The 72,089-nt window shown below is 45.6% G+C and overlaps 2 protein-coding genes across 2 annotated transcripts; one reads left to right on the top strand and one right to left on the bottom strand.

Moving 5' to 3' along the window:
* The first annotated feature begins 36,542 nt into the window (after positions 1-36,542).
* On the top strand, positions 36,543-48,068 carry LOC137894355 (zinc finger protein 469). The gene has a single exon (XM_068739838.1). It carries the CDS (start codon positions 36,543-36,545, stop codon positions 48,066-48,068), a length of 11,526 nt encoding a protein of 3,841 aa, XP_068595939.1.
* Positions 48,069-62,432: 14,364 nt separating this feature from the next.
* Positions 62,433-67,655, bottom strand: kras (v-Ki-ras2 Kirsten rat sarcoma viral oncogene homolog). Its single transcript, XM_068739551.1, has 4 exons — positions 67,538-67,655; positions 66,724-66,902; positions 66,400-66,559; positions 62,433-62,926 (listed from the first exon to the last, which is right to left on the bottom strand). The coding sequence occupies exons 1-4, from the start codon at positions 67,646-67,648 to the stop codon at positions 62,810-62,812; spliced, it is 567 nt and encodes a 188-aa protein (XP_068595652.1). The 5' UTR covers positions 67,649-67,655; the 3' UTR covers positions 62,433-62,809.
* Between the last annotated feature and the right edge of the window lie 4,434 nt (positions 67,656-72,089).

A 72,089-nucleotide genomic window follows, 5' to 3' on the forward strand; every position in this document is an offset into this window, starting at 1 on the left:
GGAAAAAAGCTCATCAAATTTTCGGCTTGCGTGAACTTGCTTATTAGTTTCCCACCATTAAGTATAGTGACATCTGAAACATGCCTTTATGCAGGAAGGCTGCCTCAGTTGCAAAGAAAGGAATTGAATGGACAGAAATAAACAGCGGTGAAATATAATCAGCAGGAAACTATTACTTAAATTGCTGTTTCAGGAATAGATCAGACATAACACCTGTACATGATGTGTAGGAACATCGGCCAACATGAACAGCCGCAGTGTGTGGTGGAGCCTTGGCTCTAAGAGTAAACGGCTGCAGGCAGTTTGGCTCATTTGGTGTAAAGGGCAGGGCACGGGGTGACGGATTGTGTGTTCCCTGCTGTGCTACATGCCCCGGAGAGATGCTGGACGCCACTCGGGTGACGTAAAATGGCGTGCTCCGGTCGGACAAAAAAAGGACGCTAATGTGGCGAATAGCAGGAAATCTAAAAAAAAAGGAAACAAATGGCATTAGACTCCCCGGAAATAATCGGACTGCTGCAGCGTTATCATTGAGACGCTGTCTATTCCCCGCTGATGAGCGTTTCCTCTGCTCAGCGACAGTCAAGTATCTGAATGCGTTTACCTTTCTCTACTTGTGTATATATATATATATATATAATACATTTACATCAACACTTATCTCCATTAAGACGAGTTCAGTTTTTACTGACTATGGTTTACAAACGCAGGAATGGTGATTTTTATTTTCTTTTTTCTCCCTGGCTGGATTTTCTCTTGCCTCTCATGAGCTCTTACTGAACTCGTCATAAATCTCCTCCAGTGATCTTTATTTGGACTCGTTTAATTTTTTCATAGCTTTGGTTTACAGTATAGATAACTGTTAATCCAGTGGAAGGGATTCATCTTGTCCTGCTGTCCTCTTCTCCTCTGGCTGCTTCTCATAGCGAGGAATGATTTAAAACTTTCGAGTAACCGTTGAATTATGGGAAGAGAAAAGGGTTTGTCCTTTGAAAAGGAAAATGCCTCGCTAATGTCGGAGCTGGTTTTATGTGTTCTGTCCATGCCCATGTGGGATCAAAGCATAAGCAATACTACATATTTTTACTTGCCCATATTTTGAATAATAATGCAATTTTAGAACCATTGATACTTTAATTACAAGTAATACATGTAATTTATGAATATATGCTGTATGTTATAAAGCCTGGGGCATCAAACCATCATCTGTGGCCTGTTACCTGTCACTTATTTCAGCACTTTTGCTGATATCTTAGACCTGAAGGCAGCGCCACAGAGATAATCGTCCCCTGATGACTGCCCTGATTTTGAGCTCTATTTGAAGCCACATTACTTCCTCAATGAACCTAAATTCCTGCCCAAAGCCTTACGCAACCAAAGTCTTGTATCAGTTTTGTTGAGAACTTTTGAGGAACAATCCTCGCCTCGATCAGCATGTTGAATATTTGTTCTCCAGATTGCATCCACAGCCTAAACTGATTCAGATGCTGCACTACTCACAACATGGGGCCTCCCAGCAGTAAAGCCAAGCAAGGGTGCCAAGTCGAAGGTAATGCATAAACATATGCAGGACACATGCACATACAGGAACAGATATACAATATGTGCTCTGCATCTGGTTTCCAGCATGAACTTAAAAGGTACCGACTGTGATCCAGAGTTGTGTTCAGAACACACGCGTCATCTCCACTCTCCACAACCACCTGCGCCACCGTCGCCCCCACGTATGCATGTAATGTTGCACTGATCACTAAAAATCCAGCTACGTTTGCCACCTGCACTTGTGCATGAATGATGGGAATATGCTTCTGAAACAGAGGCAGGATAAAGAACTACAGCTTTGGCATTCACCTTTTCATTTTCATTTATTTATATTTCAGGCTGGTAGAATAACGCAGTATCACTTTGTTCCCCTCTAGTGTTTGTTTAGAGAGAGAGAGAGAGAGAGACCTATGCTTTAATGTGTAAATGTGTGGGCGTGTGCCTGTGTGGAGCTGTGGTTGCATGGCTGCGTCTGTGTGTCTGTCTTCGTATACGCGTGTTTGTCACAATAGTAAAACTTTAACTCCTTGTGGTTGCAGCTTTGGGGTCTCCTGGAATAGATGATTTCAACTTCACCCACACACACGCACACGTGTGCACACCTCGAGGTGACTCCCCGTGGCACAGGGCCCAGTGTGTCACAAAACCACACAGCTGTACATTCCCAGACTCAGAGTGGGGTTAGATGAGCAAAGTGGAACACTTGCATCTGTGCACGGTGGCTACAGTTTCCTCTACTTGCATCTGTGTATTTCTCTGTGTCTGCACATAAACATGGTCCGTAAGACTCATGTTCAAGGTGTGTGGGAAGAAACAATCACGTCTGCATTTTCAGATCGCGTTAATGTTTTCCAGTGGGCCCTGATAGGTCGGTTTTGGGTTGGTTAAATGTGTTTGGGTGCCACATGCCTGTAGATAATGCACGGTCTTTAGAATGCATTGCTTTTTTTGATTGGGAGTGAATTCTGTCGGACTCAGTGCTACAAAGTCCTCAGAATACTAATATTTTTACAGAACTTAAGCACCTTTTTTGAAGTGTCCTAGTTGTCATCTCTGAATTCCTTCACATACCGGGACTGTCATTTCTGCATGGGTGACATCGTTTCAGCAGTGATATGATGTGACGGCTAAATCAGAGTCAGCCGGTTCGCTGCAGGGCCATCCTAGCTGATATTAAGGTTTTGATAAGAGTGTCACAGACAAAGAGGACGGGCCCAGATTTATTTTCTCTGTCACTGTTTGGCATCGATTTGTTACACAAAATGCAAATCAGATACATTCGGTCATCGCTGCACAGAGTTTGAGGGTTTAGAGACCCTGTGATTTCTGCCATTGTGATAGAAGCTGACAGGCGTTGTAACAAGAGCCAATGTCTCCCACAACGTCTGAGTGAGTGATAGGGTCCAAAACAAAAGCATTAAATCCATCCAAGTTTGGCAAATCAATGTCTGCTGAGAACATATTGAGAAGATAGCAAAAGAAAAAAAACTGTTATACTGCCAGAATGTTTTTGGCATTTTGCTTTATAAGCCTTTAACTCTGCTTTAACCATAAGCACCTTTCAAGCGCACACATAGAGCCCAACAAGGTTTCAACTTCATCATGGATGAAGGATAACCGGTGGCAATGTTTAGTGTGTGGAGATGGCGAACCCCAGGATAACTGTCAGGAGTGTGTTATTATTTTATCTCGGATATTAGCATGGAGCTGCTGGCATTTTGAGAAGGGCGAAGCATTGAAATGACAGAAAGCATGGTATGGTAGATGGAAAAGAGCAATAGATGAGGGCAGGATGGGTGGATTGAGTAAACGGCAATATGCCAACGGAGTAAAGAATAGCTGGGTGCCCCCATCTGCAAGCCACATGTACACCCCACATCAGCCACATAACTGTCAGCCAAGCTCGGCAATGCTAGGCTGCATTCCACCAGGATAAAGCCTGCGCTGGCTAGCTACCTGAACAGAAATGTGCAGCGCATGCAATATGCTAATTCCAGTTGTGTATATGTTGTATCGTGTGGTGTTAAGAGTTTACATTGTGAATAAATTGGAACGCTGCATGCGATCTGGAGAAAGTGCAAGAAATTAAATTCAAACCATTTCTCCAGTGGGGATAGCAGTTTAAAAAAAAATAAGTTGGCAGCCTGAAGAGAATTAATGTGATGGCCCATTATAAAATAAACTTTTTAAATGGTGCTACTGTCACAGTAGATCCATGAAATATAGCTCATAGCTATTGGCTAGCAATATGATGGAAAAATACTGCAGCGAGGCCATGGTTGATTTAAACGCTGTTTACAAAGGCAAAGTTTTTCTGTCCTTCGGGTGTGGTCCTTTGGCCCTCCACTGGACTCAGAGCAGTGGATGAGCAAATACACAATGAATGGGACGTTACGTCCCGATCAGGACCCGGATATATATTGATAGTTATTTTCATGACTTTTTATCAGATCTGGAGTTACGCTGTGGTCCAGCGTGAGCCCTCTCTACGCCAACAAGAGCGGCACGACATCACTTCCTGTGACACTATTGGTTGAATACCGTCATTAGATGGACGGAAACATTAACAGCCTGATATCTTAGAAAAGACAATTACTTTTGACTGACGTGCTTGCAAGTGCTTATTGATTTATTTGATTAAAATAAGGATAAAATCAATCGTTTTGACAGCGTAAGAAATGACAATCAAAAACAGCCCCGCAGGATTTTCTTTTTCCATTTTGCTGCAGTCATGCTACAACCATAGTAGTGCCCACTATACCACTACCGATGTGGCTTGTAGTTGTGAAGGTGGCCCCTGAACTTCAGCTGCTCTCTGAATGTTCAGCCTTTGAATAAATTATTTTCTTTTCTCCATAAAACAAGCCAAATGCTGCTGTAAAACCAGGAGTTTTCCACATTATTTTGCACTTCGTCACTAACTCTGATGCGCTCTCGTCACGTCTGTGATAACAAATCATGTTACAATTTGCAGTGACTTAGAAATAATGCCCTTCAGGGAACATTACTTCCTAGTTGTGGCAGTTTATTCTTGGAAATATTTCAATGTGATTCTTGTCAAGTCTTTTTGTTCCCACTTAAAACTGTCTATAAGGACAAAATGTGAAATCAATCATTTCAAAAATAAATCATATTCTCCATCTTTGAAACACAGACATATAATTGGCTACTTTTGGTCTGAATTCATGGAACTTTAAATCGATTGAAATCATTACTGGTGAGAAAATTATATAACACAGCAGCCAGAGATGAGTCATCGCTAAATGTACGTTCCTTTTACAACGCATTGTTCAATTGTACCATTCAGGCAGCGTGAGTGAATGGAGCCCAGCCAATGAGAAGGCGTATTCATGACATCACAGCCATGCAGTGTGGCAGATGGATGGGAAGAACATTCCAGTATAAACATCGGAAACACTGCAGCAGAAGTAGAAGTTAAACTCTTTTCGATTAGTCGCCCAGCTGCAATCAGCAACGCAGCAACACTGTACTGTTATATCAAGAATAAGAACGCCATGATCAGCACTGATGATTACAGTTCTGGAGAAGGCTTCTTTTGTACGCCCAACATCAGGCCATCAGCATGGCTCTGCTACGAGGGTTGAACCACAACCATTGTGGCTGCCTGCCTTGTCCTCTTTATATGAATACTTTAAAGGGGAAATATTCTGGAAAAATCACTTTTCCAATGTTTATACACTCATATTTTGGTGGTTTAGGGTCAATATCAACCCAAAGACCGCTGAATTAAACAATCCAGTCAGTCCTGTGTAGTTTGCGCAGTTCTGTAATCAAGTATTGAACCGCGTCTGGCAGCACTCGTCCCCATTGTGATGTCACAATGGGGGGCCGTTCACAAGATGTGTGTGCCCTCTGCACGCGTCTGCCCTTTGCACGTCCATGCTCTTCCTGTGGACGTGCAAAGTGGAAGAAGAACATAGTGGATAAAGTTTATTTTTGGTGGTGATGTTCCGGAGAAAATTGCCAAAGATGTTTTAGTGTGTGCTAAGAAAGTCAGCTCACCGGTTACCATGGCAGCGTGCGGCTGAGCGCGCCGCTACGATTTTAGTTTCCGTTTCATTTTCAGAGGTTTTTCCGAGAGAGCTGTTTGAGACAGAAAAGAGGGACGCTGTCCTGCAGCATCTGTTTGAGACAGAAAAGTGGGACGCTGTCCTGCAGCATCTGTTTGAGACAGAAAAGTGGGACGCTGTCCTGCAGCATCTGTTTGAGACAGAAAAGAGGGACGCTGTCCTGCAGCATCTGTTTGAGACAGAAAAGTGTGACGCTGTCCTGCAGCATCTGTTTGAGACAGAAAAGAGGGACGCTCTCCTGCAGCATCTGTTTGAGACAGAAATGAGGGACGCTCTCCTGCAGCATCTGTTTGAGACAGAAATGAGGGACGCTGTCCTGCAGCATCTGTTTGAGACAGAAAAGAGGGACGCTGTCCTGCAGCATCTGTTTGAGACAGAAAAGAGGGACGCTGTCCTGCAGCATCTGTTTGAGACAGAAAAGAGGGACGCTGTCCTGCAGCATCTGTTTGAGACAGAAAAGTGGGACGCTGTCCTGCAGCATCTGTTTGAGACAGAAAAGTGGGACGCTGTCCTGCAGCATCTGTTTAAGACAGAAAAGAGGGACGCTGTCCTGCAGCATCTGTTTGAGACAGAAAAGTGGGACGCTGTCCTGCAGCATCTGTTTGAGACAGAAAAGTGGGACGCTGTCCTGCAGCATCTGTTTGCTGTTTGGACCGAAGACTGTCACAGATATTTCATATAAGTGTTTGGGAACTGCGTTAACTTGTGGAATAAGAGTATAATATGTGACTCCTGATGGAATGGTTATGGGAATTCTGTACTGAAATGTCAGATCTGAGCTATTGGCCCTGATCCTATCAGAGATAACCACCTCCAGTTTTTCAGTGTAAGTCAGGGTATGCAAGGTTACTATTGGTCCAGCACACTGTGCTCCAACAACAATCAACCTGCTATCCATGCGCCATTTAATCAATTCAAGATTCTCTTTTCTGTAGTTTCAATCTGGTTGGCCATTGTCAGAGGAGAAACGCTGCTCCTGGATGCTTCTCTCCGACTGATACAGACTTGTAGCTCTGCGTCTCTTCGGGATAGGAGGATTTTGTTCATTCAGCAGCTGCAAGGACAGATGTGACTTCCTGAGTCCCACCTACCAAACCTGTTGCCAAACCAAACTAATCCCGGCTGGGTCAGTCTCATTCCAATATCATATGATGCGGCTTACTTCTAAATTCTTAAAAGACCCAGACATGTTGTCTGATCTGAGGCGTTACCTTGAAAACGCGGGGGCGGCACTGTGTGACGTTGCATGGTGTTCGAGGTATTTTGGGGATTTGGCATGCCGTCAGATTTTTTTGTTGGTTTTTTTTGCATTTCTGTGTTTATTCTTTTTTTATTCCTAATAGCTTGTTCAACTAAAAATGATAAATGGAGGCACAGGAAAGAATGGATCCTTTCTTATCGTCCTGAATCATGAAATAATGTGTTGAGTGAAATTAGATCATGTTTTAAATGGTGGCAGAAGCACCATTGTCATGCTGCTACTGTCACTTTGACATGCAGTATTTGGCGATATCATTTGCATCTGCAGTTTCTCTTCCCTTCATGTGCCTCTTTTTCACTCTTTTCATCCTCAGCCAGTCATTTTTGGACATGTGAAATGTAAAAAATGAATAAATGCAGGACAGAGGAGAAGGAGAGAGAAAGGACGGTTCCAACAGAATATGGCTGTTATTAATCTGGAAATACTGCCTTGCCTCATCTGAAATAAATTACGGGCCTGAACTCGCTGGTCTCTGAGAGAAGGCGGAGCGCCACCGGCAGCCCAGATGGGCAAGGAGTGGTCGCCAGCCCTGTGACCATGACCACGGTCAGCACATGGATCCCTGCTTTGTTGAGAGCTGTTGCTGTCCTTTTATACAGCAGATCAAAAGTCCTCCTTTGTTATTTTTGGACTGGGCAACGTCTCTGGACATGAATCCAGACGGCTTGGAGACTCTCTTTCTCTCTCCTTTATCACCCGTTTCCTGTTATCCTCATGGCTTCTTACATTAGGTTTTTTATTTATGAAAAGGAGCAACTAAGGAGAAAGCACTAGAAAATGAAATTTAGAAAGATAAAAACTATTGCAAAATGCAAAGGATATTCTCTAAATTTATGAAAGCACTGGAACAATTCTATAAATAGTTCGAAGACACCGTCGTGGTTTGTGGTTGTTGTGCGGGATCAAAGTGGTGTTTGCTGAAAACCATGAAGTCTTAAGTTAGACGAGTGGAGACGGTTCACGGTGTGGCTAAATCCTGCCGAGGCTTGCGGTCTCCGCCGGAAAGGCGTAGCGGCAGACGGCAACCTGTCGCCCGGCGTCTCTGAGAAATTCACAGGTGTGACTGCACACACTGAGAGTAAACACTGGCCCATCTGCTCCCCACCCTTCACCATACGATAGAACAGGACATTATATGAGGGCCTCAGAGAGACAAGATGGGGATGGATGACTGTTACATCACATACATGGTCAGTAGCACCGACTACTGCTTCAATAATGTCCATTCTTCTTCTTTTTTGGGCTTTTCTACATATCTTCAAGTAGCTACATCTGTGTGCGCAGCAGTGATGCGCTGATGTACTATATTCTATACAGAGGCGGACATAATATTAAACTCAAAATGTTTGACGAAGGCGGTGCTGATTGTATTCCGTGTGTCCTATGTGTGTGCACTCACCTGACTTGCATATAGCCGACCTCTGACCTCAAGACGCTCCGTGGGAGAGGGAATTATGCCTGCGAGAGCACCGCTCGTGGGCGGCAGAGTGGTTTTATACACAGACCGGCATTATCTGCATCTCCTGCTCCTCAAAGGACGGGGCCGCTAAGTATACCCTGCAAGGCCTTCCCAGGCTCCTCCGGGCTGTAGAGATGTAGCCGCTGTTTGGGCCGAAGGCCAATGACATGGCTGCCGACCTCCATGGAAAGTATTTTTAAGGTCAATTACAGGGTACAGTGCCTTTAGATGGCTGACGGGTGCTGAGGAGGCCTCATATTAAAGGTTTATGTGGAGAAGGACCAAGGAAGTCTGCCTGAGCTCACCCCAGCTTCCATTGTTACCACACAACCACTGAGACAGCGCGCAGTGAGGGATTCACTGACAGATGCATTCAGGGGGGGGGGGGGTCAGATTGCATTGTACCCTACCTCCCTCTGACAGGTAAGGTAAGAACTCAACAAATAATACAAATTCCTGCTACCTGCTTTGCATTCTCGTTTGATCTTACAAAAGAGTCGTTTTATCATGTGTTCGGATCCCTCCAATTGTCTGGGAGGACACAAAGAGGAAGTGTCACAATAAATAGATTTTAAAAATGGAATGTACCAACTTGATATGAATAACTCTTGCTGCTGAAGCCTTACATTAGTTTTTATTGACCTATAACATGCAATTTGGTGTATCTTGAGCTCGGTGGAATAACAACAGGAAAACATCTCTTCACGCCGGCATGAAGAGCATCTATGTAGCCAGTAAAGGGACAATTTAAAAGGAAAACTCTAAGTATCGATGATGAATGTTTACATCTGGCTAGAAAATAACTTTTCAGGTTTCTCAATACTGGACAGGAAGCCAGACCAGAGCATTTGTATCCATGCAAACAGACAGATGGTAAGCACAGAATAGAAAACACACTTGTTGCTCATTAGAGAACTTATCTGGACTTTCACTCACAGACTCACACAAGCTCCATTCTCACTAGAGGCCACCCACAGACACCAGACACCCCCACAGCTGAGCAGCACTCGGTATATATGAACATCCAGCAAGATGATTTTGCTTCTTTTCATGATTCATTCCAGCACGAGTCCTACCAGACATAAATACAGGCCTGTCAAAATGTGTTCTACCCCACAGAGAGGGGAGAGGCGGATGGTACAGTAGGCACCATTCACCTCTCGGTGTGTTTGGAGGGGGGGGTGATGGTTGCAGTTGGTGGCTTTGGTCGCCATGAAGAGTGAGGTATTGATGGAACAAAAGTGAGGAGAAGGGTTTAAAGGCGTATTTGTGCAGATGAGGGCTCTGTGTTTGCTTTCCTGCGGCTGCTCTATCTCAACCTGAGCCCAGAGAAGAAACAACAATATGTGCTTTAGGATTCAACGATATCACTTTATCACTGGTCTCCAGACATGAAATGCAAGTTTAGCCAGTTACCCTTCAATTAGCAACAGGTTAGCCTTAGACACCAGTCTAGGGAGTCACAACACACTAATTATCTTGTTTTCACTATGAGAACATGATAAGCAAATGTTGCTCTTTTTTAGAATAAATATGCTGCTTCTTGTAACTATCAATTTGCCAATCAATTCATCAGCTATTTATTATTCTTTATGAAAGGTAATATTTCATGAATCAGTGATTTATAATTTTACTTGGTATACAATTACTTCCTTGAAAGGAATTCTTATGAATTCTGTGATCGAACCGGCGTCTTTATGGATTGCATCTAAACGGGTCTCGGCTTTGAGACCAGTTTAGGTAACCCTAACCCAAAGTGAGCTTGACTTGTGAGAGAAGCTTGACGGCATTTCGCCTCCCGTTCACTTTCCTCGTTCAAGGTGCAGCTTAAGTGCGGAGCTTGAATGAATGAATTGATATATTTATTAGCTAGAATGTACAAGTACAGTCAAACAGTAGCATGTATTACGGTACAAGTACAGTCAAACATCCTGTCTAAGAGGAGCATTTCTAAAGCCCTTGCGGTATTGTTTCCGTTGAAAGTCCTTCGTACATAAATCATCGACATTTAACAATACCAATAAAATAAGAATAAATTACTCCACAGATGCAAAACATCAATACCGGTTAATTAAAAAGCCACAATATGTACAACGTAGGTGGACTTCTCCATCTTCAACATCTTTCACCTCTGACCTCCATGGTCCAGTCCACCCTCTGCAAGTCCGATACCCCGCGTGTTTTATTTCTGGGAACATCATCATTACTGGTCGACATTGCGGGGCGAGTACACATCGGCGAGTTGCTAAGTCTACAGTGGCTGGGGTGCCCCGTGTTTGCCCTGAGAGGGGGGGGTGCATGTGCTTGTGGACACTGGGCTCTCTGGGTCAGAAATGACACACCAGGGTGTGATGGGCTTCGCTGTGCCGGCCATTGCCATCGTAAGTGTGAAATTCCCATAGCTGAGTCCAACCATTCAGCACAGCAGCACCAGAATATGGGGGTGGGGGGCGTCTTGGACCTTTTCGTGAGCCACCATTAATTGTGTGCTGATTTTAACCCTATGGTTTCATGTTTGTGGGGATTTTTCTTGTGTCATTGCATAAAGACACAATATGCCCATTGAGCCTCTCCGTGTTTTTGTAAACCATTTTACATTCCGACCGTGAAATCGTAACATTATTGGACATTTCAGGTGTGTAGCAGTCAGTGAGTCGTGGAATATATTTACCGCATGCAGTTATTTTCATCACCCTTAATTGAGAGTTACAGGATGGCATCAGGAAGGCCTCTCCTGAAAACTCTGGATGAGTCGGGAACATGTCCTGGAATGATCCTCACTGCTTCTGTGGCAAATCACATTATTGATGGGATTTCACATCTTTGAAGAAAATCAGTGCTCCTGCGTAGAGAGGCTATAATACTGCAAAACTAAGGGAATACTTGAATTTCAAGCCTTAATTTGTGTTGTGTAAAACGCGCGTTTCCAGCATGTGGTGGTTTATGTGACTTTAAATTCAAGGGAGACGGAGACCTTTGAGACGCCGTGGACTTTTGAGTGAGGATGTAGGTAAACCTGTGTTTTGTTAATGCCCTGCATAAGATAAACTTTTTTTTTGCCTCCATATGTTATTCATCCTAATGAATTGTTTCACAGTATGTGCGATGCATTGGAGTCTATATTTAAATTTTGACGTTGACGTGGGAAGAAAAAGCTTTTGGAAAAAGAACCACCCTGAATACTTTGGAGATACAATAACCGCCATTATAAAATCAAGGCACAATAGTTCCTCTTCCCCAAAAAAAGAGGGCAGGGTGAGAGAAATGTGGAGAAATGTGAACAAGCGTTTGAGCCAAAGTCTGCCTCATTCTTGGCCGTTGATAGGCGGTGGTTGATTCAGCCCCTAGTGGCCGGACGGAATACTGCACCTCAGTACCGCATCACATTTTTAGATGATAAATCTCAATCAAATGTTTGTCTGAAAAGTGACATCCTAGCATTACTGGTCTAATTGGCCTTATTCTATGGCCATTTAAAAAAACAACTATTTACTATCCTTTAGTAATGACAATACTTAATTATATAGCAGTCAGTAAACAAACGGCAGCTTTCAGATGGCGGATTAGTGTTCTCTTTGTCACTATAGCCCCAGATTTAATACATACGGCTGCAGTGTCTCTGGTTTTATGTGGTTTAGTGTTTCTTGGCAATAAAATGCACCAAAACAAGTTTTTATCTCTTTTCTGTCATCCCAGTCATCCCCCCCGCTCTCAAACCCCAACCTCAGCCTGGGGAATTCACAATCTACAATGGAGGCTGCCAATAGCCTTAAGTACCGTTTTGTTAACGGCTAAAATGTAGCACTATCCTGCCACTGAGCGTCTGTGTTAGTGTTACACACCATCCTTGGCTGCAGAAAAACAACTGCTCCTATTTTAACAACACCGTGCAGACGTTTTGTTCCTTAAAGTTCTTCATATGCTCACGCTCTAAATCTCTTCAGACAGTCCTCTACTTTATCCACATGGTTTTGGAATACAGTATTCTAATTTCCAGCTGTTTCATATGGATGACTTGCACAGTTTAACCCCAGCTTGTACCCGTCTCTGTGCGTCTTTGCCCGGTGGCAGACTTCAGTGTGATGGCACTGGGGGGGGGGGGGCAGGGTGCAGAGCTCGCCTGGTTTGAGTGTACCCAGCCCCGCATAATTACAGACGATGACCAGCTAGGGCTTTGAGGCCTATTTTCTCATCTGATGCGGAGAGAGTTCACTTCAGCTTAAGAAAAGGCAGAGGATGAGAAAGATGGGAAAGACGGGCTGAAGTTTTGGGTTCATTATTTTAGGTTTTGGTAATGAACCGATATCAGCCGGTACCTCTGGAACCCAACGCGTACGGACACTCGGACTTCTTCCTGCTCCATTGGATTCTTATTTAATTCCTGTCTGTGCCCCCTCCCTCTCTCTCTCTCCCTCCCGCTCTCTTTCTCGCTCTCTCTCTTTGCTCGGTCCAAATTTAATTCTCCTCCTTCTTTGTTTTGCTTCAAACTTATTTAACCACACACACACACACTTTTGTTGCATTTGAACATGCATCACTTTTTTTGTCCTGAAACGACTGCCATGCAATGTGTTGCGTAAACTTGGAAAACAAACAAATAAGAGTTTGAACATTCAAACCATTTAAGCCATGTCTCTTCATCTTCCTCTTCGTCGTCCACCCTCCTCTGGCTGGGCACCGCACATCGCGGGCTGGCAGTGCGATGGGAGGTTTTCTTTGGCAGTCTGCGCCCCCTCTCTTGGCTGGGGCAGACCTGGAGCGTGCTACTGGCAGAGTGTGGAAGGGAAACGGGGAGGAAGAGAGGGCTGTGAGGAGGGAGGCTGGAGGCGTGGTCTGCAGCTGGTAATGAAGTCTTCTCTTTTCATCCTCAGAAGGCAGTGTGTGCGAGTGTGAGCAGACAGGCCTGGGGTCTGTGGGACTCTACTGCTTCCTCTGCCTCTGACGTGTGCCGGGCGTCGCTCTGCCTTGCTCTGGGCTGTCTGTGATTTTCTGCGCCTGTTTCCCACGTCGGGAGAGACGGCTACAGTCATGAGGCTTTCCCTGGTAGCGGCTCCACAGCGATGTTGTTGAGGTAAGCCTGTCTCCTGCTCGTGTGCTGCTCCTGCCCGTCTCTCTCGCTGCTCTCCTTTACTGTCTGTCTGTTGATTGTTCTGGTGGGGGTGGAATGGGGATGCCCAGTGTAAGCCCCTCCCACTATAAATGTGTGTGTGTGTGATGGGTAGGTGTGCATTTGTCCATGTGTGAGCACGCACTCATGATCGTATAAGTGTGTCTGTGCCTTTGCACATTTCCTCCACTAAGGAGCCGATCTATTCAGGATTCATTAATCGTGATAAATGGGAAGAGGGTCAGACTGGGGCTGAGACGTTCTGGGGGCGGGGGGGAATAATCAATCACGAGATTGGAACTTAAGTAAGACTTGACTGGAAGGTGATCAAGTTCAGTGATGATCTGTTTGGAAAAATTACGTGTCAAATTTAAATGCGTCTCTGATTTTAACTGTTGGTCTGAGGTATTGCTGGCCTCATAGACATTCAGTTCATCATGCTACCCTTTAATTTATCATGGGTGGGGGGTGGGGGGGTATGTGTGGGTGTTTATCTGCGAAATTAATCAGTGTCGAGGCAAACGCAACTGAAATGTTGGGGCTCAACTCTTACCTGCTCCCCAGAGACCCCGTGACTGGAAGTGACCTCAGCGGATCTGTCTCCTGGGGATTCAGATCCGATCTGAGATTCTTCTACTTTCAGCCACATTCCACTGGAAGTCCATCCTTCGGTATTCTTTCACCCCCCCCCTTCCTGCTCCCATTCACCCTGTGAGTGCCCTTATACCTCTTGATGAGGCTTTCAACTCCTGTTGACACTTTTCATATTCTCCTGAGCAGTATTCCTTTGCTTTTATTCTCCGTCTCAAGAATTCAGACATGCGTCTAGGGAGCCGATCTTTCCGATACCGCTCCTGGAAAAAACAAATCTGAGCGACTTTCCATTAGTTTCTGCTGGGCCATGAGAATTATGGTTTCCCAAATGAACAGTATACAGGAGCCCAGCTTAATTGAAAAAACACAAGCATGGTTTGCCATGGAGGAGATGGTCCTTATGTCACAGTTGAACTGTTTGAATGTACTTTCCAGAGCTGGTGAGGCAGAGCCAAAGAGGAAAGAGAATCAGAGCGGACAAATACAATCCTGAGGCAAATATGATTGTCAGATGAAAGACCTGAAAATCATGAGAACTGATTGAAAACATTGTGGATTCTATACAAAGCAGATTTGCAAAGGCATTCTATGAATACTAATCTGAACCAACTCAGAAGAAGAATGCAGCGGTGTGGCATGAAGTGAGCTTCCAGTGTGTGCGGAGTGCAGCGGCACCGATTTGCAGGAGGCCATTGTGACTGTTTGCTAGTCATTAAGTTCCACACGGCAACAATAGAACCCACAGCAAACCCTGTTGGATTACAGTCCACTTTAGAGTGGCAAGTCGTCCATCATTTTCCCAACAGGGAGTCATCATAAAATGTAACCGTGATGGGGCAGTGAGGTTAAATGTTATGGAAGCGGAGAAGTGTTTATGAGGGTGTCTGTATTGCAACCAGACTTGGATCAAAGTCTCTGTCTCCTGCCACCACCACCCCTCCCCCCCTCTCTGCTGTGTTTGTGTGGCAACCCCATATGGAGATGACTGAGATCCCGGCGTTGGTTCAGATGGCACATTTGCCTAACATATGCTTGGCAGCAGCTACTGTTGCCAGGGTCTGTTGGCCAATGGGGAAAAGCATCTTTTGTTGACTTCCTTACTGGGTGGCTCATTTGTTTGTCAGGGCATCACGACCTCTGACCCCACTACCAGCTCCTGCTTCTCAAAGTGCTTGTGAATGTAACCCTAAACTCCCCTGTGGCCCCACTTCCCCAATCCTCTGGCACCGGCACCACACTCATGCGTGAATACCAGGAGAGAAAGTATGGAAAGATCAACACTTCCAACAGTAGGTCATAGTTAAAGTAAGTCTTCTGCCGAAGGATCCTGTGATGAAAATGTATGCAGGCATGACATCACTAGAACCGGAGAGTGTTAACAGGAAAACAACCTCGGGAAGTGTGATTTAAAACTCACAGGACACACTTTTATTTTTGATATGAATACCTATTGGCATTTCTTCTTCTTCAGTAGTCTTAATTCTCGTTCACTGTCTACGGAGCATGGTAATGGCTGTAAGTGTGGTTTATTATCATTAGACACACTGGGGGGGGGGGGGGGTCAACCCTCAATTCCCATGTTGATTGATACGGTCGTGACTTCTGACACGTCTTTCTTCTGGCAGAAGTTAAAGCTGGAGTATTTGGTTGGTTGAATGAGAGGATATTTCGGGGGCTCCTCGGCAACCATTTCAACCAGCGTGCCTTTGACACACAATGCTGTCTGTGTGCAGCAGTTATTGCTATGCTCAAAGACTCATACGAATATCCCGAGCACACTGTTTTGGGGCAGGTCTGTGTTTTTAGTTATGCTCAAATTACGCAGAAAAATGTTTTTTTTTTTTTTTTTACCCCCATAAAGGCAACTCTTTAATTATGTATTTAAATTTAAGTATGGAGGAATGCAGACCCAGACAAAATGCCTCTAGTTATCTTACCTAATGCCGATATAAACTGGCATTGCCTCGCTTAAATATTGTGAGCTGCTCTAACTGTATTTTAAGACTTACCGTTATGGTATCAAAGAAACTAAATGTGGGATTTTATTGACAGCTGGCAGCAACATATTTTATATTTTTCCCTAGATAAAGATGATGCCCAGTGTGGCTCCTGGAAAGGCCGCTATTCTCTCCTCATGTTCTGAATTGGGAAAAAGAACCATTAGACAGTGTCTCGACTTCCATTTCAAACAAAAGCACAATATCAGCAAGGGGGAAATTAAAGAAATAAATTCCTGACATGGTCTTACCAAAAGAGTGTGTTTAGAATTTATTCACATCGGATTTAGATTTAATTCAAAGGGTTGGGAGTCCCTCCCAACAAACACACGAGAACCCAGCCCATATTCTTTTCACTTAAATGCATAATTGAAGAGTGGCTTTTATGAGGAAAACCTTTTATGCTGCATTTGTGCATAACTGAAAGCACAGACCTGTTACTGAGCAAAGCTGCACAAAACACACTCAGCATGCTGTCAGAATTAAACCGCTCGAGGACCATCGTTGTCTCTCATCCTCAAACTGCGTTAGCACCTGTCTGCTTACAGCGTGGAAGGTCTCAACTAACACTTTGAAGGTTATTTAAAAGCAATGGCGGTGCACAAGTCACGTCACCCTCCATCCTCTCTGCTCCTTATCTGAGCCAGTGATGCTTTGACTGACCTCAAAGTGAGCACACACCTAGAAGCGGCCTTGTAAAAATGATTTGGAGTCTAAAGTTTCTTAATCTGAGCAGACTCCGTGTAGTGCAGATGTAAAGACACATTACTTTTAGTAGAGGAAAGTCCCTCAGCTATTTCCCCACCTCCTTCCACAGAGATAGGGAGTAATAAGAGTCTTATTTCTCATTATCTGTGTCTTCCTCAGCCCGGACGCTCTAAGCATATTTTCCATTCCACCATTTATTTCTGTCGGGTCAACTCTGCAGCTGTGTGCATGTATGTGCTGTATATGTGCGCGTACATTGTTGCTAACATTTTATGCATTCCACACACTCAGGTCAAAGTATCTCTGTCAAATTGTAGGCAGTGTACTATACGTGTCTGCTGACAAATAGCAGCCATGATGTTTTTATTACACACTTTATCCAACAGGCAGAAAATTGGCCTGCGCCGCCTCATTTTCTGCTGCGGAGATGCGGAGATGCCGACCCAGCAGCTTTGATTGTTTCTGACAGTGACAACAAGAACAGGCTGCTAGAGAAGAATTTCCACATCTGCACACAAAAGTCAGGGGACTGTGCTAAGTCAAACAAGAAATAGCTTCTCGTGCTAATCTTTGCAAACTTTCTGCAACTTAACTGGTGAGACTCCACAACACAGAGACTTGTACACGTAAAGAGGCTGGAGAACTTTAAGTCTGCATTCTGCCTGATGCTCAGGACTGTAGTAGTGACATCAGATACATGGGGAGGGAAGCAAAGGGAATCACCAGCAAATTGTAGCTCAAGCACTTCTTCAGGCGCCTTGGCCAGCATCCTGAAGCGAAATAGCCTCAGGACAACTTTCTCTTTGTCACACCTTTGCTGTCGCATTCCTGCTCTTCCCCTCTCACCCCTGGGTTTGGCTCCAGATGTGGCATTGTTTCCACAGATTTGTTTTGGGCCGGGGCTGGTAGACCTGTTCAGAGACTGATGTCATGCTCTATTTAAAGGGAACGGTATGAGAACCGAGTGGAAAGGAGTGTGCTGCGGTCTCACTTCAAAGCTTCTGTCTAGGTCTGCTGAGGACTGTCATCCGTGGCACGGCAATCTGTGTCATGGGCAGATGACCGCATTCATTTGAAGTGTCGACAGACATGTCATTTTGAATAGGTTCATGGAAGAGGCACCTCGTCTTCCAAAAAGGAGGCTTTTTTTGCTGCTTTGTTTTGCATCAACCCTGGGGTTTCTCTGTTATGTGAAATTATCCGCCCTTCAGTTGAAGAAAGAACACTGGCTCTTATTTGAAGCTTGATTTATGGATATAGTGAAACTTCATAGCATTATAGATTATGTGAAAAGATGATGCCCTCATCTGATCGGTTCTTTATGGGTCAGAGGAATTCCATGTCTCTAATCATCTGTCAGCTGGCACCTCATGCCATTGGAGAATGGGATAATAAAGCTCCCCGTCTCTCGGCGTGGATTATCAGTACGTTCACTTCAGTATTTTCTGTGTCACTAAGGATACCAAAGAATCTATTGTTTTCCAGCTGTAGGGGATTTAAGAATAGCAAACTTCATCGGGTCTTTTTCTCGATGACTGAGCTATTTGTGTGTTCCTATTTGAACCGTCGGATTCCCCATAGGAGCTCTGCCCACTTCAAACACATATATTTGCCATGTCCTTTCTAGTGTCCCCGGTTCAAACAGCTTTGAGCTAGGAACCTGCTGAATATCTCCAGGTCAAACAGACACATTTACTAGAATTTCATCCCACAATATTCTCTCTCCTTGCGCCAACGTGTTTTTGTCATGTTCTCATCCTGTCAGGAGATGAAAGCAGGAAATGCATGGCGTTGCTGATTAAATGAAGGCCGGGATGATAATCTGTAGCTCCAGACTAACCTATCATAAGTCATATTGTGTTTCTATCTGTTCTTTTCATGCCTTGTGGTTATTTATTTGATGGCATTTATTGCCAGGACCAAATGAAGCGGAACGGACGCTGTGGTCCGAGCTCTGTGTGGCCGTACGCTAGTTACTGTACTCTCATGGTTGTGCTTCCTAAGTCATATGACTACACACATTCAGGCTACGCTGGGATGATCATCAACCAGTCTTGCTGTCTCTTTGCTGTGCAAAAGATCCACATCTTGACAATGGTTAGCATTTCAATGGCGTGTTTTTATAACGCATTGTTGCTTTGACACACGTTGAAGGTAAAACTGTCATCCCTATGGAAACTAGACTTTGGATGTTTTTTGCAGCATTGACTGCCTCCAAGCTCCAGCTGAGCCGATCATTTGTTCTCTCTGATGTTTAGCCGCAACGGGATACTTAAGTAGCTGATATTTAAACACGGTGGTAATGCAGAAACACCCGGCCCATTGACTTCTGTCCTTGAGTAGTTATATTAGTTAGTGTAGATGGTTTTGACCTAGATTTGAGTCACCAGCCAGTCTCTTTTGAAACATCAAAGACTTGGACAAAGAAGTGTTTACACATTTGCATGGACAGACACACAAACAGACTTTTGGATAATTTACATTTGCTTCCATACAAGACCTCAAAAGAAGATTTGAAATTAAATTCTCTATCCTGTTGTGTATATACTCGCCGATTCTCTTGCTGTCAGAGCAGCAGCTAGCATGTCCTCCATCTGCATGGGCCAAGTATTAGGCGTAGTGAAAGGATAACAGTTCAGCCCCGGGGTCAGACGGTCAAGCGCATCGAGGTGATCAGTGCTTCCGCTCCAGATTCTGTTTATGACTGTGTATACACGCCATGCAGTCTGTATACACCCTACACCCAGCCTCCAGCTCACACAGCTGGCACAGCCAAACATTCACAGTCTTCTTTTAAGGGGAGTGTGTGCATGCCTCTGTGTGAGTGCATGCATGCATTCTTGCATGTGAACTCCTTCAACTTCAAAACTCAGGACCACCAACAACACACCGAACGAAATCCAAACAAAAAACACTCACAAACCCTTTCAGTGATTAGCATAGGAATGCAAACTCATACAATGGATTCATATTTGGCTGCACTGGACTTGACAGTGTGATCATGTCTGTCAACGCAGCTGTTTTGTTTGCATGTGTGAGAGAGTTGATTTGTTTGGTTGTTATGTTTGAGAGGTGGTGCTTAGGTCGCTGCAGCGGAACGTTTGGTGCTCCCTTAAACTGCCAAGGAGAAGAAAGGGAATTATCTGAACCGTGTGTGACTGCTGGTGCAGAAGGGGGGGGGGTTACTAAAGGGGCGTGGTTTCATCTGCCGATCTGTTTCACTGTTGGTCTGATGTCAGACATTAGATCGACGGTTGGTGACAATCCGCTCCTAGATGGCCAGTGAGGCAGAAAATGGCTGATAGAAGAGATAAATTAGGTTCTAATCCGTATTGTTCATCTAGGTTCCCTTTGACAATGGACCTCTCAAGCATCTACAAACGAAGCTATGTAGTTCACGTCGTACGGCATTGACCCACTTTTATTTACTTTTGCTTTTCAAAAGCTTCCATCGTCAGCCAGATCTGCTGAGTGGGCTTGTGCAGCTTGTGCAGCTGCGCTACACTAACAAAGCTTCTCCCTGTGAGTCACAGTGGTATTTGAAGGAAACACAACAGATAGAGATAGTGCACATGAGATGTATTCGCAGATTATGGGAGCGATCCGCTCACAGTGGGCTGACAGCGGCCTCAGCAGCGTGAGGTACGGTGGGGCGGTGCTACTTTGGTTTGGATGCTATTTATGTAGCCATGGGACGGCTGTCCTGTTACATGTTAACACAGTATTAAATAATCTCATGCTGACTGCATTATCATAAGACTATTGTTTCTGGACAGCAGCCTATGGTTGAATGGAGACCAGCACATGTTGACCACATAAAGTGTGTGTTTCTTCTGCAGGGATAACCCTAAAGGTTTACATCACAGCATTATGATGCACGAATGTGGTTAAAATGTTGAGGTAAAGTAGACACAGTCCGGGTGGAGCTGTTTACAGATTAATAATGGCACTCATTGACAGCAACATATCGAGTGGATCAAGTCATGAACTTTTACATTTTGCCAGTCATTGTACGTGACAGCCAGGACCCCTGGAGGGGTAACGCTGCCTGAGACCCTGGGCTTAATTAGGCTCCTTTCTGCAGGAGGCACAGCTCCAGGTATGCTAACAACATAACTGCCCCGTAGCCCTGGAGCTGCTTCGTGTCTGGAAAAAGGAAGCCTTGTGCTTTCAGGTCTTGGTTAACAAAAGGAAAGCTAATAAGCAGATCATCGCCCAGACCCTCTCAGCTACTTCCATTTGAGAAGCTTAAACGCATCTAAGGGGCTCCGTTTTCTTGTAGACGCAGACGTACACCTGGGAGAAGGGCAAAGGAATCCCTGGACTGTCTCGCTGTCAGCAGAGGACGCTGATGGTATTGTCCTGCTTCTGAACAGCTCCCGTCTCCGGACAGGAACGCAGACGGTCAGTGTGTGATGCTTCAGGGAAAGCGATCTCAGTCCACCCATTTTTAACCCTGATGAATCTGTGATGCCGCCGCTGCGGTCCAGGCACCTCATTTGGCTAGAATTAGAGCATCAAGGGTAAAAGGGGGTGAGCAGAGCAGAGGCATTACTATCAGGTGTCTCCTCTAACTGCAGCAAAGCTGCCGCACGGCTCTTCATGTTCCCAGAGGCACTCGTGCGTTTTGCTTATGAAATAAGATGCTATTCTATTTCATGGAAGACGTTTGCTGACATTTTGTTTTCCATGATTTGCTTAGTAAGTGAGATTAACGGAAGGATAAGGGAGAGTCGGGGTGGCAATGTTTTGTTGCAGCAGTTCAGCTCCACCATGTTTTTACAGATATTTTTAACAATCAGTCAGAATGAGTTCCTTGTTTCTTGACTGCAGCCCACATGGCATGGGGGGGGGGGGGGGATTTGAAGTGGTTTGCTGTGTTGTAACTCTCGAGAGTGCTCTCTGATTAGAATTTATTTTCTCATTTGGTTTGACTTTATCGATCACTATCCTGTTTTTATCCCTTACTTTACAGCAGCCATCTCCATCTCCCCCCCCACCCCCACACGCCGAGTTTTAATAAAAGATTTCCTGTTTGGTCCCTGCTTGCCTCTCGACCATTGAATCATACCAGGTCCTTGAAAGCAAACTTCCTCAAATTAGGGGTATGAAGAAAGCTGCAAAGATACAACTCGATAGTTTCAAAAGAATTTGTCCCTTTTCACGGAACGTAACCGGAGCTGCATTGGCATAGGTCCGTGAGAATACGACTGTTGGATCCGGAGGGCCATGCCTCCCCCTCTCATTTTTCCAGCTCTGGCCAGAGATGGGATTATCCACATTGTGTAGGATGTCTGTTTATGTTGTGTGTGTGTTTGAAAATTAGGAAAAAGTAAAACTTTGGTTTTGGTTCAAGAAGGGAAAATGCTGAAGCAAGCTCCCCCGTCATTTCCGAGACTCCTGGATAAAGCACTGGTTTAATTGCACCGAATGCAGTTGTGTGTGTGTGTGTGTGTGTGTGTGTGTGTGTGTGTGGGTGTGGGTGTGGGTGTGTGCGGGTGCATGCAAAAAAGCCACCATCAGTTTAATGTGGTAGTTTTGCTAAGGAAAAGGTCATGTGAGGAAAACTGCACCGAGGCTGTAATGGTATATCATCCCCTTTTTGTAGAGCAGATTTTTTCTCCTGTGATTTGTGTCGGGAGCGGAGACTCACCCATTTCATAAAGTACAGACAGAACAGAGCAGCCCCCACAGGCAGTGCACGGAGTTCGGTCCGACAAATGATGTCACTGTTTGGAGAGGATGAGTATGTCAGTGGTGGGACTTGGATGAGTCTGGCAGAGTGTGTGTGTGTGTGTGTGTGTGTGTGGAGGAGGTAACGCAGGATCCCCCACAGAGATGCTAAGACTCCATTACAGAAAAAAAGAAATGAAAGAGAAGGAAGAAGACTCTTTACAAGGACGAAGAAAATGTTTTCCACTTTAATCTGTGTGCAATCTAAAAATAGACTTCCCCCCTGTCTGCTGCACACTGAGGCAGGCTTGTTAAAGAGTCTGTCTCCAAAGAGAGTCAAAGTGTTGCAGAGGACCTAACAAAACCAAGAAAGAAAGAGGACAAGAAAAGAGGGAGGGATTAAGATGGAAAATGGAGCAGATGTGGGAGGGTAGAAACAGTCAGAGCAAAAAAGGAAAAGACGGAAGAATGCTGGGAGACATGTGGGACAGATGAATCAAGACGGACTGAATATTAGGACGCTGCAGAGACTGAGTGGATCGGCTTCCTACGTTGTCAACTGTTCCCCCTCACAGGGGCAGTCAGCCCGTCGGCTCAATGCAATGTCGCTACACACCTTTTTGGCCCCGAGGCTTTTGGGAGTCTTGGTGCTGCCGTAAAGCTAGTACTTGGTAATGTGGAGGAACAAACCGCTGACTCTGAGGGTTGATCTCTACACAGCCGCTCTGTTTCTGACGGCTTGCTGCTGCACCAGTTCGGCCAGCCACCCAGCCCGAGGTGGCATCGTCGTCTCTGTTACTGTTACTCTGTTCTCTTTATTCCCTGGGTGCCAGGAAACCCAGTGGAACAGGTGAGTGCTGGTTTGTTTTTCTGTGGCGACTGGGACTCGACCATGTGTGCCAAAGACTTATGAGAAGCGACTAACAAAGAGAGGAATAGGTTCTAAATATACACTGTCTCTGTGACGCTCAGATCCACCCTGGAAACTTCAACAGTCTTTCGCCTCATTCATGAGCATCTCGCTGGCCAGTAGTAGCAGAGTCCAGACTGCACACGCCCATGGTGTCATCTTCATGGGTGTGTGGAGGAACCCTGGCTCGGCTTCAACCGGGTGGCTTCATTGGGCTCCTGACTTGTTGCGTCACTGAGGTTATTCACGTCTGTCGAGCGGCAGCAGAAGTCTGAGAATGAAACGCCATTGAACGAGCCCCCGACTAAACAGATGCCATTCATAAATTCCTGCTAGACGGTAGCCAAGTGCACAAGACCTGGTGATGTGTGGGCTGTTTAGCTCTGTTAGTCACGCACACACACACACACACACACGTGTTCTCTACTGACTTTCATTGCTTCTTTTAAGAAGTGGCGCACAGAAAGGAAGGTGTTTCCACTGTAAGACGAGAGACGGCCTTTGGTAGATTTTCCATTTCTGTTTTTACACTACGTTTTCACGGATCGTTCGGTGCACCACAACAGAGATTTGGGTATTTTCTCTCTGAAGTTGCTGATGCTTTTAACATTTCAAACCCTCTCAAAACGTTTACAACTTTGTGCTTCCATTTAATTGCCCCCATTCCTCCATCTGCTTGCATGATAGCAAGGTGGATACGGGATACAGGAAAACCCCGCTCTACTCGAATGGGAATATGTTAATTTATTATTCTCTTCCTGGAACTGAAATCATGTGCTCCTCCACATAGTTTTCAGAGCATGGAATGTAGTTGATGTAATTCTCAGTCTTTGAATTCATTTTGAAGCAGATGAAGTTTTGATTTGTCAACCCAACATATTATTGATCTACATACACGATGAAAGCAAGTGTGGCCTAATCTAATGCGCATTTGAACACATTCGACTTAATCTGATTTAATCTGAGTTTTAGACTGAAGTGAGGAGTGAGATGTAGGAATCTTGCCTTCATTTTGTTCATCCCATCCATCCTGTCCACCTCCCACATTTTGTTTTCGGCGCATAACTCAAAGCTATTAAATCTTTTTCATTTAGTGTTCGACATACTGCACCAAAGTACTGAAGTGGTGCCTTCTGCAGTTTGGAACCTTTTTATTTCTGTTCATCTCCATGTTATAATTTGAAATTTGTCTCATTGTGAGTGGGCTTTGTCTCTGAGAATTATGCAAACACCGTTACACACACACACACACACACACACACTTCAGGCACACATTTCTGATGAACTGTGGGAGGGAAATTTAGGTGTTTTCATCTACTTTGTATTTATATGTTTATCAACCATTCCAGGGAATGTTGAGTATTTCACGCTTAGTTAATTAGTAGCTCTATTGATTAAAATGATTGAACACATAAGTGAAACCGTGTCACCTAATTGCATTGTTGAGAGAGGTTGTAGTGTGTTTTGGTGACCATGATTTATCCATCATTGCTGCTCATGGGAGAAATACTTACACATTTTGTGAACACAGAGGTTGACGTATAAGTTACAGTGCAAGTTTCCTCCATTTCTCAAAGCGGAAGTATTTTGATTTGATGATGATGATGATGATAATAAGAATGTGTTGGTTTTATATATCACTTTTCTAGACACCGAAAGACGCTTTACATTGTGTATTATTAATTCACTCCATACTTTGTGGTGGAGAAGCTACTGTTGTAGCCACAGCTGCCCTGGGGTAGCTACTGCTGCCCTGGGGCAGACTGACAGGAGCGAGGCTGCCAATTTGCTCCATCAGCCTTCCCGACCACCACCGACATTCACTCACTCACTACATTCACACAGGCAATGTGGGTGAAGTGTCTTGCCCAAGGACACAACGACAGCGTACACATGTGCCGGAGCCGGGATTGAGCTCTGATAGCAAATAAAGCAGACAATCTATAAGGTAACAATCACTATCATCATTTCATTTATCTTACTGAAAAATGTGGAGCATCATTGTCACAGAAAACGGTCAAATCAAGAAGAAGTGTAAAACATCAATGGCAGTTTCCAGATCAAGCGTGAGTTTGGATAAACTGCAGGCTTATCCAAAATCGTGAATTCAACAACTATTGTTTTTGTTCATCCCTAAATGTTTGTTGGTCTTCGATGACTCATGTATTGTGTCCTGGCTCTGAAGCAGATGCTGAATACTGCCACAACGATAGTTGGTGTTTGTGTCATGCTTTCCTCTCACACAATTAGTTTAGCTTCCTGCCAACTAAGTAGCATATGGATACAGAAGAGAAATGGACCTTGTTCATCATTCCTCATTCCCAGACTAGATAGCAGTGCTGGGTGTTTCTGCAGAGATGTGAGGAAGCAGGGAAGCTGTGAGAACTTGGGTTTCCACACTCTGCCTTTCTTGTCTTTCTCGGTGGCTGAGCAGCAAAGCGTTTGAGCAGATCTGGATGCACTGCAGCTGTAAAAATAGGAAGGAGAGGGAAAGTATGATTCATGTGATGGAGGACAGGATTTCTCCATTTTGCACGCACTGTTTTGGTGCACTACGGAGAAGATCACTATGATGCACCGAGGCCTTATCAGTCGGCTCCCACAGTGATTCAGAAGGATGCAATGCAGGAAGGACCAGTTGATAAGGGGATAGCTGTGACTTCAGACATGCAGATAAAACTGCAATTGCATCCCTCTGATTTATTTTTTCGCAATGAATGATGCACAGCTAGTAATGTGGTTAAGGTTAGCAAAGAACAAATGTGCTCTTGCTGGTATACAGAGGAGTTCTTGATCCACTCTTTCACTATATTCTGGACATCTGGTGTCAAATTTGCATAAATTCCACTCATTTATAATATATACTCTGAAAAAAGTACATTTAATAAAAAGTTGCGTTAGAGTTGTGCGTTCTGCGTGAGCATTCTACCAAGTAGTCTAAATGGGTGTATTTTCCATAAGACATGGGTTGAAAGAAGTATTCCAAAGCACACACATTCTCTTTGGGTCGCTCTTTGGCTTGGCCCAGTGGGCTGCCTCACACACAGGCATGTGAAGCCAGAAAGTTTGGGAACGGCTGAAGCACAGAAGCCACTTTCTCTGTCCCAGCCTCCAGCGCTGGTCTCCAGTGATCCTGCGCAGGTCTGAGGGGAACAACGTGAGCTCTGCCAGGGGTTTTGGTTTGTTCCTCACGCCCCAGTCAGCCACTGACCTATAATAAGGCCTCCTGTTCAGCATGGCAAAGGTGATGGAGAGAGTGGAAAAGCATTTACAGTAGGCTGAGTTTGTTGATCAACCAAACATTAGTCCTGTAAACACACTGCGATACCTTAATCGACCTTCGTCGGTAATATCAGTGCTGTTCCTCACAGGCTGCAGTTATCCCGTCTCAGAGGGAGCTGGTGGTCAATCCTGCAGGAATCTGTCCATCCGGTCCAATCAGTGACGACGCCGTCCGCGTCCGTCCGACCCATCGGTGATCGTGCTGAATCAGTGGATGTGTTGTCTCTGTATTGCTGTCTTATGGATTAAATCAATACTGATGTTGTGCAGTGTTAGGACAGCAGGGACCGGATCAGTGCTGGTTCTGTTCCAGCTATCATGGGTCAGAGATACACATTCTCTGTGGCTGAGTCGTGGCCGTATGAATGACTTCTTGCAGTGGCCGTACAGAGCGTCATTCTTCTCACCCTCATCTGAGGCTGACATTCGAGGGGAAGGCACAGGGAACCGGCAGGCTAAATGTTTTTCTATCCCCCTGCTAGGAATGGATGTATTGCATACTATTTTAATGCGTACAAAGTAGAATAACAAGGCAGCGTCCGATGGCTTAGGGTAGGAATGACATGGACGGTAGTTAAAACCGAGTCTGGTCTCTCCTTGCAGTGTACAGGGAGAAACTTAAAACATCCACTCTGATGACAGGCGCATCATTAATGGGTTTATTTTTCTTAAATACTGCATCCCCTCGGCCCTCCCTTGGTATCCCAACCAAATGGCCGTCTACTCTGCAAAAGCCCCTGCCCTATCTACTATTGCCAGCTCTAGATTGGACAAAGTTAGCATTCCAGGAATAGCAGCTTATCTGTTAACACTCACACCCACCTACTCCCCTTCCGTCAGACGGAGTTAGTGCACCCTGATCCCGACTCTCTTCCGTACCTCAAAGTGTGACGGCTGCCACGTTTGTCAACAGGAAAGTACAGCACACATTTACCAGTGAATCTCCCTCTTAATCTACAACCCTTGCGGGGGGGGGGGGGGCGGGGGGGGGCGGCACCTCTTCCAAGCACCACGGAAGAGAGGGAATGAGCATCTCAACTCATCAGATGGGAGAATATTTCTGAATTTGAACATCCTGAGGCTGGTAGGGGAGAATCAAGGAGGAGCATTGGGGAGAGGATGAATAGGGTCCTGTGCTCGGCCCCTGACTGGACTGAACTCCTCTGTTTGCACTTTTTTTGGCCTCGGCACACAGGCTGTCTGTGGGGAGTGGGTCGGAAGCAGGAAGTGGTTGTGTAAGGCGATCTGCCGATGCAGCACAGAGCCCCTTTTCAAGTAGACCCCATGGTCCCATACCGGGCACAGCGACACATCAGGTAGTCACACCCTGATGGGATCAGAGGTGGCACGAAAAGATGGGAGAGAGGACACAAAGAATGGGAACATGCCGGAGTGAGGAAAACATTCATTGTGGGCTTCTGCCCGCTATTGACTAATAACATCGGGAATGGTGTTTAGAGGCGCTGAGGTCGCCGGCATGGCACGGTTGGACAACATTTCAAATGTATCCATGACATTTTCCAAGATCCGCAATGCAAGGAATGAACAAAATATGGAATTTTGGCATGGAAGATTGAGCTACAGCAGGTAAATTTTTCCATGGCACATTATAGTGGAACCTGTTGAGCTATCTCAGTCTATTGCAAAAAGCCAGTGTTGTCCCAGAGCAGAAGCAGATTGGCAATCGGCGCTCAAAGCCTCAGGAGCTGGATCTGCCTCCTCTCTGCTTGACTTCCTTTCCTCTTCCTCACATCTCGCCTGCTTTCCTCTTTTGGACTTGTCGATATCCCAGGAGGCTCAATTGTTGCTGGTGAATTGCTGAACTCTGTTTTATCTGATTTTGGATCCTGTAACTGCCCAGGGTCATCATTCACTGCTGGTTGGGGTTCATAGATCGCTTCTGCAGCTGTAAATTAAAAGGGACTTAATCACTCAATTGTAAACATTGGACAGGAATTTGGGCGCCTAAACTAGTCCATCACTTTCATGTTAGCTATTCTTGGCCATTATATTTCCAGCCAACAATTACCATAAAGTGACTTTGAGCCGGATGCATATCGCATCCTTTCCTGCAGTATGACATAAACAGCCACATTAAAAGGATTAAATTAGAATCCTCCTGCATTTTCAATTAACGACAGCCCAGAGCTTTATTTGGGCAGGGCAGCTTCTTTGTGTGCGCACCTATCCGCCCCAGAGTCGGGACCGGAAAAGCTCTTTGACTTTGTTAGTAGTTTACCATGACCCTATTTTGTAGAATGTGTTTCTGAAAGAGTTTGTGGCTTATATTTTAGTGGCATATGAAGTGATCTGGTCAAATCTCTGTTCAGTCATTTAGCTGCAGCCTTTGAAGGTCTGCCCGGTCCATGGAAAGCTTTGCAAACCAACACGCAACAGAGAGAACACAGAATCCAAATCAGTCTTCAACCATAAAGCTAATAAAACCAAACGCATGAAAAGCATGTTTGACTGCAATCAAATCCTGCTTTTCAGTGATTACTTCTATTTTTGAATACCATGTCTATTTAGGGAAGCTTGAAACTCATAATTCCGTCATTTGAATGTTTCCTTTGACTATTTCAAAGGAAAGTAGGATTTGGAACATGCACTGTGCCTGGAATTCCGGCTTTACCGTTAGCTGGCAGGCTAGATTGGTGCACATTGAAAAATGCAGTGTGTGTACCAGGAAGTTGCTAGAGATGGAATATTGTGCCGGAAACACTTAACTCTAAATATCCTTAGCCAGTGATCTTATTCTGTTAGCTGCGTTGCTTCTGGCATTAAACCACGACGGTCAATCATGCGTTTCCTCCACTAGCATTCATGCTATAACTTCTACAAATGTTGTTTCCTCCCTGCAACAACCCCCGCCTGCCCCGCACTTAGAAGACTTGCTCTCCTGTGCCTCTGGGTCAGAAAAAGAAATAAAGCAAGCAAACCGAAGGGAAAAGGGTAAAGGGCGATGCATCTGGTGATGTGGCTTGAAGCTAAGGAATTTAAGAAGGTGGAGATTTTCTGATGACGGCGTCGGGTCATATTCTTTCTCCGAGGTGAACCGAGAGTAAATTCTTTCAAACGGAACAAAGTCTGAACAGAATGGTAATAAGAAGTGCTTAATTTGAAGCTTCGAAGGCACAGCGTTGTACAGAGTGTTGTGCATATCTGTATGGGGAATAATAACAAGCAGAACTTGTATACTGTAATGAGAGAAGGTGTGTGCGTTTGTGTCTGACATGAACGGGTTGTGTGCGAAATGAAACATCTTCTCTTTCACTGTCCAGCCGGTGCAGACAAACTAAAGATGGTAGACAAAACGCGGTCGCCCGAACAGAATCCTGGGCTGCATGGAAGTATCGAGGCTCGATGAGCAGCCCGTGTCAGCAGTGGGGAAAGCAGTGAGCGTTCAAACAGGCTCCGTTCCCCCGGTTTGGTTTTTTAACGGTTTCTCTCCTTGTACATCGTTACCCGACGGCAAATCTCAAAGAAATGAATCACTCAGTCACACATCGTTCATTTTTGGGTTGAAATATTTGTGTGCTCGCTTGTAACCCCAGCAAAACTGTTTTACATTTGACTTTGTCCACCAAAGTAACATCATACACTCCCAGAAAAACAAACAAATACCAGAGAGCCAGTCACAGAATATAGGCTGAAATTACACAGGGAAGCACTTGAACCCTTTAGGGCAGTGCAACCACACTCGGAGTGATGCACAAATATGTAATTATACTCAAATGAATGTGGAAATGTACACACAACTGGACGTAGCCTCCTTCCCTCCTAATTACAAACGATTTCATTCACGGATATTGTCTGTGTATCTGCCGACCTCGTTCCTCACAGTATTTATTCAGCATTAGTGGATTTCCTTTATGCAACCGACTGTCAAGATTTAAGGAAAACCCCTTTCAGGGTCACGTGTTGGAACTTGACTGTTGGTCGGGTTGTCTGTGTTTATGTACAAAGAAATCTTCCAAAAGGTACAAGCAAAGCTCTTTCCCAGAGGTAAAAGGTTAAGACTCTGGCCTGTAGTTGCACTTTAACCCCCAGGCGCCGGTTTAATTTACTACCCTCTTAAGTCATTTCGGACAGAGATGTCCATAGTGATGCAAGAAGGTTTAAGGAATTCCTCTCAAATGTCAGTCCAGAAGCAAAAAGCACATTGCTCATTTTCTTGCACATTTGTAATCACAAGGTGCCACTCGAGACGCTCTGAGCCCTAAAGCTCTCAGCAGCTCAAATGAGAAGCTAATCTAGTTAGGATGTTAAGTATACACAGCTAAATTGACATTTTTGTGCTGTACTCGCACCTTATTTATTTGACGTGAAATGTCGACTTCGTCACGCATTTCGTTCTTGTGCAGGAGAATACAGAAAGTCCTGACTGCACTAAACAGCATCAAGTTGCTTGTTCTAATCCTCTTTAGGCTTCTGTGACACCGCACCTTTATGCAAACCCTGCAAATAAAAGTCTGAGTATTGCTGAATGGCATGAGGAGCTTGTCTTAAAACATGTGTGTGTGTGTGTGTGTGGGGGGGGGGGGGGTCAGCGACACAAGTTACCTGCAGTCCAACCACCTGTCCGTGCGAGTTTATTCCTTCAGTCACGAGCGCCAGTTTGACAGGTCAGTGAGAAGCCTTCCTCAGGTCGTGGGTTCTAATCCTTTCTCCTCTCTGCACTTTCACTCGACGTCATACTGAGTCTGACTGAACTCCCCATAGAATTTACATCAATGCTCCTACAGCATCAATCAGTGAGCGCCTACAAACAGACAGACGGACACTTTTTAGTTTTATTGTTTTTTAGGCTGCTTCATTTTAAGTATAATTCAATAAGAGCTTTATGATTTCCTTGTGTTGCAGAAGTTGTACAAGTCGATGCTCTCGTATCTCTTCCCTCACCTCTTGTTTAAATGTGTGCGTGTCTGTGAGGGGGGGGGGGGGGGGGGGGGGGGGTCCTCCATCCGGAATAAGTCATTTCCATTTCCATTGTTTAAGAAAATATTGAGTGTCCCTTACCTTAAATCTTCCGCATATTTATATGGGATATCTTTTTTATCTAAAGTAACTCTTGCCTAAATATTGACTTTAGAGTGTAGCCTCAGACATGTACAGTAATTAAGTTTGCGTTCACACTTTGCAGACCTTTGTGGATCCTTGTCCCACGTTCAATAAAGCTTTGCTGATTTTGAGAGGCAACCAAATTCTTTGGCCCCGGCAGACGAAGGGACAAGCAAATATTGATACGCTAAATAAAGGAATGCAGTCGGAATCTAATCCGAAAGGATTTTGCCATTAAGGATCCCGTTTTCACAGCTATGAGCTTGCCCTCTCACTAATATCCTGTTCTTCTCAGTCATGTTTTAAAATCTATCACTTTCCTCTCTTTTTTGCAGAACCACAAAAGTGATATTCCATCGAGTTGCAGCAATAAAGGGAATCAATAGAGGAAAAAATAACCTATAAACATTATAAAACAAAGATTCCATCATGTTTGTGGAATGCTGTGGTCTGCAATATGGAAACAGACGGTCTAGCATCCAGTCTTTAAAGAAATAAAAATAAATAAAAAGTCGTCTGTGAAAGCGGAAAATTGTGTGTGTGTGTGTGTGGGGGGGGGGGGGGTGGTGTAAGGGGAGCCTCTGGAATTAGACACCAGAACTCCATAGAAGAACACACTCCTTCCGTCTTCCCCACCGAGCAGCTAACCACGTTGGGTTAATGGAGGGGTCAGGGCTGGTGGGGGGAGGGGGAGGGGGGGGGGGAGGCACGAGCGTAACAAGCGTCCCTCGTTGCTTTCTGAAGGCCTCTGACAAACAATCATTAAAATGTAGGATGACAGACGACCATGACTACAGACGACGTGTGTGTGTGTGTGTGTGTGTGAGTGTGTGTGTGTGTGAGTGTGTGTGTCTCTCTCTCCCCTCTTAGTCTGACTTTGAAGATGAATGAATGCAACAATTTGAAAGCAAATTACTCGCATATTGGATGTTTCCAAAAATACAGAAGAGTAGGCAGGCACTCTGACCAAGGTTCTGGCGGAACGCCCCAGTGTGGCCCGGGGCCAGCCCTTCTCGCTGCACATTCCCTTCGCTGGGCCAGTTGCTTGGAAGAAGCGCGAGGAAAGCAGACGGTTCTTCTTCCGCCACCTGCTCATTCTCTCTGCATCTGTCTGATTACAAAATCTTCTGGCCTACGCCGAACACTGGATACCCACCGGAACTACGCTCATCCTTTCTATTATTTTCACACTCTTTGGCGATTTCCTTTGTCGAAATATTCTTCCCCCTTTCCTCTCCTCTCCTCTCCTTCCTTCTCCATCACTGATCGAGTCATCCCACATCTTCATCTGTCTTCTGTCCCGCAGCGGTCTATGGGCTGATATTTAAGTTGGTGAACATCTGGAAATGCTGGGAAAGTCCAGCTAATGCCCGTTATTAATTTACATCATAATAAAGGAAGACATTGTTTTCTGAAGGTTAAGTGTTCAGCCAGCTGTTGCCCTGTGAAGATGTGTGTCTCTGGAGTCCCGAGGAGCTGCATGCTGTGGTATCTGTAGTTCCTGGATCCCTCATCTGTGTGATTTCAGCCACCTTTGGATGCTTTCCTGTTCCAGAGCTACAAGAGATAGATTGCTCATTGCAGTGAGATGCAAAGCTTCTTGTCTTTGAAGCTAAATGATTTTTGGAGATAGGGGGCTTGTAACGGCGCTTAGTCCGCTTTAAAAAGAAAAACTGCAAAAGCAATTATGAGCTTTGTTGTGATGAGTCATCGGTGGTTTTCACAGCGCTAGCAGCATATTTCCACTTCCACTCGCAGCCTGCACCAAATGACAGGAACATTTTACCTGATCTCTCAACTCTAATAAAGGAAATACACACACACACACACACGCAAAGACACACGTGCACCTTTACCACAAACACACCAGCTCTTCAACACTCAGCAGTTCCAAGCATTAGGGTGGTGTTGTGGTGAAGCCATATGGGGGGCCGCTGCTTCAGAAAGGTTTTAATTTGACGTGAGCCCTAGAGATCACACACACAAAATCACATGGGTACACACACACACACACACACACAACCTTAATTGACTTGTAAAAGTCCCCTGAAACACACTTTTATGGAACAAATGTCAGAGTAGTCTCAAAGGATTTAGTACTAGCTTGTGCCCAGTTTGCAGTTCTGTCCCCACCGCATTGTCTTTATACGTGGTCCAAGTCCAAATTATACTTTCAGAGACTTAAAACTTAAAGCTGAATAAGCTGTCCGTCACCTAATAGGCAGAACGATATGTTTTAAGTCCATTTGAAAAAGCTGCTGCAAGGAAGAGTTACTGATTTGCTCAGTGCTGACGGGGAAGAGCACCAGGCGTGCGCTCAGATATAAAAGGCCTCTCGCTCTTTGTAGACGGACAGCTCGGGCTCCGGTGCTACTTCTGTAAGGATCCTGTGATGCTCATACGGCTCTCTTTGTTGTTCACCTTCAGTCCCAAGCCTCAGCAGCCAGACCGGGCAAATAGAACTGAGGCTGTGATTTATGCTTCTGACTGTTGACTCTGCGGAGCTGGACGGGACACTTCCTGGTGGAGATGCTGGCGGGACCGTTCGCACCAGTTTCCCCAGCCGGTAGCAGAGGTAGCTGCAGACACTCCGGCTTTCAGATTCTGTGGAGCTGTAGAGGAGATGTGATTTTTCACAATCAGCCTAAAGTCAGTCAGGTCTCAGCCTCAATATGCCGCCCCCTCCCCCCCCCCAACCTGCTGAATGCCTCTGAGACAAGGAAATACCTGCAGAGAGGGATCCCTCTGGATTAAAGTGAAGGTCATGTTTCACTATTCCATTTCTCTCAGGGTATCTGTACACATTGGTTGCTGGTCTGTAAACGGAAACAGAGAGACCAAGCCGATTCATCTCGGCCTGTGTGAGAGGGACTTGCCTTTATACATCACCCTACCTAGGGGGACCACATGTCTCCCGCGGTGACCCATAATACCTCTTTAATCCAAAACACCACGTAGTTCTGAGATCTGCGTCATTAACTGGGCGAGCTGTTGAATGAATCTGTTGCCGGTGATGCGGCGACTCTGACTTGTTTTCATCGCATCACCCCAAACATTAAGATAATCAGTTCTGTTCGGTCAAGCAGTCGTTGCCGAGGTAACCACAGAGGGTCACCGCCAAAACAATGTTGACGTGCTGAAAAATAAAACTGAATCACCTCAGTTTTTGCAGGTAAAAAGAATATAGCTGCAGCAACTTTGTTCCTACACTAAGGTTCTTAAGCAACGGGGGGGGGAGATTTGACTTTACAACCCTAATTAAATTGATGCATTCCTGTGTAGATGGGCGATAGGGGGCTAAACCCCTGGACGGCTGAAGAAGTATTCATTCATTCAGGATGAAAACATCTAATGTCAATCTTAAATTGACCCTTAGAGGGCAACAAAATATCCCGATAGATTGATGGATGGAACTTTGGTATCCATAATTACTATATTTTTGCAGAGGGGAAATGTACTGAAACACATTTTCTTCTACATGATAACAGGGCTTTAAATATCATGTATCTGTGATATGAATCTTTTAATACATTAGGGAGGCATATATTTGCAGTATCTTGGGTTCTAACTCTGACGTGACTTTAAATGTGTTGCTCAGAAAAACAGTGCGTCCTGCTGGAGGGGCTGCTGACAATCTGTCAGATGGTCAATTATTAGATGGATAGTTTGTAGTCACTTCTCCCAGGTTAGGACTCTTCTACATGGCCAGGAGAGAACTTTCTAAACTGTCAGGAATATGTATTGCTCAAGGACACTCCAGCAGGTGATGAGAGACAAAATAGAGGCTTGAATCCAAACCCTCCAGCTCAATAGTAGTTGAGATAGACCACCCCGTCACTGGTTTTGGTGATAGCCAGAAAAAACAGACAAGAAGGTGGAAGTTTGGCCATCAGGCCTAGAAATTAAATTTTGCTGTTAACTCCTGGTTTCAGCTGGTCTGACTTCAATGGCAGCAGAAGCACTGAAAGGCCAAAGTAAACTGGGACACGAGAAGCATATGTCTGGGATGCCTGAGGAAAGGCAACAAATGCCAGTGTGCCTACAGTTCTCACTTCCTAATGGCTGAGTGACTAATCTCTGATATTCCTCCATGATCTAAACCTGCAGCCCTCTGTAGCAACAGAACACTGTGGCATTGTGTCCCTGCTCTTAAGGAGGCTCTGATTCATTTACTGGCAATGCTTTTTGGGATTCATGTGCAGTATTTTTCTCATCCTTAGTAGCAAGCTTCGTCATTTTTGAAGTAAGCAGGTTTCTTTGTACGATTGTTTGGATAAAGGATTGTGACTAACGCAGCCACTGTTAAGACAAGAAGCCAACATTTTTATGAAAGTGCATTTACGTGTTTTATATATTTTTCTTATTGTTGTCAGGAGTGAAAAACTCGAGCTTTAGTAGCATCTCCAGGATCTGAAGAGTGCAGCAGTGATTAATGGGCAACACTGGTGTGAAATGCTGCAATGGTGCCCTCTGCTGGCAGAAACCTGACACTGTGCTTGTGCAAGTGTCAAGTACAAGTTTAACTATAATAATATTACAATTTGTCACATTTCTACATTCAATACTTTTGTATTGCATGAGCGCTTGTTTTGTTTATTTGTTTATTTTTAATATAAGTAAATAGTGAAAACTTGTCATCCGATTCTCTCCCTTCTCTTTTTCCTATAGGTCTGCTTTTCTTCGATGCCATCTCAGCGGTTCAAAATGAAAGAGAAGAGATGAGCCGACAGCAAGCGGCCCTGTCCCTGCAGCTCCTGCCATTGGACATTGACTGATTCGTGCTCTACAGGAAATGGTGCCCCTGTCTCCCAGATAGCACCTCTGAGGACCAGGCCTTTACAGCACACATTGTGCACCATGGCAGGAGAAAATCAGCGAGTTCATGTTGTCAAAGAGCTGGACGCTGAGTCCAAAGTGCAGGATGAAGGGACGACAGTGGAAAAGCAGAGCGACAAAACCACAAAGGAATCTTTGGAGCACTTTTCAAGCACAGGCACTGAAGCAAGAGCCATCAGCAGGGGGGTCGGAGCTGAAAAACTAGAGAAGGAAAGGGACTGTCCTCAGCAACGAGAAGCAGTCATACGGCCACAGCAGGCGGGGAAAATTGACTTCAGGTCACTGCAGAATCAACCAAAATTTTCCACCGACAGGACTTGGTCGACTGGCAAAGGCAGTCCCCAGTCCCCAAGTGGAAAGGGACGCAGTCGGGAGAAGGGGAAGCGATCAGGAAAGACGGAGCGCGGCAGCCCACAGCAGCTGTACAGACTTACCATTACGAATCCACGCTCCAACCCAACCATTGGGATTGCCTACCCGCAGCAGAAGGTTTCACCGCCCAAGAAGTTGGAGACCAGTCGTGTCCCAGTCTCGGGCAGCTACAGATTCCACATTCCCAATATGCCAGAGAGAGAGCCCGAACTACAGCAAGAAGAGCTCAACTATAGCCGCTGCTTCCCCGAGGTTTCCCCCAACCTTACCTCCCCAAGCTATACCTCACAGACACTGGTTTCCTCAAGTGGAACATCTTCTCACACACATCCACCCCTGTCCAAGCAGCAGCCTGCCTCAATGGAGACCAACGGCACACAGCCCAGCAGTCAGCTGATCCTGGCTGACTTTCACCTGAATGGCTCTAACACATGGCAGTCTCCCGAAAGGACTTTCAATGGTGCTAACTATGGGGTTTCGTCCCAAAAATCCACAGCCCTGACAGAGACTAATAAGCCAAGTGCCTTTGTATCTGGTCCATTTCAATTTGGATATAGTTTTCTGGAAGAATCAACATCTGACGCTTTTCCGAGTGAACAGAACCCCCATTCCCAAGACTTTACAGACTCCTCGTTAGGTTCTGTTCACGTGACCCACAACGCTTTTCCCTTTACTTCTGGGGAAGGGCAAAACATTGCTCAAAACGGCACTCAGTTCAGTAATAACCAGCAGTCGGAGGATAGAAGCTCTTATCCTCAACCCCCCCAGTCTCAGTTTATTCAAGGGGTAGCATCTTCCATGCAGTGTCCTCGGAATCTGAGCGAGGACTCAGCCAGCAGTGATAGCTCCGGCTTCAGCTCACAACCGTCGGAGCAGGGGAAGACAACCCTGTCTGAGAGCACAGACGTTATTGGACAGGCAGACGGCAGGGAAGCAGCCGTCACTTCAGGGAGTAAGAGGAGCTGCCACCCCAAAGACACCCCTGCCAACCAAAGAACACTCATTCAAGGAAGTGTCCATCATGCAAGAAATATTGCACAAAGTTCGGGCTCCCAAATGCACTTTTCCAGCAAAACATTTAACAATCTTCCCCTCAGTAGCATTCACACAGGTGCAATGCCCTTTGATAAACAAATTAATAATAAGGTCATAAATAGATTACCGCACACATGGGAGGGGCCCAATAAGATATATTTAGCAGCCGATCAAAACACAATCCAATATCCTGAAATGAATGCTAAATTTCATTTTCAGAAGCAGTCGGCACCTGACCAAAGGTCAGACTCATCTAAAAGCAGCAGGTTGGCCTGGCAGCAGATACGGCCACCCTCTGCCATGCCCAACCAAAACAGAATTGACCTATCAAGGCAAATGTGCAGTCAGAAATTGGCTTATATGGTTTCTACCCCTGACTGGTCGGATGAAAGCAAGTCACAAAAACATGGCCCCTTGAAAACCCCCACCTCGTTTCCGAACAGTAGAACTAGCGATGGGTTTTCAAGCCAAAGGCAAGAGACTCTAAAACATAGCAATAATACGGTCTCAACTATTAAAGTAGAGATGAGCCACGCACAAGTATGTGAGTCTAAAAATAAGGCGGTATATTTTGGACTCAACCAGTCCCTTCCAGCAGCATCAAGAAACTATAACTATCCTCCATTACAAGTCCCTCCTATGGGACTCTTGATGGTGTCACCTTATGAATCTCCATTGCCCTCGCCAGTTCATAACCCTGCATCAAGTAGCACCTGCTCCTCCCTCTCCCCAGCATCCACAAGTCCTGTTAATCTAAGTACAGAGGACAGTCAAATGTCAAAGACAGCAACAACTCATGCATTTTATCACCAGGCTCAAGCTGGTAAATCACAGTTACCAGCAGATCACCTGAGCTCTCACGCTCACCAGTTTCATTCTGACGCAGGAAGAAACCTTCCTTATGCGCCAGAAAGACCCAAAGAGGAGATGATGAGCTACATGCTAAACAACGCGCATGAAAAGTCTTCTATTAGTGGAAACAAAGGTTACATGGACAGTTTTGGAGTGGAGCATCAGCAGCCGCCACCACCGTACTCCGCTCATCAGCTTTTAGCAACCTCGCTAGCCGCGGCAAACCTTGATCAATTAGATGTGCTTCTGACATGCAAGCAGTGTGATCAGAATTTCAACAACCTGGGCTCATTTCTGGCGCATAAACAGTACTGCAGTCAGCATTCATTTCAGCAAAATGACTTCAAAGACATATCAAAGATGGAGGACAGCAGAAAGTTTCACATGGAATCAGCAAAAGTAGTTTCATCGGTCTCAAATGTTTCAATGTCAAGATGCCCGTCTGATCCTCACCTGTCTCTGTTGGGTCTCAATAAGAACGGAGACTTAATGTCTGACAGTGAAACAAGGGGAGATCCGATGAAGCTCGGCTTGTTCTCCAGTAGCCTCCCTGTCCCGCTCCCGGAGCTGGATTTCGAGGATGCTAAATTAGACAGCCTAATCACAGAAGCATTGAATGGACTGGGAGATCAGTCAGATAATCCAGAGATTGACAGTAGCTTTATTGATGCATTTGTTGATGATGATCTCACTACTGTTAAAACAACATCAAACACACAATGTCTGAAAACCAAAGATTCCCTGAGTTTTGACAGCAAGAGCAAACAATCGGCAGATGATCGCAGGTCTGTCCCGCAGGGAAAGTATTTTTATGGCTCTGATGCTGAGAATCCTGAAACAGAAAAACAGAGCACAGAAGACAAACGTGAGAAAATACCTCGGAAATTGAAGCAAGATGAGAAAATTAACATAAAGAAGGAAGTCTCTCATAAAAATGCAAAAATATCCTCAAGGGAAAAGACAAAGGAACAAGACAGCAAAGAAAATGAGGCAAGGAAACTGTGCAAGAATGAGGATGGAAACGGAAGCACACAAAGGTTTCTCTTATCCAGCAAGTTTTCTGAGCGCTGTGGTCTTAAAAGCTTTCAGGACGGCTCGGCACTACGAGGCTCCTTGGCCTCACAGGCCTCCCCATCTCCAAGTTCAAGAGCGGCAGTGAAAGAGAGCAAGAGAAAGAGCTCTGGAGGGGGCACCTGGAGCAAAGAACTTATTCACAAAATAGTGCAACAGAAAAACAAGCTCCATAAGCTCCATGTTAAGGGGACCAAAAACCTCCAGTTCTCCTTAGTGATGGAGCGACTGACTCCCACCGTACAAAATCCTGCATTTGGAGAATACGACTACGTTTCAGACTCTGACGGTGAATGTGAGCCCGTGAAGATAGCAAGCCAAGGCCGACTAAATCAAAGCAGTCGGTGCAAATACACTTACACTAAAGAGTGCAAATGGAGAGCAAGGAGTGAGAGGGACCAGGCAGCATGGAGACATGAGTCAAAGGAGTGTTTTGAGGTGAAAAGAAGCGAGGAGGTCTCTCTCTCTCCCGAGAAGCATGGTTGTCGCCAGAGGCTCAGGAGGAGGGGCAGCAGGTCATCCACAAGCAGTGAACTCAGTACATCTGTGAGTGTTTCAAGCGAGAGCATCAACAGCCCAAAAAGTACTGACTGCACTGACTCAGACGGTGAGAAGAAAACGGACGTCAAAAAGAAAGGGTCTCCAGACCACAACCCCTGCGGAAGCTACTCCCCACAAGGTTCCAACGCATTAGCACTGACGCTCACTAAATCTGTCGAAAAGTACAATAACGGCAAACCCATTCTTTCCGATAACAAAGACACGGCAGATAATCCAAAGAAGCATCAGTCAATTTCCGAAGTTGCTGCTTCAGTGGCGGCCTCACAAAAAGCCAAAGAAACAAACAAGAACTTTGAAAAAAACGGGACTTTGGATTCAAAATCAACAGAGAAACCAGCATCTCCAAGAAAAATGACTCGTCCAATAGCCAATTTGGACAGAAACGCCCTAACGAGAACCGACAATCTGTGTACCGAAGTAGAACCAACACGAAGCAGTCCGGACAGAAAACCACTACAGTTTGAGTCCCACTTCCCCCCCACCAAACGACAGCCTGATGTCTTTATTGACACAAACACAGAGAGCAGCATAAGGGGTGGGGGCCAGGACACACCGTCAGAACTATCGGGCAGCGCCACGCTTGAAATACAGAGTGTCTGCTTGTTGAAAGATCCTATTACCTTCGTCGGTGACCTAGACCCTCACAAGCCTTCATCTCTGTGCACCTCATTGATGGATGAGGTGTGCCTTACCCCAACTGAAAGCCAAGGTTCACTGATACAAAAAGATGCCCTTCACCTCATGCCCTACTCCCTGGACCCGGAACAGGGGCTCATGAAATCCCCACTTTCTTTTGACACCTCGTCAATGTTTGAGGACCTCACAGGATTTGACAGCGGACTTTACACTGACATGTCGATTCAGAAAGAGGGCTTCCATTCATTAGAGAATACAGCTGATAAGAAGGAGGAGTTTGCATCGTCCTTCTCTCCTTTCCTAGAGCAGAGAGACTGGAACCTCTTGGTCAGCCCGGTGCTCCCGGATGATGTCGCTCAGTACAAAGGCAACTCTGAGAAGTCAAACGAAAAGAAATCAGATTACAGTCACATTCCTTTGTCTCTGCCGGAAAAAATCATTGACTATAGTGCAAATCTGGACAGCTGTGCATCAGAGGATGAGCTAGAGATAAAAAGAATAGTGAACGAGCTTGAAAACCAGCTTCAGACAACCAAGATGGAAAGTCCACCATTACTGGCTCCAGATGAGCACAAGCAGTTGAAAGTCAGCACATTTTCACCTTTACATTTGAGCGAGGACTCAGGGAGTGGAGACTCTGGCCTGGATATGAAATGCTCTGTGCAATCCATAGTTGTACCAGTAACGGGTTTGGCTTCTGAGCCTTTCACTGACCCTTGGTCCAGTCCATTTCGGTTTGAGCTCATGAGTGGAAACCACAGTCCCTGCACTCCAATTCACTGTGAACAAAGGGAAGTTGAACATTTTACTAAAAAAGATGTTGCAACAAATTGCACCATATCCTCACATGTAAACCACCCACGGCTCAACAATGAGCAGGAATGTGAGGAGAGAATTACTGAAAACGGGTCTCCTGCAGGAACAAAGGAAGATATGTTAGAACAGAAGACGTATACAGAAAGCCTCATGAAAAGCCTCGAGGTGATCTCGGATTCAATATACAAAAAAGAAACCATTATGTCAGAGGAGCCGAGTGTCCCTTCTTTCATGAGTCGACCACGTCAAGAAATTGAATGTCAGGCAACAGATGCGGGCGAGAGAGAAAATCACGGTGAAAAGGAAGCAATTACATGGAAGGAGCATAAATTATCACCTGCAAATATCCATGTGCGGAAAGATGGTGTTGAATTAATTCTGAGTGTGGCTGACGACATCGATGAAAACCATTCAATTTCATCCCTGCAAAATGAGCCCACAGAAAATAATGGAAGCAAATCTGGGAGTAAAGTTGCATCAGAGGAGGATATCCCTGAAACTGGTCGTTTGGCTGGGCCTGCCCGCTGCTCAGGTGTGGCTACTAATGCCCCGGATAGAGCTGAGGAGTCGAGTGCGATTAGCAATGCGGAGGAGAATTTGAATAACTTTTTACAACACGGTAATATCTTTCCAGAACATGTGACCACCAATGGCTATGAGGAGTCAGAATTAATTAATGGACCCACTGCTCAGTCTGTTGACCATCCTTTGTCCCCAACTCTACCTGTTGACGCCACTCGAGACACAAGAGAGAACGTTCAGAATGTGATTAAGGCAGCACTCGAAGAGCAATTGTCATCACCAAAGGGTGGTGATTTGAAAGTGGAGCACACAAATGATATAATCACAGAAATTATTGTTGAAAAAGCAGAACAAGTAGCTTTAATTGAAGTGTCTCCCTCAAAGAACTGCAGTCCAACAACAGAGATCACAGACAACCCCTGCAGTCCAATACTAGAAGAAGCCACCACAGACGGGACGAGAAACGGCTCGCCCGTCCTGGACACAGAGTCCATGAATGGACAAAGGCACCTGCTGACTCTTTCACGGTCTGAGGGCATCACTGACAGTGAATCGTGTAAAATAGCCGCCTTTGACACCATTCAAAAACAAGAAGAGATTTTGAACGTTCGAGACATTAAAGATCTTCCTGTTGATTTTATGGCAAGTCACCAAAACTCACCATGCAGAGAGGAGCGGGAAGAAAGCCGTTCTGCTGTAACGCACTCCGCCCCGCCAGCAAGTCCTCTTTCATCAGCATCTCATGAAACACCAATGCAGAAATGCGATATGCAAGATTCACATCAGTCACAAAGTATTAAAGCATTTGTAAACCAAAGCTCAATTCAAAATGTGAAATCCCCCATAAGAGAAGGAGAGAATGGGAATGTCGACGAGGCTTTAAACTCTGATGAAGAACTGAGTGCAACAGCTGTAATGGTGGAGTATTCTTTGATAAGCCCACCCCCCCTCGACTTGGGAATCATTGCATGTAAAATGTTGAACTCTGAAACCAGCATTTCTTCTCCACTGTCAGTGACCAAGTCACCAGAACCACCAGGTGAGCTTGGAAAAAGAGATCTGATGTTCGATTTCAAGCTCAGTCCTCTCAACTACAACAGCATCTCCGATGAACCGCCGCAGCTCAGCCAATACGACTACATACCACTTTCGTCCACTAGTCATCCCGAGGAGCATGTGGACATCAAGCGTCCCAGAGATGGATTTGGACCATGTGACCTGAGCGGGAACCCTGTTCTTACTATTAACAATGCTGAAACGGAGACTGAAAGGATGTCAACGCAGAATTCAGAGCCTGCGGCTGAACTGAATCCATCGGATGAAGCATTGGACCTTCAGCCGAGTGTGACATGTTTTTCATTGGGTCTTCCATCTACAAACCAAAGCGAGCTTTCCTCCACTGATAATGCAAAATCAGACGTGGAGGTTTGCCATGATCCCCTTGGCCCTGTTGAACATTTGCATATTCATACAGACCTGGTAAGAAATGTTCAATCAGAAGATGTAGATTCTTGCAAGACGGGTGCTGAGGATGGTCGACTTGGGAGCAAGGAACTCGTCATCTGTGAAAATGGACAAATGACTCTGTCACCAATCCCAGCAGAGAAAAATCCAACAGCAGAGACTGACCAGTGTTCAACAGCACTCCAAGTACACAAAGAAATATCCCCAAAAAAGACAGAGAACAATGTTCAACAGGGCAAAGAGCTCTGTGAAATATGCCTCATGTGTTTCCGGACTGTACCAGGTTTAAAGAGACATAAGGCCATGAAGCATTTGGTCAGAACAGAAAAACAGATTGAACTGCAGAAGACAACATCAAATGATCAATTTGATCTCATTTATGAAGCCTCAAAAGCCCCTGATAAAGAACTTAAAGATGCTTTTCACACATCTAACCCAGCAAGAATAGATGAGCTTCCCGAGACGGCTATTTCTTTCCCATCTAAAGACGCTGAGTCGGCCGTGGAGGAAATAGCTGAGTCGAGAACTGTTGCACTGAATGAAACGGAAAGTCAAAACTCTCTGCAGCCAATAAAAGCGAAGAAGTACAGCAAGGCTAGAAAGAACAAAAACAATGATGCCGATACAGAGGCTGACCCTTTCTGTGACGAGTTTCTGAATGTGTTAAAAACAGACCTGCTTCAAGCTATAACTCCTGGACAACAAGTGTGCAGCAAATCTCCCGACAAGCAGGTGAGAGTCAATGACGGAGCCTCTGCTGGAGCAGAGTTGTTCTCCAGCAAAGTTACTTCTGCCTGTAACGATGCACCCCAATCTCCAAATAAAAACATCAATCAAACCACTAATACCAGAATTATTAAATGTACAAGCATTAATGATATGGTAAATGAGGAAACATGTGCAGATCATAATGCGGAAAGTGACGTATCTATACGCAAGGATATAATCGGAGAATGTGATGATTCCAGAAAGACTCCGTGTGCTCTGGAAGAAATGTGTGAACACACAGCGTCTAAAGAGATTCTCAGAAAAGTGGCAGTTGAGGTAAAATGTGAGAAAAACAACGGTGACTCAGATGATGTGCGTCCTCGCTCCTGTTCGAACCCTTCGACTCCCGGTCCTGCTGAATTAAGCCCTGAGCTGAAGGCCCTAATTGACGATGACACCAGATTCTCACAGCTGTTCCCCAGAGATGAGGAGGCGAAAAGGAAAAAGTGCCCGCGGGTATACAGCAAGAGAAATAAAAGACAGAAGGTATCACCCAATTCAAATGTGGACTGCCCGTCCTCAGAAACCTTCATGCAAATGAAGGATGAGAGCACGACAATCCGAGCAGGGCGTGCATTCACCGGCAGTCAGGCGAGCCCCTGTGAGTATAAGACGATATCCGTCGATGATGCCATCATGTTGAATATGTGCCACGAGAGCACATTAAAGGCTGATGTCAGACAAAGGGCTCAGCAGGACGCTGGTGAGCGTATTACAGAGCTGGCCAGTCGTGCCTTGGGTTCGCCAGAAAGCACCGTTGATGCTTCTCCAGCCAAACGGAGTGATGACCCTGATGCAACGATCACTTCCCACCCCAGCCGCTGCAAAACAGAAACGTCTACCCCCCGCCCGTTGCTTCTGCCCTCTGCTTCCTACACTGCAGAGCCATGCCTCACTGAGAGTGTCCAAACCTTACAGAGCATTGATATCCAAAATATCAACACCACATTTCAACTTCCTGAGATTCAGTTCTTTGACTCTTACAAAGATATCTCTCTGGCTGGTCCTGTTTCAACTGCAGATACGGTAAACAGAGATGATGGAAAGTCTAAAACGACAGTACCGCGAGGCAAGAAACGTCACGATGGCCGAATAAAGGCCAAAGACAAGCAGTACAAGTGCAAAGTGTGCTTCACTTGGTTTCTCACCCTTGGTGAACTGAACTTTCACAAACTTTCCCACAATCCTTCCCCACCTCCGACCTGCTATATGTGTGTCCAGCGTAAGTTTAGCTCCAGGGAGCAGCTGCGAGATCATCTGCGAGAGAAGCACACCAAGAACAAGACCGGCATCTGGACCTGTGGAATGTGTTTGAAAGAAATATCAGACGTGTGGATGTACAATGAACATTTACGAGAACATGCCACTCAGTTCGCCCGGAAGGGTCAAACACAAGGCTCCATTTTAGGTGTTCCAGGCAGCTTCATGCAGGAGACGGCCGTAAAGAACTTCATCACCTCAATCATGCAGCACCGCCCGAGTAAAACCAACAGAGAGTCCAGCAAATCCTCCAAAGAGCAGGAGAAAGCCGTTACATCTAACTGTGTGGCAAGAAAGGAGAAAACTTCAGAGGTGGCAGATCCAAAAGTCCACAAAGCTAAAAGTAGAATTGCAGCTGGAGGAAAACGGACCACATTGACACCACTTGAGATCCTCCACAAAACAGAGACTCATAAAAGTGTGGAGACGCATCCCAACTGCAAAGACCCCTCAAGAGATTGCCACCACTGTGGAAAGCAGTTCCCCAAGCCATTCAAACTTCAAAGACATTTAGTGGTTCACAATTTAGAGAAGATATTCCTGTGCCCCAAATGCCCTGTGTCTTATCAGGAGGCCCAAGAGCTTAAATGCCATCTGAAGAGCGCACACGAGGAGGTGGATGAGCTGGATTCAAAACACACCACCCTCTACACATGCGAGCTCTGCGCTGATGTCATGCATGTGATTAAGAAATCCTTCATCTGCAGCACCTGCAACTACACTTTCTCCAAAAAGGAGCAGTTTGATCGGCACATGGAAAAGCACCTGTCGGGAGGGAACAAAATCTTCAAATTCCGGGGTGTTCTCAGACCCGTCAAGGCGTCATCGTCCAAAGAAGATGAATGTGATTTACCTGCAACTAAGAAGAGGAGAATTCTGCCTGACAGTCAGCAGGAGAACAGCTCAGACAGCGGCATTGCCAGCGTAAGCTCGCTGTGCTTCAATCACATCGCTGAAACGCAGTATTCAAAACCGTCCACGTCGACAGCAGAGGATTCTACTCAAACCACTGCAAATGAAGGCGACACAAAGAACACAAATGTGAAGACTGAGGATGTTGCCGAGGACTACTCGGGACTACTTGAAATGCGCTCTTCAGAGTCTACTACACCCAAGGAAGAGGACATTGATCCAACCAGCTCAGCTGTTTTTGATAAAGAGAGTACTGAACAGTGTGATGTGAAAAAGGAGAATGAGTCGGTCTGCATTCGGGCAAAATCAACCGCATGGTCAGCGTCTAAAGAGAGTCGTCGTGGGGGGGAGGAGGTTGATAAAGATGATGAAAAGCTGAACGGGTATATTAGCGGTGATACGGCTTGGACTGAAGAACAAACAGATTTACTACAACCTACCAAAGAGGCTGTTGTTATTTTAGATGATGATCCAATCGTATCCAAGACACCTGAATTAGCTACCGCTAGGCAGATGCCAAGCGATTCTCATAATGACGGCATACAGCAGACTGTATGTCATGGTGCTGAGCAGCAAAGTAGCAGTCAGGTCAAAGAAAAAGCCTCCCCAGCCAAAACCAATAGTACAAGCAGCACGAAGACGACAGAACACACAACAGTCCTCCAGTCGAAGATCCCCCCCAATGCTTCGGCCTCAAATGAGGATAAAGAATCCGTAAGACCACAAAAGAAGAGGAAAGACGTGAAATCCACCCACGGCCTGCAACGACTTTCCTCTCCAGCCACGCAAGAGAACTTTGGAGTCGACTCACTGGCCAAAAAGAAATTTCGCCCCAACAAGTGTGCAAAACAATCATTGCAAAGAAAGTCCGATGGATTCAATGACTATCCCGTGTTGTCCTCCGTAAGGGACGACGTCGTCAGCAACAAAATAGTTTCCAGGTGCAAAACTTCAAACGTGGGCCTGCAGTTAAAAAGAAGCCTGCTTGATGGCTGTTCACAAAGGAAAGCTGAGATTGTGGCCCCTTTCAACGTTGATTATAAAGCCAAAAAAGGGCCTCTGGGACGGCCTTTGCACCCCCCTATTTCTAAAGTGTCTTCAGTTCCCATGAACAATTCTTTGAATAAATCAAGGCCAAAGATGGGCGTTCGGTCAGTGGAGAGTCATTCCTACCGGACCGCTGAGTCACAGAACCACCTCCTAAGCCAGCTGTTTGGCCAGAAACTCACAAGCTTTAAAATCCCTTTAAGGAAGGACACATCGGAATCGATTAACTGAGAAGGGTGTGATGGATCTGTGAATGAGGGACTGTCAATTTCACGGTTATCAATGTTTAAGACGATTTATTACGGTGAATAAGATTGCACAGCTGTTGTTTTTGTGAAATGATATCTTTAAATTCTTACGTAGTCACTTTATGTCTTCTTTGTACATGTGTTTTTATTACACAAATGTGAGGACGAAGAGCAGATATGAATCAAATAATAGTGCTAATTGGGGGGGGGGGGTCTTCTACTTTTCCTTTGTTGGATATTATCTGTCTCAGAGATTTTATTTCATTTTGTAAGAGGAAAGAAAAAAAATACTTGAAAATGGAGAAAATATTTTCCTCTTAGAAATACATGTTCATTGCATTCATCCAAACAGTTTAAGTTTTTCTGCAAAAAATGGACCAACTGATACCATGACTGATGTGGACCGTTGTCTGTGCACCTTTCCTTTCCTACATATTCATTTCCCATTCATTTTACTGTACTGCATTGACATTCATCATATTAGCCTTTTGTATAGCTATTACCTGGTGCTACATTATGTTTTATTGTAATGTGAAAGCCAATGTCCTGAGAAGGGAACATGAGGTCTGTAGCAGTTATAGTACATTCATGCAACTATTTTTACTGGTTCTCTGTAGCTTGTTCAAGTAACTCATTTATGTACTTTGGTACGCTGATACAAGATTAGGAACGCTGGAGCATTCAAGGACATCAGTCCCAAGACCTGTATTTTGAGTTCTTCCCATGCACTGATAATAACACACACAGATAACAAACTCAATCATTGTGTCTGTAACGCCAACTGTTTAATTATGAATACGTTTTACCAAGACAACAAAGGTGCTTTATCTTGTTTATAATGTATGTATCTTATATTGTATTATATTGTAGGTAGAATATTGTTTTTGTGTAATGCTTAATGTCAAAGTTTTATTTTAATAATGTGCAAAAGAAATGAGAGTGAAGAAATGGAAATGCGGTGCCTCTTGGAAGTTGTAAAGTGGTTCACAAAGTGCCTCTTTTGTAGCTGGTTATTAAAGATCTCCTTGCTCCCGTCTTTCTTTGTTCGTGACTCGTTTTGCAAATGTTCCAACATCCGTTCCTGCGGGCTGCAGCCGTCACCACACGCATCAAACACATGCCTGGAGGCAAAAACAGGTGCATACACAAAAAAAAGTCACTTTTTGCTGCCTTCCGATCAGCAATGCACTGAGCTCGCTGTTCACATGACAGATTAGCATAAATGTATCTTTACTAGAAGGTAGCATTCAGCAGGAGAGAGTTACATCCATCCCATACGTTGGTCTCCAGGGGCGCCGTCGAGCAGTCCTGTCATGATTCCGTCATGTTGCTCGCTCACCACGTGTAAAATGGCTTCTGTTCCTACACGAGCACGTTTCATCATCACATAGGAATAAAAAGCCATAGTGCACAGTGGCATAGACGTAGAAACACCAAGTATGGAGGGATGAAAGCCTGGGAAAAGAGTGATAGCAAAAGCGGTAGATTTGAGGAGAGAGTAGAAGTTGACAGAAAGCGAAAAGGATCAAATGTATTACGTTTGTCAGTGACTGAAGCTGAAACATTCAGTCATGAATAAACAAAAAGATATTCCTGTTGTAGATGTGACATTCAGTTTTATTGAAAAAGAGCAGACATGCTTTCTCTTCAAATCAGGCACCCGTAATGCTTTATGTTTCTGACATTTGAAGAGGTTTTTGGAATTTGTTTCCTCCACTAGTGGCCTTTACATACAAAAAATGATTAATGGAAAAGTGTCTCTGTTTATTTTCAAGGACGGCAGAGACCGCCACAGAATGATAACTTTACAGTTACCAGAGTGATTCATTTTTAAATTAAATTATCCCATCAAAGCTCTAAATGTGTGGGTCTGTTCGATACTCGATATCTTTGTGGCGGCTGTGATTCAGCCAGTCCTGGAGGTCCTGCTGTGCATTTGTTAATCACCTCATATGGTGAGCTATGGTCAGCTGACGTGCTGTTAAATATCTACCATTGTAATGTCTAAAGGGAAATGAAACCATTTTGTAATTGGGGTGAAACTTTGATTGTTTTTAATGAATCTCACTACATTTGTTGATTCACCAAGGACCAACCAACTGAAGCGTATCAGCGTGGGAAGACGTATGACGATGATGATGATGATGATGTTGTACGTGAATCTCCCTGCGATTAATGGGTGACATTGTGGAGCAGCATCAAAACTGCTTCGGGCTGAAAGCAATTGCACAAATTATAATACAAAAAGACTTATTCCGTCGGGTCGGCTTCAGTGATGAATGTGCAACCGTGACTTTAGAGATGTCGGAACCAACAGGACGATAAATGAAGAACTTTTTTTCCTGGTTTCCTGGTTTCCTCATCAGTTCTGCGGGTTTATGCGTTGCTGAGCTGTTGCGCTATCCGCTGCGCATGTACCTGGATTTTACCTGCAGCTCTTGGCTTCACAGCGGCTGAATGAATCTCCTGCAGCTCTTCTGCTCAGCAGCTGTGTGTTAATGGAGGCAGAGATGTCAGCGTATTTGTCACAGTTGAAAGTGTGTCACACACACACACACACACACACACACAAGCACACACACACACACACCACCGTCGGGCTTCTTTTTATCGTCTGATCTATAAAGAAATTCTCCAGAGACGCTGTCATGCAGGAGCACGGCAGGAACGTTTTGCACTTTGAAGTAGATTGACATTATGATCTGGAAATAGCATCTCTCGCTCTCTCTCGCTCTTTCTCTCTCTCCCTCTCCCTCTCACTCCATGCGAGGCTCCCTGAGTGTCTCATCTGAGCTCTGACTGTTTTCCCTCCCTCCATCTATTCTATTCTATTCCTCCACTCCCGCCATCGTTGTCCTGATCCCCATTTTCTTTTGCTTTTCTTCTTTTCACCTCCTCCTCCTTCTCTCCTTTCTTTTGCTTCTATTCCCCCCCCCCCCCCCCCCCCACCCCCCTTTTATCTCGGTCATCCACCTATTTTCCTCCCTATCCCTACTTTCCCTAGTTTTTTCCTCCCCTTACAATGTTCTCTGTTCTCTTCTTTCATCCCTCCTTCTGCCCTCTCACCTTTCCATACACCAATCTCTTGCATTTTCTTCGCTTTCTATCTCCTCCCTCGCCTCAGCCTCACCCTTGCCTCCCGCCGCCGCTTGCTGTTGGCTTCCTCTCAGGGAGGTCGTGGATCAGGGTCAGATAGCGATGAGCCACTGGTCAGCGGTAATGACGGAGGCTGAGGGGCCACTCGGGTCACCTCTGCTGGGAATGTGAGGGTTCAGCTATCAGGGACAGAGATTAATAGATGGATGGGTATTGCTTTGTCACGTATGGGGGGAGGGAATGCCTCAATGCATAGGAGAGATTGGGATGAATTTCCACTGGGATGACATCGGAAATTGCTTGCATTCACCGGTGAACGTGTGCACACAAAAACGGGTCCACTGGTGTGAGCAAAGAAATCAAGACATCAAACCCATTTGCATCATAGACCCTCGAACCACAGCCTGCCCCCTTCAAGTCATCAAATGGGAGTAGTGGTTGTGGGAGAAAGCGTTCCCACTAGCACCGGCAAATGTATTTCTAAACGAATGAGCAGATAAAAATAAATGGTGGTGTTGAGATAGGGAAACACTTTGAATTTCCCTCACTGCCTTTATCAGAGTCTTTATCAAATATTAGTCATTGCGGTCAGCGCCACAGAGCAGAAAGTACCCGTTTGATGTTCCAGGTTTACAGGAATAAATGGGATTGCCCCGCTGAGGTAATGCAAACAAATGTTGGTGTGCATCTGCAGTGACTGGAACGCTGCACCCAACATCAGGTTTCCTCACAGACGACACGCTCCCCCCGATGGCAGAGAAAAGTTTTACTTTGCTAGCTGGGTGCTTGTAAGCATAAATTTCAAATCACAAATCACAAATATAGACTTTGTTTATACCTCTTTCATAATACGTTTGATCAATTTCCCTCCCGTTGGAGTGAAATCTTTTATTTTAAGGCTAGACTGACCAAATCGGGTAGCAGAAGGGGTCAATAATTACAAAAAGCCTTGATGGTAAAAAGCATTATCAGCAAAACTGCAATTATTTTCTTGAAATTTACACAACCTTGGAAAGCAAGGACTTAAACTCAGACACAGAGTTTCCCATATCGTGCAGACAGAGACAGTAGCTATAGCCCTCCAAGTCCCAAAGCTGGGCCTGCCGGCCCGTGGGGGGGCCCGTTGTACCTCAGAGACTCTCTCACCGCTCCTTCCTCTCCTGCCCTTATTCTTATTACTTCTCCACTAAACTCTGTCCCCTCCCCTCCTCCACCTCCACTCCTATGCTCCCTCGGCTTCTCCTCCTGCTGTCTCTGTGGTTATCACAGCGCATCTGAACAATCCACCCTGACATTTGATGTGCCACTAAATTGGATTTCCAGCGTGAGTCTCCCCCCGAGCGCCTCGCGGAGTGTAATCCACGCTGCGTCTAATTGAGTGGCATGCCGACAGCGTGAGTAAATGGATGGCTGCTGCTAAAATGTGTGTGACCTGAGCTTTTGTGTTTGTTTTATTTGTCCATGTACACATCTGTGCAGGACTCTTCCATTCAAAACTGCATGTGACCCTTTTTCCTTGTCCTCTCGTGAAGTTTCATCCTTCATGTGACATTTATAGCTAATCACAGAAAGAACAAATACATTAAATAGGTTGGTTGCATCCTATGTGACTTAGAAATATCTTGTTTAACAATGCCCCCCCCCCCCCCCATTGTTTGTAAGGAACCTTGTAATCAGAAGCGACCGGCAGAGGTGTCAGGTACAGATGTTACAAGGTGACTCACCACAGTTCTCTCACCTGTCTGAGCTGGAGGCTCCGTAACAATGACGCAACGCAGGATGTTTCCTTGTGGATATTTTGTCTTCTCACAAAATCCCTTTACTCTAATCTGAAATCTGTCGTGCCCTCTGCTCCGGGGACCCTGCATCGGATTTTTTGGATTTGAATAATTGAAACTGCTTTCCTCCCTAGAGGAAACGGCAAAAAAAATTATTCATTTAAAAACTTTCCACCAAGATGTGTGTGTGTTTGCCCCGTAATTTAAAGGGACTTTCCCGCACCCTGCTTAAATGCACACGCGTTCACTCGCGTGCTGCAGAGCTTTGCTGTGAAGCAGGATATTAACTTTGAGCAATGACGAGACGCTGGCAGGAATCTGAGGAGCAATGGCAGGCGGCATGCATCAAAAGGCTCCGCGGAACGAACTCTGAGATGGATGATAACATGACATACGTACCTGCAGGGTTTCATTCACCAGACTCTCCTTGCTTCTCCCGTGTTTGCCTCTCACCCCTTGCTGGATGTGCTTTGTGGAGGACATAGTCTTCACCCCGTCGAGTCGGGGACCGGGGCTCAGCTGCAGAGACTGACATCATCCCTTTCAGAGAGGAGGTTTTCCCCTCCCGCTTATCTGCACCCTCTCTCTCTTTCTCTCTCTCTCTCTCTCTCTGTCTGGCTCTCCCTATCTCCCTTTCCATAACTTAGCCACTCACTCCGTACAGTGGTGTGCTGCTCCCATCTCACCCTCCCCTGCTCCTCTTTTTAGCCCTTCTCTTATTCTGTACGTATTCCTACTATTTTTCAAAGCCACCACTTGTGAGACATGTTGATCATTAAAAGCATAGCTCCGTGTTGTCGTAGGACTTGTAGTGCATGTTGCCCTTTATAATCAAACATGTTGAATGTGTCCACCAAGAGGTTTCCCTTACAAGCTTTATAAATAGACGAGGTCCCCTGAAGGTTTCCCACAATTAGCTTTCCCTTTCCTTCTCCTCACGTCAGACGTAAAGGAGCTGAGGAGAAGCAGCCGCTTTGAGTCGATGGAGATGGATGTCTGCTGCGTTGCCCACGGTGATGGAGATTGGTGTCGCTGTCCATGGTGCTGATTACTGCTGAAGGAGACATCGCTAAGGACAGCAGTGACCCTGAAGACCCGGAGAAAATAGCCTCGAGCGAAGCCTGTTTCAGCTGCTGCAGAAGCCTTGGTAAACACACACACACACAGACACGCACAAAAGCACACAAGTGTCCACAGTAGCCGACACAAACACACATGCAGAGACTTACATCTACCTCCCATCCTTCTCCTCTGTCTCCTGCGGGCATTTCTCTGCGTCACAACTCATTTGGGTTTGCATTCATCATTGTAAGGTAACAGTGGCAGGTGGGATTAAAATATATTAGCCCCATTAAAGAAATGTGTGGCGAATACGACGTCCACAGACACACACGGCTCAGTCCTCGAGCACAAATGCTGCAGCGTACAAGAAACAGCACCCAGACACAGACGTACGTAGACGGGTAAGGACGCAAAACAGGCCTGATCAGGAGACGTGATCATCATCCATGGGGGGGGGGGGGTGCATAGATGCTGGATATATTACCGCTTTACTGCCACTCACAGTACGGACTCCTTTTTTGTTGTCTTAACTCTCGCTTGAAGATGTAGCTTTTAGAAATCTTGCCTCCTTGTTTCCATAGTGACACTTTCCCTCCTTTGTGTGAGAAAGTGTACGTGTATTTCAGAGAGGAGGAAGATAGTAGGGAGGGAGGGAGGGAGGGGGGGGGGGGGTGACAGCGAGATAACTTGGTTCACTTACATTTATTCACTACAAAAAGAGAAAAAGAAAGAAGACGGATTTCTGCATGGAGGGGAGACGCCGCTGTTCACTTCTTCACGAGTTCAGCTCCCCAAAAACAAAACTGTCGACGTCATCAGTGGCGCGTTCTCGTTACGTACCGTATCTGTGTCTTTAGATGATGTCACACTGAGCTCTTTAGAACAGGAAGGACATCTGAGTGAACAAATAGGACCCGTCTCTCGTCTCCCTGGTGACGCTCTATTCACTCGCACCGTTTTGAAAGTTGCTACAGAGACACGGATTGTCACCGCTGGCGGGGACATCTTTGAGGCAACCCACGAATTAATTCGGGAGAAATATGAAGTGAAACATCCTCAAGTGTTTCATCGTCGACTTTCTCCCCATTCAATCACATCGACGTAGTTATTGTGCTCCTGAGTCGAGCTCAGGAGGCGATAATGAAAAACATTCAGCGTGACCTTCAAGGTTACAACTATTAGCGAGATAAAATAGTAGCTAATCTAAATCCGGGGCTCACTGTGTGTAATGAATTATTAATTATGGGCATTAAATGGCTGAATTTATCACTTTCACAATAACCTGGGTGGATTACAGAGATTGATGGAAGGAAAACACTGTGTGTGTGTGTGTGTGTGCAAGCGTATATATAAGAGTTTAAATCTCCTCTCATGGCACAGCAGAAAGCGGAACAGGAGAAAGTCTGAGCCGATAAGCAAATCCCTTCTCCCTTTGCTCTCCAGCATCTCGGCCAACTGCGTTCCACGTCAGTGAATCTGTATCGAGGACGCTGGAGGCTCGCCGAGACTCGGGGCTGACTATGCGTAGGGGGACTGTCTCAACTGAGACGTCTGCCGTCTTGAGCTGTCACCAGTCTTCTATAGAAACCAGGATGCACCCGACAGTCCTAATGAAATGACAGATGAGGCAAGCGGAGCTGCTGAGAGGGGCTGAACTTTGGCTTTAATTATTCACCATTGTTGTAATGCCAAACAAGACCACATGCAAACTTTGCCATACACCCATATCTGCACTATTTCGGGTGCTACAGCTTCTCAGTGCTGAACAATGGCTAACATGACAACAAAACATGATCTGAGTGCAATGGCAGGGTGGTATTAAATGAATTGGAGCGGTTTCAGGCCTAAGAGAACGCGAGGAGCTGGAAGAGCAGGTGAAACGAGGCTGTTGGTGACAGACTGGCTGGCGGATGCTTGAGTGGCTCTGAACTGTCCTCAGTGGCAGGTTGAAGTCGTCTTAAGAACGCCGTCCCCTCGGCCGTCCCCTATGTCCATAAAAAGACGATCTATCAGCCTGACAGTCAGCCCTCGATCCCTCACCATTTTAAATTACTGTAACCTACCTGCCAGACACTTCCCACCGGAGACGGAACAGAGGCCGCGTTACCTTGTAGGGATTTGTTATCACCGATATATAGAAGTTGCTCGTCCATGTGATGTGAAATCTGTGTGCGATTGAGAGCATGTGTGACTCCAGACAAGGCCATCGATGACTGTGTAGCCTTATCTTCACTTTTCTATTCGGTCTTGAATCAATCCCCGTCGTGTCACAATACCTATTTCTCTCTGTATGATTGGACCGGCACATCTGAAGTCAGCTGGTGAAAGCCTCACCTGACAATGGTGACTGGCCTGTGACATGGCTTGAATGAGAAAGAGATAACTTGCCACACATCCAGAGGCGCGTACACACACACACACACACACACGCACACGCACACACTCACACACAGTGTGTGAGTAAGTACCGTAGGGGCTTAAAACCTAAATAACCAAAAGCTACATTCATTATTCCCAATTTATCACATAAATCAGCAAAACCAAGACGAGGTAGAGGAGATTAAATGATAGGGTTTGTTTAATGATCTCACATGAGCCCCGCTATAAATCTCCTCGGCATAAATTCTAGTTTGAATTATTGCTGCACACACACCAAATATTTGCCATCAAATTCCTCTTTCTGCTTGCTCTGCATAACGCAAGACTGTAAATTTGAATAGCTGCCACTGAAACAAATGATTATCCAGTTTCCCCTGTGAGGGGGTGAATGTAATATCCTGCATCCTGATGCATATAAGCCAACACACAAATCGCACACATTCATCAACACGCTAACAGAAAACACAGCAAATGCATCTCAATAAAACACTCGACGGGTATTTGTAAGGACAGAATCCCAACTCCTCAGCCCCAAAAGCACAAAATGCTTGTCTCAGTGTATTTGCTGTTCGCTTTGTTGCCAGGGAAACCACCATTACCCAAACATCCCTAGACTGATGGACACTTAAGTTAAAAGTGTCTTCCTCTCCCTCGCTGTGTTAAGCCCCTCACTTCCATTTCATCGCTTACATCATGTGGTTGAGATGTTGAGTAAACCTGTTTATTGTTCTAAGCAAAAAAAGCAAGGGAAAAACATTCTGAGTATATTCAAGGTTTTCTTGGAGCCCCCCCCCCCCCCCCCGATAAATTAAAGCCACCGGTGGATCACTCCATGGTGCCTGAATCAATAACGGTACAGAGTCTAGAGTGAAATGCTTCCCTGAAAGGAACATTGATTTATCTTTATTCCTAATATTTAATGACACCCTCTGTGTCACCTCATATAAAGGACTGTCCATGGATGTATGGGACAGGTGGAGGTGTATTAATGGTCATAAATCAATATGACAAGATGAAGTGTTCTTCATAAACTGAGCATGAAGATGTGGAGAATGTATTTCTAGCCAGAGCAAAATAGAACACTAATTTAAAACAATGATTTATTTAAGAGAGAGAATTCTGCAGAGACATTGCAGAGAGGGAAGATACTCGTGAATAACTAAGAACAAACAATTTATCTTGAGAAAAATTTATTTTGAGTTTTATCTTCTACCAATGTTTAATTTATATTAAGCACTGCCTCTGTGCTCTTTTTGTACTACTTAATCCTGCCCGATGCGCCTGCAATCAATAATGACGTTTATAAAATGGCATTAATTTGCAGCTGCTGGAGGATATTGATCACACTCCTTTAAGGATGTTGTTCAGTCGCTCCAATTCAGGGATCAAGGATACGCCTTATCCAGCCCATTGATTATAGTACATTTATGCTTATTCTGAATTTTGGACTAGCAACATATTTCAACGACAAAAGCACTCCGAGAGCGCAGACCTCCGCCAAGCAGCTCGTTCCCCTCCTTCGGTGATAAACTGGAAAATAACTTTCATATCAGAAAGCAATGACGGATCAATAGACACGTGACTGGTTGTGATATTTTAATACGACACACTGACATTAAGAGGAATTACGTGTAGCACCTAAATGGTGTTTTCAGCGCTGCTTCCAGCTGTCCGTGCTGAGAGGAGCGTCCCGTGTAATGCCGTAAGGGGAACCCTGTAGGCGGGAATCATTTAATGATTCCTCTCACCGCTCAGCGTATCCATCATGATATGCCCCCCCTGACACATTGGTCAGCAGCAGCAGGTGGCATGATGCGGCTGAAGTGTAAGTGGCTTTCAGAATGCAGGATAGCCTGTCAGACAGAGGCCCTGGGGGGGGGGGGGGGGCAGCTTCACACCATGTCTCTCACTGAATGGCCTTTACACACACACACCAAATGAGTCCGGCTTCCACACGGACGCCCATCTCTCTCGGTTTGTGTGTGTTAAAGCGAGGCGGGGGGGTAAATCTCCGTCCAGCAGCACGCTGGGATGGCTGTTTGGGGACTGGCTGCAGCGCCGGCTCACAGGAGCTCAGATTGATGAAGTGATGGTGATGGATGGAGGCAATAAAGGCCTGGATGCTCTGTCTGTTGCCGGTGATGAAGTTGGTATGAATCACCCTTCTGGGGGCTGCTCAATCCCCGGGCCTTCTGCCCCCCCACCTCCACCTTCCCTTTGTCTCGTCGCCTGTTGACTTGCCATCATTGCGTGGAGATTGCTGTCGGAGAAGAACAGAGCGCAAACATTCGGCAGGATCAATCTGCGCCGATGCACACGATGAAAGCTCCTCCTCGGCCTTTAGCTGGTCCGGTTTAAAGTGCTGCGCTGTGTTCGTTCATTCTGTGTCCAAACATCACTTCCTGAGTGATTGTGATGAGCACAAGACAGAAATCCAATCAGCTCAGCCAGCCGCTGTGTGTCAGCATAATGGGTTAATGACCTCGGATGATAATTGGTCGTCGGCCTACAGGGTTCAGCGGCAACGACCTGCTGTGATGAAAGAAGCAGTGAGAGCTTTCAAAATGGCGTGATGCTATAGGCGACGCGATTCATCACCGTTGAATATTCATGAGGCCCGCTAGTTTCCTCCTGGGATGGAAAACGCGTGTCTGTACCGAGCGTCTAATGTGTGTTCTGGTTTTAAGACACCTGAGCTTCCTGGCCTCTCATTGGCCGGGGAAGGACCGAGTAGAAGCTCCGTCTCGCTCTATGAAGGAACAGCTGTGCCATTGGATGATTGTGAATTCACCCCGTCAGCATTCGCAGGGGTCGGGACCGGTGATTGTGATTGCTCCGTAGAGTGTGCATGGGGCAAATGGGCAGATAGATGGAGGCAGCCTGATGGTCGCTCTGACTTTCTGGGGCAATCTTTGCAGCGTTTTAGCAGCTCTGCAGGCTTCTCAGCCTCGTCCCCAGATTACACTTCAAGGAGGGGGGGCCCCTTGACTGACAAGCCTTGGCCTCACTGTCCCTAAGGGGAAGGGGGGGGGGGGGGATTTGTGATGGATGCACTGACTCGTACTTCTCTTAAAGGTTTCTCCGGGCTGATTTCGGATTGCCGGGCTGTGAGAAAGCTCTCTCTGCATAATTCATTAGAGCTGCTCTCCCTTTCTCTCTGCTGCTGTGTGGCAGCGACTGTTGCCCCGTCGTTTAAGAGGACGGGGTAAATGCAGCTCGGCACAAAATCTGAACATACTTGATTGTTCGCAGTAACAGTTTGCAAACAATTTAACTTCCTTTGAATTGGCTGTTCAGCTTCTCCGGTGAAGAATAATTATTACAAAGCAGCTCATAAATGTGCTTTATAATTGGAGTACAGCACCACAGAAAGGCTGTGTCATGACTTCAGGAATGAGACAGCGTTCCCAAACCGGATACAGCTTCCCAGATTGCCACGACACCGAACATTCTGTCGCAGCCAATTAGCTTGGCATTGTCTGCAGGGGACGGGGACAATCTGTCCCTTTGAGGCTTGTCTTCTGTCTTTGGTCATGATCTAGCAGACAGGGAAAATATCGGATCTCTGACGGAACATGACATCTGCCTTCATAAAATCTGACTAAACAAGCGCGCCAGCTAACAGCCCAATCCTCCACGTTGAAAGGCGGGGACTGCTTCTGTCACCGTGACGATAGAGAGAGAACGTACACCAGAACATGGACAGAAGGGAGTGTCCCGGCCATCTTGCTGCCCTGGCTGAATGACCCTGTCCGTCTTCGGTGCTGCTCATGTATGGGAGGCGTTTGATGGGTTAGAGGCGCCCGAGTATCAGCGTAGAAGCAGGCGATCCGGGATCCGACTGCTGGTCAAACACCTTGAATGGGTCTCTGGGGGCGAGGCCATTCACGCTTGTGCTTCTCATGCCTGGAAAGCCCAACCTCCATGCCGTTAATCGTGGTCTATTTTTCATTACGCTCTATACGCCCGGAAATTTAACACGTTTAGTTTTGGTTAATTTTAAACACGCACAGCTTGTAAAGTCTGAATCTGGGCTCACTGTCTGGTAGCTGAGGAATAGTGGCTTCGTAAACTTAGCAATCTTTAATAAAATCAAAGACCTGTCAAAGTGAGTAAACAGCGTCACCTGCTGGGGAACACGGAAGTGATCAAGTAAAACCGTAAAGTCAGGCGTGTGATTTTAGATTCTCCAGTAGCGACAGAGCAGGAATACACGTCAGACAAAACGCTCCTCTTTGCTTTGTTCTTTATTACACATTAAATAGGAGTGGTGAGATTCATGGCAAAAAAATAGACTCATTTGGGACAGGATCACCACTCGACACTGCCCACGACAGGTGTGCTGCGAAGTGGTCCTCATTCACCTGGATCCAGTCGCACACACACACAAAGCAGAGTATAACTCCATTACAGTAACATTCGTTAAGACACACCAATGAAATGAAGCACAATTTACAAAATATGCACCTTTCAGTATCACAACTATACAAAGGTTGTTAAAACGTGATCCAGGTATAAACGATACATTTCAGAAATCAGCTGTTGGCACGCAATAAAGGACGAGGAGAACGACTGTTGAGACGGCGTTGTTAAAAGAGGGTTCCTTAATTCAAACGGCATTAACAGTCCATATCTGCTTCATGGAAACGAGAGGCAATAATGAACCGGATCAAAATTCACTAATGCCGAAAGCAAAGTGGGATCACGCCTGGATTTGTGTGTCAATAAAACGGCTCCTCTAAAAGAGCATGTCGTGTGTTCCCGGAGCAAACACAGAACAAAGTAAATGTTGCCTCAGCTCTTTCTACGGTCTAAACGTAGCACCCAACGCAAACATAAAAGGCGAATAACAAAATCCCAAGGGGAAGAGTTTGTAACTACAAGGGAGGGGAAATATGGGCCGACCTGGGGAGGGAACAAGGTCGATTTTAATAGAAAAAAAATTATGTCTGGTAAATTATTGCCTCATTTATTAACATCAGTTCCAGTTACATCACCACAATAAACCTCCTTACCAAGATAAAACGACCAATTATTTTGATGGACGATCTCCGTTGAAAGGCAACGCGCCAAACAGTTAATACTTTACATGAGAATCTAATTTTAAAGTTCGGTCAAAGGAAGAATGTGAAAAGCCATGCAACAACATTTTTAACAAACCTCTGCGACACCAAACCAAGAAATATTTCCTAAAGCGGCTTAAAAGATGCTTTCTGCTTTCCAGACTGTCACAAGTGAATGAATCAACAGCTTATGAAAATGTGCACGGCGTGAAAACTCCACGGGAATCTACTGGAGGAGCACAAATCCTGAAATTTAATAGAAGTTACTCCAGTTTCAATATAAATGCCTCGATCTGGAGAATGTTGACACAAGGGCTCTGATTGGTTTAACGAAAGGTAATGAAATTACCAGAATTATTAGCCGAATGCATGACAACAACCCTGCACTAAAAAAATAATAAAAAAATCAGGAACTACATGACGAGTAAAGTCCAACGAGCCGACACGAATCCCTGCAACACAAAAACGGCCGCACAGCCGTCTAGTCCGTGACTGTAAAACAGGATCGCTGCAATAATCACGCAAGACGAGCTGGTTTCTTCCTCGCTAAACTAAATGCTAATTACCTTCTATAAACCTGAAAAACTAATGTGTGGCGTCCGCTCGGGTTCCTCGGCGGCGGCAGGTTGTAAATACCCACGTCATCAACAACGCATGCAAGAGAGAGACTTCTCATGTGGGCAAGAAATCAAAGTACAAAACATTAATGGCCAATTAGGGAGAAGAAAGCACGATTCACACCAGGACAGAGAGACCTAGGACGCGTTACAGGCCGCCACCTGAACCCATGCTAACATGAGACCCATTTGTGTTATCAGTGACATCGTGGACCGAGCCACACCCGGCTGGGAAACGGTGGGCGGGACATCTGGATCTCATCTGGCTGAAGGTAATCCTCTTTACATGTACTGTCTACGCGGATCAGGATGAAAACTCATTCTTTGGCATCCCGTACTTCAAAGTGTCATTACAGAAGTTTTGAGGGTCGTGACCTTTGAAGCAAGGGGGGGGGGGGGGCAACAACTTGAAATGGTATGTTTTGTTAAGCGCAAGTTGTGACGCAACTCGCTCACAGCTCTGCTGCTAAAGAACATTATTCTAAACATCCTCAACCCGGCGTTGAGATTCAAACAGGCTGGAAACTGGCACTAAACTCAAAATGAACCGTGTTCGAGTCCCAAGTAGCAAAGAACAGAAAGGCAGGAGAATCAGAGAATCGGGTCAGGTTGAGTATTCACTATGGTGGGTACTGAGAACAAGGCTAATAATTTAGTGTAATGTACAAAACGTATTACTTTAACTGTTCAACATAGTTCTTTTTAGTCTGTCTGGAAAGGGGGGGTTATTCACATCAGTGTGCACTTTGTCTTGGACTTCTTTTTCTTCTTTTTGCCCTCCTTGCTCATCTTCTCCTTATGCTTCCGGATTTCTCTCACTAATGTGTAAAAGGCATCATCAACGCCCTAGGAACAAACAAACAAACAAACAATGCAACATTAGAGTTACAGGCGTCTGTTTCCATACCAGAATACCAAAGAAATCATTTTTCTTTAAAGTATCAAACTGCCAAGGAAATTAAATTGATTGCATTTAACATTTTTGTGATTTAACTTCACACAAAAACTATAATTTGAATCTCCACACACAATCTGGATCAATCAGTTTCAAAAAGATTTCTGTGTACGACCCAGTCATAGGGGGGGGGGGGTTAGGCAATGCTGAAGAAAATACAGATTGAAATGTCTTAGCACTGAGACAGACAGGAGCTGCAGTTACAGGAGCAAATTTATTTTCCTTCAAAAAGTCAGTAATCCAAATCTACAACTCCTGAATCAAACGACAGAACAAGTCGTTCCATTTACATTTGTGAAAGCAAACTGTTCTCCAGTTGGGCCCCCATCAACCACTTGGCACCAGTGCAGGTTTACTCCCCTGGGTTTTATAGAACAGTTACTGAACAGAAGGGGGGGCCGTCTGTTTGTGTCCCGCAATGGAATAAACAAACTTTTCAACCACGGCTTCCTTTTCAAGAGTAACACAGAAACTATTCTAAAAATTGAAGTAAAATAAACACAGTTCAGCATTTTTCCGTCAGCGAATTCTTTCTACTCAATTGTTTTCCCATCATTTTGACGTGAAGCCTCTAAATAAGGCTTTTATTCCTGCCGAGTTCCAATTTGGATTATTATTGACTTAAACAAGCTCCATGAAAATGCGTCTACTGTCTGTAAATGGCCCAGCGAGGCGAAGGCTTAGCGGCACCATCTAATCCAGTGGGACGATGAATCCGGGGGTCGCTTCAGGTCGTCACAAAGACGGCTGGAAAGGAAAGAATGAAGACTGAAAAGGATTTATGGCCACGAGAAAATCGCATCCAGACAGAATAAACTCGCCATCATCACATCAGTCCCAGATTCTCATGATCTCGTTTGATCACACACATTGGCTCACCAACCCACAGATGATTAATTCAGCATAGGACACTTTCACACTGGTGTCTGGGGACAGTTGTCCCGGAGACTTAACAGTAAAGGCTTGTTCTGAACGGGAGCACAGGCCAAGAACCCTCTGCCAGGTTGATGTGAATGAGGCGATCTGATTGGCTCGAGAACAACTGCAGTATGAAGGCGGTTCTCGTCTCACACAGACCCATTTGTGTTATTTACCTTTAGGGGGGTGAAGAATGTCATCTGATTTCCATTTTTCAGTCCATTCACATGGTTACCTTCTGGTGCAGCTCTAAATGCACCAGCGTGTCCTTAATTAAGATGAACGCAAACCTCTGGAGACGAGCTGAAGCCGGCGAGTGTGAACGCACACCAAGAGGGTTACGTTTAGACAAACAACCCCAGTGTGAAAAGAGTCTTAGATAGTAATCAATCATAAAGATACCAAGAGGGGAAGAAATGATCAGCCGCGCCGGCCTGGGTTAGACTTCCACCACGACTCCAGTAAAACCAGCGAGTCAGCTTTGAGAGCCCAGAAAGCACCAGCTCTGATTGCACAGCTCTCCCATTGCCCCCTCCCGCACAGACACACACGCACACACGCACACAGGGGGCTGGGGGTGGCGCACGGCTGCATACACTTACCCCGTTCACATCACAACACACTTTTTAAGCTTGATACAGCGAGGAGTCTTTTCTTCCTTGCTGAGCTTATTGAGCCGGTACAGCCTGATCTCCCGTACCAGAGTGTAAAAGGCATCTTCCACTCTCTGCAGTATGAGACACAACGTCCCTCAATGCTGAGCAAGACAGGAGGACAAACTGCACGTGTGCATGTATGACAGCGCACAGAGACGAGAGGCACGGAGCACCGTCGTCCGCGTGACGCGTGAACGGACGCTCCAGCCCGAGTCTGCTGCGAGAACTCACCACTCACCTCAGGGAGCCGGGAAAGCATTCACTGTTGCCTTCCTCTTATTGAAGACGAGCTGTGGCCTGATTGGCTCACAGTGGTGACAGGTCTTTGATGGAGGAACGCTAATTTACCTTTACCATCCATACGTTTCAAATAGAAGCTTTGTGAAAATGCAGCTAAGCCACTATTTGTTGTCCATGTTCTGGCAGGGGGCAGCGTCTTTGGTTAAAAAGGTACCGAGCACAGGTGCATCATGGAGGGCGAGGTCATGAATCTGGATCCACTATTATTTGAAAGGCTCCTTTCAGCCTGCAGTGTCTTGAAGATGGACATGAAATTAAGCGCAGTAAACGTGCACTTTGAGGTGCACTTGAGTCCATGTGGGAAATATCACGCAACGGTCAGATGGACTTATTGAGATTTGGGGGGAAATGGGAGGGGCTTTAAACTCGAGATGATTGCTGCTGGTCAGCAGCATGATGTTGACAATTATTGGTGAAAAAAAGTGAACACAGCTGAAAGAAATAATGTTGTTAATTCTCACTGCAGCAGAACAAGGTGGGATTCACACCAGGACAGAGACCTAGAAAGGTTAGCTTTCTGGTTAGCCACCTGACGCCATGCTAACAACAGAGACGCACAGCCACGCCCTCTGATGGCGAGTCAGAGTAACCAGGAAGCAGAATCACCGCCACGCTGTCCTTTCATGCAGACTCCTTGACACACATTCATCAACTTGATTGGTCATACTGCATGATCCTTTGAGCGCCATAATCACAATAGAGTCTCACATATCGCTGACAAAGGAGCACGCAATAATCCCGTTATCCCCCATGAAAGTAAAAAAAGAGACTGGATCTATGCGCAGCGCCTTTCCAAGCATCACCGAAACAAGAGCATCAGAGCCACTGAATGTGAGGAATCAAAGCGAAGGATCAAAGAGGTAAAGAGGCACCGCAGGAGGACCGTCCAACATCTCTACCAGCCACACCCAAAGCGAAGGATCAAAGAGGCACCGCAGGAGGACCGTCCAGCATCTCTACCAGACACACCCAAAGCGAAGGATCAAAGAGGTAAAGAGGCACCGCAGGAGGACCGTCCAACATCTCTACCAGCCACACCCAAAGCGAAGGATCAAAGAGGTAAAGAGGCACCGCAGGAGGACCGTCCAACATCTCTACCAGCCACACCCAAAGCGAAGGATCAAAGAGGTAAAGAGGCACCGCAGGAGGACCGTCCAACATCTCTACCAGACACACCCAAAGCGAAGGATCAAAGAGGTAAAGAGGCACCGCAGGAGGACCGTCCAACATCTCTACCAGCCACACCCAAAGCGAAGGATCAAAGAGGCACCGCAGGAGGACCGTCCAGCATCTCTACCAGCCACACCCAAAGCGAAGGATCAAAGAGGTAAAGAGGCACCGCAGGAGGACCGTCCAGCATCTCTACCAGACACACCTGCCTGGAATAACAGAATGACTCTGCAGACTTGCAGTGCAACACTTGGGTTTAGAGGCAAACCAAGGATTTGACTGAATGTGAAGGGCGTCGCCGTCTTTGGTTGAACTCTCACCTGTCTGGTTTTGGCTGATGTCTCAATAAAGGGAATGCCGTAGCTGCGTGCTAAATCCTGAGCCTGCTTAGTGTCCACAGTCCGGGACGGGAGGTCACACTTGTTCCCCACCAACACCATGGGGACGTCCTCAGAGTCCTTCACCCGCTTTATCTGTTCTCTGGATGTGAAACACAATAAAGATTTCGCCACTTTGTTTCTGTTGGTTAACCTTTTCTTTTTTTTAAAAACAACCATTGATTGTAATTAAACCAATATCCGAAGCAACTGGAACCAGTTTCTGCCTTCACACTGGGTCCGATGGCTTTGTGTCCGCCAGCTCACCTGTAGTGGTGAATGTCCTCAAAGGACTTGGTGTTGTTAATGGCAAAGACACAGAGGAAGCCCTCCCCTGTCCTCATGTACTGATCCCTCATAGCGCTGTACTCCTCTTGACCTGCAGTGTCCAGAATGTCCAGCAGACATGTCTCTCCGTCGATCACTACCTGCTTCCTGTAGGAGTCCTGGTGGAGGAAGAGGACAGAAACCGTGGATAAAGTGCTGTGAGTGTTCCAACGGAGCAGAAACAACCACAAGAGGCCGTGAACAACAAGTTACTGAGGTTGGTTTTTATCCGTGGATGCTTTGGGGGTTTAAGCATTTACAATATCACAATAAAATCAACAGGCACATGTTAGATCATGGTTTATAAGTGTCAACATCTTCAGTGTAGAGAACTACTGTGTAAATATAAATAACTAGCATTCTAATTTCTATTAAAGTTGATTGCGCCTCATGATTTTACTGAGTCAGTCCAGCTTTTCATCCCACTAATGGCCACACTCGATCGGATCCACTCAGACCTAGTATTCAAATTATCTTTATTGGAGCGCGAGCCTCAAACAGCTCATCAAAAATTGATGAAACACTGTGACTGTGTTCACTCAGCAGAGGCTGACCCCCCCCCCCCCCCCCCCCCCGCCCGAGAACGCAGACAGTAAAGTTGGCCTAAAACCTGTTTGGTGTCTGTTTAAGACTTGAACCAGAAGAACCAGCTGCAGCTCTAACATAACAGAATACAAACGAAAGCGTGGCTAGTCGCACCCAAGTTATTACATGTACACGTGCGCGCACACACACACACACAGAAGCGCTTTACCTCGATTGTGGGGTCATATTCATCCACAAAGTGATTCTGGATGAGCTGAATAGTAAGCGCGCTCTTGCCAACGCCACCAGCTCCGACCACAACCAGTTTGTATTCCGTCATGTTTCACCTGCAGGACGGGAAAGTACATTTGACTCATATTTGCAAAAACAAAAAAGTAGTACGTCACATGGAGCATTGAACATCGGGTAGCCAATCAATCTTTAGACGACTGCCACAATGCTAAAGGTTCAGTTAGGCTTGGAATCGGTTATTAATGTTAATTTTGCTCAAATGCTCCAGATACAAAGTACAAGTGAAGAAGAAATAAATCATGCACACCGTTTGTGATGCTCTAAACATGTCCTTCGAGTAGTTTTAGAAGTCGTGGGACTGTGTCTTACTTGTATAATTGCAACGTTATGAACTATTTTCCAAGCAACCAAAGATCTACTGTAACTTATTTGAATGTCAAGTGTGGCAGAGTGCAATAAAAAATATCTTATTTAGTCACCATCTCCTTGCGTTCACTTTGTTTTGAATGATTTACACGGGAATAAATCAAAGGTTTGTTGCGTGCACGCATTCTATCAGATATGCCACCAGGCCTAAACGAACTCAGCGTAATAACTACAAACAGAATAAGCAGATTCAGATGCTTCAGATTATGTGTAGATGAGACGACGCCAGCACTGAATAGCTGTTGAGAAAAGTTGTTGCAAATCATTATCAATCCTGGGGTGGGGGGGTGGAGGAGGAATCCTTAAATTCAATGAAAGAAATCCATTTTATGACATTAAGGATTCTAAACTGACAGCTCTGTGCTGTCAGTCTGCTTTGAGGAGGCAGCAGGAATAAGAGGAGACGTCCACGGTGCACATCCTGCAGTCAGGGAGGATTTACTAGACAAAAATACACTGTACTACTGTACTTGTATGTGCTCGACAGTTTAAAAACGCTACAAAGAAGTGCTCTCCTTTAAGGAAAGACGATGCCATTCCAGCAACTCCTACGTTGAGAAACTACCTTTTCCTCTTTTGAGGCAAAATGTGTGAATAAGATTCAGCAAAGACTCGGTTCTCCCATGTTTGTTGTAGAATTATTATTTTAAGCTGCACCGACAGTGACTCTTTGGTGCCTCAAACTGCGGTTTAACGTTTAAACGGGGCTCCACTGAGTGCATTTAAACCGAAGCCATAAGGAGAACCGCGTTCCCCAAACACACCGACACCGGAAGCGTCGTGTGCGCGGCAGGAGAAACCAGCAGTGCGAGGCTTAGGCTCGTTTACGGTAGCTCGTTACCTACAGCTGTGAGAGCTAATCGGTGTTCGGTCGAGGCGCTGTCGGTAACGGCCCCTGCGACGTGTCCGTGTGGGCAACAGCACCGTCAGCAGGCTCCACGGGCTGGAGGAGTCCGATTTAAGTCCACTGCTGGGGCCGCAGGGTCGCCAGATCGGTCGGGAGAAGCCCCCGGAGCGCTGCGCCTAAATAACCAGCTAGCTAGCTAGCTTAGCTTAGCTTAGCTTCCAAGCTCGCTGAAGCACGCCAACAAGTCGACTCCCGTCAGCTTAGCGTGCTTTCCGAAGCTAATCGATCAACACAACAGCGTCTCCGCCGTCTGGCCGGTCCCCGCTCGACGTCATTCATTCAAATGGGGAAGCGTCGGTGCGCATCTTCACGGCGCCATTGACGAGCTAGCAGGGAGGTCTGCCATTGCAGGGCCGGGTCCGGCTAACAACTGGGCGTAGCTTGCGCCCGCAACGAAAATGACTTTTCCGCGGCCGCGTCGCCTCCCGTGATTATTACGCGTCGGACGCGATGGACGATCTATTAAATCAGGGAGAACCGTGTCGCGTCGACGCGACGCGCACGTATGGAGCTTACCCAGCCGTTTAGAAGCAAGGGGAGTTCCGCGTCCGAAGTAGCGACCGAAATGAGTCAAACTGTTAATCCTCCGGTTTCACTCGATCTCCGCATGTCCCGTTTCACACCGAAACGACCGCATTTAAGTTAAAACGTTAACGTTTGGAAAGCGCGTAAATGAATCTCTTTAACTTTCCATCTGATGCAGCGCCTGGCCTCGCTGCTCGGGTTGGCCTCCGTCAGTGAACGATGGGCGGATACCGGGGCGGACACCGGGGCGCACTTTACCCAGAAAGCATCGCTGGGGAGTTCAGCCGGTCGGTCGGGAGGGGGGGCAAAGCTCTCAAATCGGTGTCGCAATGTTAGTCCTCGGCAAATTCACTCCTGGTGTTTTTATTGATTTATAACCGCGCGTTTATATGAGCCCCGACTATTAGTAACATAGATCCACAAAAAGAACGCCGACGCGTAAAGGAAACTAAATGCATTTTAATTAAATCTCATCGAGATTTATATGTATTCCTTATAATCAGAAACACTATTGGAACTATGTGGGTCACGTGGTTCTCTCTCGGTACACGCTGCAGCGGAGTCAACAACGCACAGGGGGCGACCTCGTATATATAGGCTCTAAATATAACCGGCTGCTTCAGCGGCGACGTCATTCTCAGGCAAGGAAATCATTTGGCCCCGCCCTGTCCGTTTTCCACGGTGTTCACGAGCCCGCCTCCTGCGCACTTTATGCGCAAAGCACGCGCAACATTTCTAATAAAAAAAACAAACGCGACACTCCAAACCATGATGGCGTGTAAACATGATTTAATCTACATTCTTACCATTTTGATCTTACCATTAGGGTCTGACGCACTCGTGTCCAGTGGACATAAATCACTATGATGCCACTGTGGACATACATTCTCTACCAAAGCTTACTGCAGTTAGAATTATTGGAAAATATGAATTTAATGTGAAACTCGCCTCAGGCTTTAGTTCCTCAACGGTCTGTTTCCTCTGTAGTTTTGTTCCCCTGTTAATTCAATGCATAAACTTCAATGCAGGCTGTAAATAAATGAATTAACTACAAAATTCCTGTTTTAGACCGTCTGTACAAAAAAAATCGTAAAAGTAAACCCAATGCCAGGATATATAATTGCAGCGTTTTCATTGCTTCATTTAACATTAGCTAGAGGGAAATAACTGATGACATTTTGATACGTCATGGTAATTATAAATCAGGGATCAATGTCTGCTTTTGAATTAGGCGTGACGGTTTAATGGACTGGCTTTCTGTTTCGCTGAAAGTTATTAGACGCAGACATACTCGTTTAAATTACTGCAGTGTAAAAAGATGGAATAGTTTTTAAAACAGTTTGTCAAAGATTAAAAGTTATCCATATAAGTAATGACTTTGCTGATATGAAACGGTGTTTTATCAAAATTAACGAATCTTGAGAAGTTTCTCAACCTTTTCATGATCATGTGACCGCTGCCTCCTGCAAACGAACCGGTGCTGAGAAAATACCAGAGAAGCTTTCTGTCACAAGAGGGCAGTACATCTCCATCCATCCATCATCCATCATCCATCATCCATCCATCCATCCATTCATCATCCATCCATCATCCATCATCCATCTATCCATCCATCCATCATCCATCATCCATCCATTCATCATCCATCCATCCATCATCCATCATCCATCCATCCATTCATCATCCATCCATCATCCATCATCCATCATCCATCTATCCATCCATCATCCATCCATCCATCCATCATCCATCCATCCATTCATCATCCATCATCCATCCATCCATCATCCATCCATCCATCATCCATCATCCATCCATCCATCCATTCATCATCCATCCATCATCCATCCATCCATCCATCATCCATCATCCATCCATCATCCATCCATCCATCCATTCATCCATCCATTCATCATCCATCCATCATCCATCATCCATCCATCCATCCATCCATCCATCATCCATCCATCCATCATCCATCCATCCATCCATTCATCATCCATCCATCATCCATCATCCATCCATCCATCATCCATCCATCATCCATCCATCATCCATCCATCCATCATCCATCCATCCATCATCCATCATCCATCTATCCATCCATCATCCATCCATTCATCATCCATCCATCCATCATCCATCCATCCATCCATTCATCATCCATCCATCTATCCATCCATCCATCATCCATCCATCATCCATCATCCATCCATCCATCCATTCATCCATCCATCCATTCATCATCCATCCATCCATCATCCATCCATCGTCCATCCATCCATCATCCATCCATCCATCCATCCATCCATCGAAATTGAATTTCGACATTTTAATTGTTTAATATTTGAGGTAACACTTTGCGAAGGTAATAAATGTAATCCTTTACTTTCTCAAAGCGTTCGCTCAGGAGAGGGCGCTCGGCTCCTGTGGATGCGAGCTCCATTACAGATTTGGTTAGAAGATGAAAGGTGTGAACTGCTGCGTTTGATGTTCAGACCGAAGCCAAAGTGAATTTTCGCTTAGACTTTGTGTGTAATTGAAACAAATAACATTTATGTGTGAACACAGCAGAAACGCTCACTGCTAAAGAACTACAATGGCGACGACGTCAACTACAGATCAGTCCGCGGGGTCTCCTTCCGCCGAAAGTTAGCTCCGCCCTCCCAGT

This window comes from Brachionichthys hirsutus, chromosome 5 (assembly GCF_040956055.1).
Source record: "Brachionichthys hirsutus isolate HB-005 chromosome 5, CSIRO-AGI_Bhir_v1, whole genome shotgun sequence".
Taxonomy (NCBI): Eukaryota; Metazoa; Chordata; class Actinopteri; order Lophiiformes; family Brachionichthyidae; genus Brachionichthys; species Brachionichthys hirsutus.

Coding starts and splice junctions, on each gene's coding strand:
- kras (XM_068739551.1), bottom strand. CDS start 67,648: ATGACGGAATACAAACTGGTTGTGGTCGGAGCTGGTGGCGTTGGCAAG. Junction 66,903..67,537: donor AATATGACCCCACAATCGAG/GTAAAGCGCTTC, acceptor TTCCTCCACCAG/GACTCCTACAGGAAGCAGGT. Junction 62,927..66,399: donor CATCAGCCAAAACCAGACAG/GTGAGAGTTCAA, acceptor GTTTGTTCCTAG/GGCGTTGATGATGCCTTTTA.
- LOC137894355 (XM_068739838.1), top strand. CDS start 36,543: ATGGCAGGAGAAAATCAGCGAGTTCATGTTGTCAAAGAGCTGGACGCT.